We start from the raw sequence: 72,089 nt of genomic DNA on the forward strand, positions 1-72,089 counted from the left end.
ATTCCAATTTTTAAAGATGAAGAAAAAATAACAAATGTAATAGCTTTCCCAAGGTTCTTTAGCAATCAAATGCAAAAATTGTCCTAAGACCATATATTGAGATTCAAATTACTTTATGGTTTTGATAGTTGCATAAATAATAGTGAACACTGGACTAGAGATGTTAAGGAACATGAGAAATTAATAAAACATTCTCAAATTTTAGAAACAGACCAATTAACATAGGGGATATGTTAACACAGGGGATAAAACATTATATAATACAAATTTTTATCAAAGAACGACTAGCCAAAAACATGATTCTGTATCCTTATCATGGGATAGTATGCAACTGCTAAAAAAAAAAAAAAAATTCAGCAACACAAAATGGTAGGTTTAGTCATGTGTGAGCATTTGGCAGGAGTAAGCAAGAGGCCATATCCTGGGAGTAACTGAGAGTCTAGGAGTGTAAAATGGGAGAAATATTCATGAAGCATGAAAAAAGGAGGCAAAACTTGTGTTTGATAGTTCAGGTAGAGAGGACAACAAGACAACCAGAAAAATCTTTAAAAGAAAGACAGTATTGAAAGTGGGCCTTAGACTATGGAAAAAATTAAAAACATAAGCAACAGTAGTTTCAATCAGCATGAACAACTCCCCAAAAGGTAAAAGTAGAAACCCATGCAGGGAAATCCTGACATGTCTAGTTTGCTGTGGCTTCAATATCAATAGGACCCTTGACTGTACTGACATTGGAAACATAAGATGCAGGTGACAAATATGGGAAGATGAAAATCTATAGCTGAAGGCTAAGCACTTCTGTCTAGGTGGATGCTCAGAAATGCAGTTCAGCAAGATGAGTCTGGAAATAAATTGGAATGGCAAGAGACCCTAGGAAACAATTTAAAATGAGAAATAACTAAATTGTTTTCAGACGGATTAAGAAGAGATTGGCTATGATAATACCAAATGGCAAGATAATGTATGTAAAAGAATTGTACATGAAACCTTAGATCTAAAGACATAAAACAATATAATTCATCTGCAAAGAAATCATACCAGATGACTATGTAGCAATATCACAGTGTGAAAAATAAAGTATTGATACAAAACAACTCACCTCCTACACACATAATCTGTAAGAATATCTACTCATCTGTGCAAGACAGATAAGTTTGTGTGTGTGTGTGTGTGTGTGTGTGTGTGTGTGTGTGTGTGTGCGTCTGTCTGTCTGTCTCTCTGCCCAACTATGTCTGTGGCTTCTATTTTGTCAGGTAGACAAAATAGAAGCCACAAAATAATTAAGTTTTATTTTTGATACCAGGATTCTGTATAGCTTGCTAAGAAAGCCTTGGTAACTTCCACTGATATGCCTTGAATTTCTTTCATGTGTGAATTCCTGCTACCACTATGAGTTACAAATAAAGCAGTGTCCACTGGCCAATTCCCCATATAGTTCTCAATATTTTTGTTACTGGCTTCCCAAGTCTGGTGAGGGTATCAAAGTCCTCTCCAACTATTTGCAGAATATTTAGTTCTGGACTTTAAAAGCTGAACACAATTTCTATGCTGTATTCCCTCCTTGAGGCAATCAGTATATGAGGGAGGAAAATAAAAATTGACAAAGAGAAAGAAAGGGACAGAGATAAAGCACTACAAAGGGCATGTGAGAAAGATGAACAAGGAATGTGTGGGTGTACACACACACACAGCTATCAAAAGAACAATTCTAACTATGACAGGCTAATAATAACACTGCATTTGTGTATTAGAGCTACCACAACAAAATGCTGCAGATTAAGTGTTGGAAACCTCAGAACTTTATTCTCTTGAAATTCTAGAGGCTAGAAACCTAGGACCAAAGTGTGGATTGGTTTCTGGTGAGACTTTTCCTCCTTGTAGACAATCACTTGTTCCTGGTTTAGTCAGAGCTTTTTTACTGCTGACCAAAAGGTCTGACAAGAACAATTAGAAGAGCAAAAGTTCATTTTGGGCCTCAGAGTTTTGGAGATCACAGTCCATAGTTGGCCAACTTCATTCCTCAGAGCCTGAGGTGAGGTAGAACATCATGGAGGAAGTGGGCAGCAGAGGAAAGCAACTTGGAGCATGGCACCTGGAAGCAGAGAGAGTTCTCCTTCCACCAAGAAAATATAAACCCCAAAGGCAACTCCCAATGACCCACCTCCTCCAGCCACACCCTACCAGCCTACAGGTACCACCCATTTAACACCTATCAATGAATTAATGCACCAATTAAGTTAAGGCCCCCATAATGCAATCATTTCACCTCTCAACCCTCTTGCGTTCTCTCAAACCAGAGATTTTTGAGGCACCTTATATCTAAACCATGACGTTCATTCTGTTCTCACATGGCCTTTTCTCTGCATCTGTGCTGAAAGAGAGTTTTGTGGGGTCTCTTTCTTTTCTTACGAGGACTCCCTGTCCTATGGCTTCATCTTACATTATCTCCCTCCGTGAATACCCTAACTCCAAATATAGTCACTTTGGGGTTAGGGGTTCAGATATGAATTCTAGGATGATGGAATTCACCTAGTAATATAGAAACTCATAAATTTTCCTTAGAAATAATAGCATTCTGCATTTCCTACCTTTTCATGACAATAGCCTGATAAACAGGAAAGTTCCTCCGATTGTCATTTTTACTTCGCAATTAGAACATAATTAATTTATAGTAGCAAGCAGTTACAAAGATGTACAGTGATTTCGTGTTTCTAAAACTTGGATGTGCCTCAAACATGTTCCCAAACATCAGTTGCATCCTTCTTAACATTGATCTGTATCACTGAGAAAATAAATGGGTTGTAATATTGCATTAAAGTGAATCCAACGTGGATGCAGAATGGAACTGGGTGGAGCAGAGACTTGTGTATTGTAGATTTCTGGATTTGAAACTTAGGTGTTTGTTTTGTTTTTCATTTTTTAGATGCACTAATTTCTTCCTGTTTAAAATGGTCATTTTTTTCAAGGATGCTGTCAGGATTAGATACAATCACTTTTGTTAATACCTTTGACTAGATTCTGAGCACCGACTCATTAAACATCTAAGTTCTCTACTCTCTTTCCATCTTCAGCACGTCCCTCTTTAGAAACCCTGCTGCTTTAGTTTTCTAAGTCTCCACCAACAAAGTACAACTAACTGAGTGACTTAAATAATACAAAATTATTGCCTTATGGTTTTGGAGACTAGAAGTCCAAGACAGAAGAATTGGCAAAGTTGGTTCTTTCCGGGCTGTGAGGGAAGGAACTGCTTATGGCCCCTCTTGCTGACCTACAGATGGTCATCTTCCTCATTGTCTTCATCTCATCTTCTCTAGGTTTGTGTCCTTTTTCAAATTACCCTTTCTTATAAGGACACCAGTCATATTGAATCAGGGTCTACTGAATGGCCACATTTTAACTTGATTGTGTTTGTCAAGATTGTGTTTTACACGAGGTTAAGATTTGAGCACAGAACTTTGAAGTGGCACAATTAAACTCCGAACACAATGTAAGTAAATATATAATGGGAGTAATGTCAAAACACCACATTATATTTGTTTAAAGGAAATCTTGTATATATCTCTTGTTTTGAGCATGAGTTTCTCATCTTTATTTAAATTACTGATGAAAATGTTAAATACTAATTTGCACACTAAACTTTGTTTTATGTCATAGCTTTACTTTATCTTTTTTTAAAGACTCTATACAGAACTGAATCTTTATGCTTGAAATCAAGAGAACACTTTATTATCCGAATTTCCTATTCTGAACATCAAAATTATATGATGAGAAACTTAAGTGATCTGATAAAAAAATTTAACCTTAAGATAATTATTACTTCTTCTATATCATTTGGTAATATCAGAAAAGGTAGCTGAAGACTCATCAGTTTTGTTATAGCTACTATATGTACTTGGATGTGTTATGAATATTATGTAATCTAACCATTCTATAATTTTCCTGAAAACAGGTCTTAATTCATGCTGATAGGGTGCCAAAGCAAAGTCTGTAGTAAACAGACACAGTTCTTACTGTGATTTGGTACTCTTCTACATTTTACCATTTCAAACGTGTTTATTTTAACATTTTAATTAAATGGAATAAAAACATTTAAATTTGATTTTTCTATGCTGAAGAACAGTTTGAATTCTTCAAGAAGAAAACAAACAACTCTGAACTTTGAACTGAAACTCATTATGTAGTTTGATTTTCCTTCCCAAGCAAGTGGTTAATTCCCTTTGCTTCCTACCCATAACAATTAGTGCCTTTATCTTCTGCTTTATCTTAAAGCTACATACACCAACTTGTAAATCACCATCTGAATCTGCTAAAACTACAAGGTGGGTGACTGGAGTAAAGTGTCATTTATTGATTAAAATTTTCACAACCTACTGATGGATGTGGCTCTTTGTTCCACTAAGATGTCAAATTTTGCAGGATTTGAACTGAAAAGATGCAAGAATGGAGATGATTTGAATGGATATAACCTCATAATTATTGTACATTTTTTCTTTGCCAATACTCTCAGGATTTATGTTTTTAAAAAGTTAAAAGGAAAATGTCAATTTTAATAAATTTTCAGTGAACAGAGTTTTAATATCACACAAAGATAATGAAAAGTTCTCAAAGAATTAAACACTGGAAAACCTAAAACAATCTTATAGCATATTTTCATTGTGTATTTAAGTATCTAATACATAAAATAAAGGGATGTGTGTGTGTGTGTGTGTTGTTTTCAAAGATCAAGCAAACTATATCCTAATGAAAGAACAATGTTGTGATTATATTACTTATGTATTCAAAAAAAAAATTAAACTGGTATTTTAGTCAGGTTTTTTTTGTTTTGTTTTGTTTTACTGTAGCTAAAAGACCCAACCAGAAAAATTGTTTAGGAAGAAAAGTTTATTTAGGGGCTCACGATTTCAGAGGTCTCAGTGTGTAAGTAGCCCACTCCATTACTCAGAGCTTGAGGTGAGGCAAGCATCACGCAGGAAGGATGTGGCAGAGGGTAGCGGCTTACATGACGATCAGGAAGCAGAGAGAAACTATATTCACCAGACACAAAATACACCCCCATACCAACACCCCCAGAGACCCAGTCACACCCTACCACTTCAGTTACCAATCAGCTAATCCTGTTAGGAGATTAATTCACTGATTGGATTAAGGCTCTCGTAACCCAGCCATTTCTCCTCTGAATCTTCTTGCATTGTCTCACACGTGAGCTTTTGGGGGACCCCTCACATTCAAACAATAAGAACTGGTGAAGGATACAGTGGCCACAATGAAATAGGCGCAAGGTGCAGTTGAGGATGTACAAATTAAGCACAGTCAAAATTTAATGCAAGCAATATGCAGGTCTCTGCCTTACAGTTTTAATAATATCAAAGACATATATTTTTTTAAGAATCTAACTTTTGTTAACAGCTATAGAGAGGCAATATTTAGATATCATGCTCACAGTAAAAAGAAGTGGTCCCAGATTTAAAAACAATAATGACCCAAGAATCTTATCTTAAGGCTATTAGGTATTTGCTATATCTCTTAGAAAAGATGCTCATAATATTCAGTTTTGTCCACCTCATTAATTAATGAAAAAGAAAGGTGGTTTTACCTGATATCTATAAACATATATCTGAAAATAGTATTTCTCTCTTAATTCTATATGTTTTTCAGAATCTCTTCCTTTAGTAAATGCCCTGTCTTTTTCCCCTTCGATTTTGCTATTTGGCCAAATATCTTTTTCAAGTCAAATGGATATAATTCTTTTCACTTAAAAAGAGAAACCTAAATTATGGTGGTTTTAAAAATTAAGAGAATCCTGAAGTCTTGTGATAAATTACTTCAGTGTTCAGTCAACTCAGTGAACCAAGTAGCTCTTTAAAATAACAAAGTTGGTTGAGCTTTCAACCCACCCATTCTCAATGTGTTTCTTCTTACTATCCTCTTTATCACAAAATGGCTACAGTAGTACAAGACATCCTACCCTCACAGCACATGACTAAAAGTTGGAAGAAGGCATTTCAAATGCTGTTTTACAATCTCAAATTTTATTTATATATATGTATAAATTATAAATCTTATATATATGTCTTAAAATATGTATAATACTACATAAATAATTATAAGGTTATCATCCTAAATTTCTATAAGCTTCTAGTGTCGGGTATTTTGTTTTCAGAATATGAATTAAAATTTAATCTTCATATAAGTCAAATACTTCAGAAATCCACAAAAACCAAAAAAAAAAAAAAAAAAAAAAGAAACCACAAAATATCTTTCATCATTGATAGCTTGGTTTTAAAACATGGATAGGGTCTCAGACAGTTAATCAAGTCTCTTCTCTGTCATTATTAGTATTTTTAAGAAAACATATAGTTGGAAACTAGTTTTCCCCCAAATAGAATTACAATCAGCACAAGACCAATTAAATGCTCTTGGAAAAATACTTACATGTTCAACTAAGTTCAGAAATATGTTACAGTTCCTATTTAGAAACTATTAGCAATACTTCTAGTAAGAACTTTTCAATGTTTCTAACACACAGAAATTGTGTGTCATTGAGGGAGAGAGAGAGAGAGAGAGAGAAACTACTAACAAAAATATTTCTTTAATGTTTTAAAACAATACCCAGATCCCTACAAGACGCTAATATGAAATTTTCTTTGATGTTGATGATTTGTTAACTGTTGGATGCTTTCCAATCTTCTATTTGGTGGGAAGTTATTAGAAGAGACTATGGAGGAAAATTATAATTAGATCCCATGATATGACTGTATATAGATGTTTTATTAAAATCAATTCAATTCAAAAATCATTATGTGATAGGATTTTCTATTTTAGTGACATTAAAATAAATCAATGAATATAGTACCCATTCATAATCTCTTCAGATCACATACTAATAAATAATTTGATGTCTCACATTCATAGAGAAAAACAATAAATTAAAATTGCAATTATTTTCCTTGCATGCAATTCAGTATTTATTTTCTCACAAATATAAATAAAAAATCTGATCCAAGTATATTGTGAATGCTTTCATTATTTTTTGTTGTTGTTGTCATTTTTATAAGTTCTCCTTCAAGATGCATCATTTTATATACTGGTTTTTTGGTTTTGTTTTTGTCTATTATTTTCTTTCTCATGATGTTTATCCTCTTACACTTTTCTTCTGTATTTCTGGAAAACCATGTCTGCCTTCTACATCATTATTTTTTCCCCTCATCATGACCAATTTTTTTTTTTTTTTCAAAATCTGCAGTTTCCATGGTTTCTCATATTTAGTCAGCTCTGTTGTTCGAGCTCATACAAAGCCTTCTTCCTTTAGGACCACCTCTCTTCTTCAGTGTGTTGACTTTTTAGAGAGGCAAGACACTTTCATCCCAAGTCGACTATGACAGTCTCCTGAAAATTTCATTCTCCCATCAAAATGATTTAATGTTTGGAAGTGTATGCTTCTTCTGGATCTCCTACATTAATCTACCCTTCATTTCTATATGCTACCTTTTTCTAATTAGCTTTCTTCTAACCTCATTACCAACTACATGAAATGATGGCATGTCCAAGTGGTTGTAACCTGACTCATGTTTGAGTGTGTGCAAGACAAAAATATAGAGCCAAGATTTTAAAATGAGCCAAATGTATATAAGCTTGAAGGTGCAAGTGGGAAATAATTTTGTGCTAATCTTTATGTCTCATAAAATCATGTTTTACCTGGGCAATTAATTAAAGAGCCAATGTTGTGTAGTTTATTATTAAATCATATTCTCATCCTGACAGATTGAATATTTCTTGATATAATACTTATTGCATAGCAGTTTTCACTAACTATTCCATTCACTTGTGTCTGTATTTCATCTCTGATTAATGGATCTTTTTAGTGGACCTAAGCATAACCATAGAAAATATCAGTCCGTAGCTTCTTCAACTACTTGAGATGTTCTTCCTCTACAATCGTATATCAGAGCACTTTTGTTCCAAAAAGCCACACACTTGCTATAATTTTAATAATTTGCAGTGTCTTAATCAATTTTTCATTAACTGATTAAATTATTTTTTTTATTCCAGAAAAAATGATAATCAACTATCAAATATGAAATTTGCAGTTTTGGAGAAAGCCTTTCTCTACCACAGAAAATGAAGGAGGCCAGGCTGTCTACACTGAAGGTAGAGTTGATATTAGACTCAGAGGAAACATGGTCACATAGCCATGAAGCACCTTCTTACCTATTTAATATGGTCTTTTTACATAGAGTAAACCCTGAGTTGCCAAAAGCACTTGCCTAGGTTGGTTTTATCTCAATCCCATTCCATCTGCTTTTTAATTAGTGTCAACTCCTCTCAGATTTTGATATTAATTGCTTATGAGTTTTAGTTTCCAATGCTATTGAGACTGTCTTTTTTCTGATTTGCATAGATGTTTGTAGTGGCAAGTCAGTAGGGAGCAAATTAGTGCAATTCAAATTTAACCCGGAGCAGAGCCCCCTTCCAGATTACAAAGATTGGATAACTACTTATTCAAAGTCATGGTACAAATTATTGATTAAAAATCCATGTCAGGTCAAGGTGCCTTCATTCATTTATCCTTCCAACTTGTAGTCTCAATAACATCCATGTATCAGGCATGTTCTCATTTTCATGGTGGATCAAGAATGCATTTTTTTTTTTGATTGATGGGGTTTGATACCTACTGAGAAAAGTAGATAAATTTAATTACACAAAAGATAAATGTAACTATGATTATTACAACAAATAGGGTAGTGGATGATTGCAAATTATAAATGGATATGAATTAGTTAAATATTTCAGATTAGTTATAATAAACTCATACCTATAGGACAGATGGGACAAATTAACAAAAGGAAGAAAGAAGACCAATAAAAGTATAGATGGGTAAAATCTCAGGGTGTGCTGTGCACTTTTTCAGTCTGTAACACATGGAATAGAGATTTATTTATAGATTTGGAGATTTTTTAAGAGGCAGATTGAACAGAGAGCAGTACATGACAAGTTTATTTTAAATACAGGCCGTAGAAGGACTTATTAACAGGAGTTGCTAAAAGATTGACAGTTCTCTTTCACACAGAAATAAAATTTTAGCCTTTATATGAGAACATTGTCCAGAGAACAGGATTTTCTTTAAAAATGTATAAACCTTGGGGAAGAAGGGCTCAAAATGTTGTATTCCTTTAAGTCACTTAAATTGCCAACTTCCTGCAGATGGTAATACTGAAAGAGTTCCATGCCTGACTCTTTCCTGGGAAATTTTGAAGTTTGGCAGCTAGTTTCATCTCTTCTGGACAACAGAGATGCAAAGGTTTATGTGATCACTCTTTGCATAGTGCTCAAATAGAAATTCCTCCACTTGAGAGAATTGTTGTTCAGAAGGAGGCAACAGTAGAAGAACTAATCTCAAGTCAGGATGTCAGTTCTACAGAAGGATTTGCAAGAAACAGCAAATTTAATTCCTGGAGGTTAAAGGACCAAAGAACCTATGAAAGTTCCTTAAAGAGAATAAGAGTGTTCTAAAGCAATGGCTTTTTTGTTAATATACGGGACATGCTATGGCATGTCAAAAATATTAGAACTTGCAAGCAGGTATGTGTAGATGCTATAAAAGTCTTCCAGATAAGATCTGATGTCCACCTCTCTTTCCTTAAAAGTGCTGCATCTTCTTTACAAAATTGAAATAAATGCTATCTGGTAGGCCCATATCAAGTCCTAGAAATAATGATCTTTTGTCCAAAAGATGCAATACATCATCCATGTTTCTTTTTCATCAAATTGCCAAATGTACTAGCATATGTAAACGTCACCTTTCATATGACATCCTTCATCTAATACTGAAAATTTAAGATGGAGACCCACTGTGCACTGGAGATGAAGAATAGGAAAATCACTCACAATATGTGAACTCTAACACATACTGCAAAGAGATGGTATGGTTCAAGATGGTATGGTTCTCAATATTCTGAAATAATCTGGAGGGACAATATTATATTTCTTGGGAAGATTTCTTGGATTTTTTGTCTTTATTCAAATTTATTTAACAAATATCTATTATATATCTATTATGTAACATGCACTGCCTTATCCATTGTATTCTCTATGGCCGTGCTGATAAGAGGGGCAAATCATTTTATTTATTTATTTCTCAATGACTTTTATCAATTAGTCTTGCATACTGTTTCAATCTGCATGCTCCCTCATTTATTCCTAGTTCATATTCATTGTGTATTTATTTATATGTATTCATATTACATTTTCTGTTGTCCATTTTATTTACTATCACATTTAATTTTTATAACAATTTCATTTGATAAAGAATATTATAATTTCATTTAAAGACAGGCAAACAGATGTTCAGAAAGTTAATTGGATTTCTAAGTTCTGGTAAGATGGAAAGCAGAGTTTGGATGAATTACTGGTTGATGCCACAGTCTTCCTTCTTAGCTGCATATGTAATATTTGTAATTTTTTATCTGCTTTAATTCCTATTCTGCCTCAGATATATTCCACCATTTGTAATTACATCTCCCCCATCTCTATTTGTTTCTGATTCCTATTTTAACAACACATTTAACCAATCCAACTGTGTTTGCTTGTTTTGAGACTTTTGTTTGTTTTGAAACTTACTCTTTTTGCCTCTTCTTTTCTTGGGTGCCAATTTCAGTGGCCACATTCTGCTAGAAAACTCTGTGGAAGTTCTGTGAACCTCCAATGGACGCCCTGGAAGAGATGATTGACCTTTTGTAATCACCAGATAATTTGCAACATTTACTATGATAAAAAAGAAAATGCCCCACCCCAAAGAAATATGCAATTTATCAAAGAAGATGTTTATTAAGCACAAGATAAATAATAAAATAAACATGGCATGATTCAATAAGATACATATTTGAAAGTTTTACAAACTCCCTTACCCTACTTTCTCATTATTATTATTTCTATTCTTGGTGCTGAATACTTAATACTTTAACCTATGCTGCTTCATCCTGCTTTTCTTTGTTTCAATATTGTTATCTTGTCTCCTTGACTAAGTTACACATAATGTGGGACATTTACTCTAACTACATACCTAACATAATCATGAGTAAGTATTGAACATTCAGTAAATATTTGTAAATGTATGTAGACTGATTATCACAGCATGTAACTATGTATTTATATAGTTTGCTTTTTGGAGTCAATTTTTAACATCGGAAGAATGTCATCTTTAAAAATTAAGTAAATTTTCGGAGTCCAAAATAGCATTTATATGGGACACATATTATTAGATTAGAATTTCACATAGAAATGAAAATATTATTTTCTTTGGCAAGTTTTGTTAACTTCAAATTATCAAAGTTACAAAATAATGATATAAGATGCACATGTTTATAAAAGAAAAAACTTGGAATTCATCAGTGTAGAAATCAAAATGCCTATTTTGTAAAAGTATTTAGAACACTAACACAATAATTCAAAGTTCAACAATATAACACATATCCCTCATGAAAATATCAGCCCAAGAGCAGCTGTTCTGGCCAGAGTCTAAGAGTGCTATGGAGTTTGTAACAGAGGGGACTTGTCAACAGGCTGTGTCATGGTCTTATTTGACACAGCTGCAGTTGGATTTTCAAGCTGACCCCCATCTGGATAGGACTTTGATGTTTCTGAAAGATTCTCATTAGAGCCCAAATGACCAACTGAGTAGGTCAAACAGAAGGACAGATGGCAAGAACATGAAAAGCACTTACTATTTCCACTTACGAAAAAAATCTTACTCCTATGAATCTCTAAAACATCTTAGTATCTGAAGGTAACACTTCATAATGAAGAGCATGTTTGGGGTTTCAGGTTAAAGGGAGATATGTGTAACATAAATAGTTTGGAAAGTTTTTTGTTTGAAATTATTTAATGAGACCATGGCACTTCTGCCTGTCAAATCCAATACTAGCATTCTGCAAATCATTCAGAAAATACTTCTAGAAGCCTGCTTTTTAGTTTCAGCTTACAACTGATTGCAGACTAAACACATATCTTTATATTTCCAGTATTAGTTTCTAATATAAAATGTATAAAATTAAATCTCTGAAGTTAACATTACTGTCACAAAACCAATATCATTTTGCAATTATTTCTACATCTCACAGAATATAAATTATAAAGTTCATATTACATACTGAATGTGTAAAATATATATTGAAAATGTTGAGATTATTTAAGCCACTATAAAGCAATACATGCTATAAATACATAACAGACACATATATGTAATATAAATATTGAATTTTCTCAGTTATATACACAATATCAAAAAATGTATATTTCATTTTGATTATATAGTATATGCATATTTTTGTTAGAGGTAACTAAAACCTTCAGAAAATCTTTATGGAATTCTTATGTGTTATGAGCGTCACCAAAATAATGGAATTTTTCAATTTATAATACTAATTCGAATCCCAAGTTATGTTTGAATTATTCTTTATAATTTACACATAGAAAATTTTAAACTAAAATAATAATTTGTGATAAATATAAACTTTGCTTTTGTATTTTCACACATTGTAAATTCATTTATTCTTGTGTGGTTTCATAGCAAACTGAATTTATATACATTAATACCTTACATGTGTGACTATTTCATATTACCTATATTGAAATAATATTTGTGTTTATGAGAATTTTGAATAAGGAACAATTCTACTGATTTACTTTATAAGTATATATAAATATATATGTATATATTTCAAAGGACACTAGAGCTAATGATGGTATGTATCTATTTAACTGATATTACTATTTCTCACTTAGCAACTACTTGAGTCCCTGCATCATATTTTCTGACAATCATCACTAACCATGAATGTTCACTTTTTGAGGGAGCAAGGGGAACAGGAGAAAAAAATGCTGAACACATTTGCTAGTGGAAGCCAGCAAGAAAATTTCTGATAGACCATAAATTCTAGAGCTTCTAGTTGTTCATCTACCAGATAATTTATTAACTCCCTGTATGCTGTTGTATTTGTTTCACTACTAATGCTGACTGAGCAATTCTTGTTTTTTTTTTTTTTTTTTGATTCAATAGATTAATGTACACTACAAAGTAATTTGTAAACTGCTATTATTCTTTTACTTTATATCATCATGTGTTTACAAATTAACATGAGTGATGTTTTTAGATAGAATAAAACATACTTTACTAAAAAATATCTGAAAAGAAGATTTCAAAACCTAATGACATTAAAGGACCCATGGCCTATTTTTTGGTCATCTGAAGGCTTAATAAAACTTGGAATTTGATAGACAACAGAAAGCCAAAGACAGAACAATTTTAATACTGAAGGAGTAGAAAGTACAACTCTTAAGTCGATGGTAACCATTAATCTTTGATATTATAGCATCTGGCAGCAAAATACAAAAAAGATATAAACTTTGTTTATTCTCTCACCAAAGAAAATATATAGATCAATTTTCAGGAGCAATCTAAAAATAAAAATACATCATGTATGCATTGCACGTATAAAGAAATTTAAATGTAAGTGTTTAGTAAGCTATGTTAACTGTTATAAAACAGTAAGAATAAATTATGTTGACAAATTTTTCTTGCTAGCTAACAAAATGTTCCACTCAAGCCCTATGTTTTATATTAAATATTCTTATACAATTTGCAGTTACATTTTTCCAGGCTGAATTTTTCAAACATGGAGGAAGGAAAACATACTTCTCAAGCGTTTTCCACATGCCTAATGCCTTTGTACCAGGCTATAAGGTGACCATTTTCCTTTATGTTGCTGCATTGTGTATCCAGTTCTACAGCATGGACAAATACCTTTAGCATGCATACTCTGTTCAACACACAGAGACTCACACAGCCGTAATTCTCCCCTAAAAGTTTTTTCCAATGCCTAAAATAAGATGTGTACAAAATCAAATTTAACATATGCCTTCAGAAACTAGCACTTTCTTCCATTGCTTGGAATGTTTGAACAATAATTCCCTGATGTGTTGCAGTCTTTCAGGATCTGTCTTTTCCTTTGCTCTTTGGCGTCATCTCACTCTTTGACTTCATCCAACATTCTATACTCCAGCACATGAACTTTTTCCTTTTTTATTTTTCTAACTAATGCATTATCACATACTGAAGGCAGAATCATTCCTAAGCACTCCATAGGATTTGTTAAAATTCGAAAGGAAGAAATTACCGTAATGACATTTTCTAATTGGGTACAAAATCAATGAATATTCAATTATTTAAAGTGACTTAAGAACACAGAAAAGATAAATAGCTATAATATATGAGTATTCAAATTTGTATACCTAGCTTCCAAAATGATCTATTTATAGAAGTGCTGTTAGAAAATACATTAATACTGGGTTTATAACACACTACATTCATAATTTTATCATTCTATTCTATAAAACTTCCAATATGTTGAATTGATTATCATAATTCTATTTTTTTTTTAACCAGGGATTGGACCCAGGAGTGCTTTGCCACTGAGTCACGTTCCCAGCCCATTTTTATATTTTATTTAGAGACAGGACATTGCTAAATTGCTGAGGCTGGCAATTTAGGATCCTCCTACCTCAGCCTCTGGAACTCTGGAGCCACTGGGATTACAGGTGTGAACCACTGCAATGAACTGATTATCATGATTCTTATTTTATGTTGAGGATACAAATACATGATTATTAAGTAACTTCCTCACTTTGTAGTAAAAATCAGTGGTACAACAACATTTGAATCCAAAGTCTTTATGGGCTTAAGTTCTTTCTACTACACAGTTCTGCTTAAAATGGGTTGTATAATTTTAATGTTGGAGAGAATTTCAGGAGAACTCAAAAAGGTAAAATTTATTGTGATTATGAAATAAAATTTTATTCTTTTATTTATTAGTTAGGACTTTGCAACAGCCAGAAACTGAAACAATCAGCTCTTGTTCAATGTTGAATATACTTGAAGAACTGACTTATTTTTTGTTATAAAATATCTTACGAAAGCAAATTTGAGAGAACAAATATTATGGAATTGGTATTGGATAATATATACAAGAAGGAAGATGTTGTTTTATCTATTAAAAACTTCAAAAGAAATGAGCTTCAGAAAGGCATCACATTTTCCAATGAGTTCTTCAGCTTGGCTTTTAATTTGATGAACCATAGCAGAAACTACTTTGAAGTCAAAATAGGCTCACTAACCCTTAGGGAACCAGCCAATTGTACCTTCTTTTTCAGAACTGTTTCAATAAATTAAATATGTTTAAGTAATTTCAGGTTTATATAAACTTCATTTCAGTGAGTAAAAAGAATAATGGCTTATATTTAGGCTGCAGAAACAACATGGCTATTCTCACTAAGCAAACTGTTAGTAAGAAGCAAATTGAAAAATCATTTTTAGTGATAATTCTCTGTATTTTCATCCATTCCATCTGTCAACCTTTATTTATTCCAGGTCTATTTTTCATCAGGCTGTATGCTATCTGTTGGAGTTACAAAAATATTTGGGAGACCACTCCTTTTTTCCTAGAAATTTAATGCAACTGAACACAGAAGCAGTATTTAATACTGAGTAGCCTTCTAGTTGCTATGTTGCAAGCATGGAATCACAGCAACTTGGGAGGATGAGGGAGAAGTATTGCAAGCTCAAAGCCATACTCAGCAATTTAGCAAGGCTAAGAAACTTAGCAAGATTCTGTCTCAAAATAAAATAAAAATAAAAAGGACTGGGAATATAATTCAGTGGTAAAGTGTCCCTGGGTTCAATTCCTAGCATAGATGATAGAGATAGATAGATAGATAGATAGATAGATAGATAGATAGATAGATAGATAGAAAGATAGATAGATAGAATTAAGTAGCCTGCAGGTGCAAAGATACTATGGACCAGAAGTAAAACTGATGATGAAATATGCATATCCTGAAGTAAATTTCTCAATGGATTAAATGTGCTCAATTAAAATTCATCTGTCGAAATTGTAGTTTTGGGGAAGTAACATATTAGGGCCTTTGGGAGGTAAGAAGGTCTTGAGGCTGAAGCTCTCATGAATAGGATTGGTCTTCTTTAATAAGGGTCACCAGAGAGCCCTCTTGCCCTCTTTTCTCTTTGTGAGGACACAAGATGTCAACACTGCAACTCAGAAGAGGTTCCTCACTAGAAATCCACCAGTTTGGCACCAGGATCTGGATTACCACCTTCCAGAACTATGAGAAATAAATTTCTGTGTTTAGGTCACCCAGTCTGTGGTACTTTGTTACAACATTTTAAGCTGACTACTGAGTGCTGTCCTATGCCTTCACTCAGGGCTGCTCCAGCAGCTTCTGTGCCCTTGGCACCCCAGGCATGCAGCTGCCTGTGTCCTGTCTGTTTCCTGAGCTGCTATCCCTCTTGATGATTTGCAGTACATGCAATGATTGTACTCAAAAATCATCATCTCAGTGATGTATACCCTCTCCATACTGCTTAAAAATTAACCCAATGGTTACATTACTGATTGCTTTTATAATGTTTTCAACACTCTACTTCTTTTATACTAATAATTTCATTAAGCCTATTTATATCTGTTTATATATCTGTTTATATATCTATTTATTTATCTGTTGCTTTCAGTACAATATTAACTACAAAAATGAGAGGATCATTATTTATTCAACTTTTTAAAAATTATTTTTTTTATTTTTTACAGACTGAATTTTGATTCATTGTACACAAATGGGGTACATCATTTCATTTCTATAGTTGTACACAGTGATGAACTACTAAAAGAAGCCATATCATTGTACAGTTATTTGTCAATTGTCATAAGACAGAATGAGTCCTTTTCCCTAAATATAACTTCAATATAACTTCAATGACTATCGTACTAAACAATTTTTTTAAATCAAACACACCTATGCTAAAAGATTGGGTTGTAATTTCATTGCACAGAAGTGAATGACACACACACACACACATATTATATATATATTCTACAATAATATTTATATACAGAAAATATATTTCAATGTATTCTGGATATATTTCTTTAGAAATAAGCATTATACTCAAAGCATATTGTTACCACGACTTTTATATATCAGGGACTATCTCATATTGAATCAAAGCATCCCACTTAAAATGAGAACTAAACAACAAATTAACTTCATATTTCCTATACTTCCAGACTTTGGGACTACTTTACAATTGTCACATCTAATGCAACATGCTTTTCGCATTCTTTTAGAGAATTTAACTCATATTTTTATGTGATAAAAACACATTTCTTGTTATATTTATGATTCATTAGTAATGTACAACACCTAGTTGTATTTTAGATTAATAGGCAAATAATTATTTTTTTTCTTCCAGTTATCTTGTTTCTAAAGTTTTGCAATCAATATGCGGATATACATTTTGATACATGAATGAGAAGGTTTAGAATATTTATAATCATCATTAAATCACATTTAACTCATCACCCACTCCAAAGTTAAAATTATATGGCCACATCCTTGGACAACACATCTTTATATTTTCTCTATTTTTAGGTGTTCATTTACTTTTTGAAAGAATTCAGACCTTAAAAATCTGTCACTAAATTAGGCCCAAACTAGAAGGTAACCATGTGTAAAAGGAGATTTCTGGATGTCATTTTAAAAGCTGTTTGTTGTTGTTGTTGTTGTTGTTGTTTTTTGTATTCCATAGTCAGTCATAGTCCTTATACTATAAGGCAAACTTTAAGGAGACAATAACATCTTTTGGCTTTTAGTCTAGATACTTTCAAAGAGAGAGATTTATGTATTTATTTATTGTGTGTTCTTCATGTGGAATGACAAAAACATACTTCTCAGTTTTAATACAGAGAAAATTGATTTTATCTACTGATTGTGATAAGCTGAATATTAAACCCCAAATATCTAACCTTGAGCTCCTAACTTGCAAATACTATTCTAAATGGCAGAGGGGATTTTGCAGTTTTGATTTCATCAATAATTTTCTGATGAGGTTATCTAGTGCTATTCCAGTGGGCCCAAAATATAATATTCTGTATCTTTAATGAGAGAGAGGGAGAGAAAGAGTGAGAGAAAGAGAGAGAAAGAGATGCTAAAGGAAATTGAACATAGAAGAGGGTGAGGTGACAACAGAAAGTAAGGGGCATAGAAAAGTTTTTTTTTTTTTTTCAGGAGAAAATCACTTTATTCTAATAAACTCAAAGAACATCAGAACAGCTGGTTTAAGGAGGGCACACAAACATTTGACCAGCCCCAAATCTGAACCAACTCACTGAACTTCCACACAATTGGAACTCTCTTTTGCTGCCATTCAGAAACACTGAAGCTATTAGGTGAGGATTTACTCTGCAGTCTTACATTTCATACTTTCATATCGATCACATTTTTATGCTAGTTACTTGGTCATCATAGCCGATTTTCCATCTCTTCAATTGAGCCTCTCAATTACACTAATCCGTGAGCAATTCTGCACTGCTTCAGCACCTCATTGAAACCCTCACAGAACTTAACATCAGCCTGGTTCTGGACACACTCCAAAAACTGTTTTATTTCATAAAAGCAAGGGCCACCCAGCTGCTGCTGCTGCGCTGGCTGGGTTCCCTGAGGCTCCTGGTAGGTGATATCGGGCTTTGAGGGCTCCACAGCACTCCCTCCGCTGAAGCCTCCTGTGATGGCATGGCCCAGTGTGTGCCCCACAGCAGAGCCCACAGCCACACCTGCCGCAGTGGTCGCCATCTGGGCCATCAGACCTGGCTGCCGGGGTGCTGCAGCAGGTGAGCCCACTGCAGCTGGCGGGGCTGCAGCTGGCGGCTGAGCTGCTGGTGCCTGCCTGGGCGCAGCTCTCATCTGAGGGGCCCGGCTGGCCGGGGGCGCCACGCGCGAGGTGCGGCTCCGGCTTCCACGCGGCATTCTAACTGCGCGTCGGATCGGCGTCCAGAAAAACCATAGAAAAGTTTTGAAAATACTGAATCTTCAGTTTGGAAGATGGAGGAAGTTACCATGAGTCAAGGTACGAAGTGGCTGTAGCTCACGATGGTGAAGATAGGGAAGGAATTGGTTTTTCCTGAATGCCTACAAATGGAGTGTACTCCTGCTGACAATTTGGTCATTTTGGTTAAAAGTTAGTAAAACTTATTTTAGAATCCTGATCCCAATAATTCTAAGACAATAGAATTGTATTAATTTAAATTGTGATGTTGGTGGTAATTTGCTGTAGCAACAATAAGAAACTAATGAATACAGTCAAAATTTGAAACATACATGTTAGATTTTTTATTTTATCTTTAAACACTAGGATTAAACTGAGATCACAATTATAATCACTGCACATGATAGGGCTCAATGGTATGTATTTTACCCTGAATATAATTCAAAGTTTCATCTCATTTTCCTTTCATCATTTATCATTTCTCCTGATTTTCAAACTATCTGACAGGATTTTGTTGCATGCATTGTTTTCATTATTAAATGATTAGTCAAAGGCATCCAACAATTTCTTGTACTTTCTATGTTTTCCTCTTCTTTTTTTTTTTTTTTTTTTTTTTTTTTTGGCAGTTTTTAATGCAAGTTGTAAATATGGTTACTTTATTCCTGCATCTTCTCAGTTGTTTCTTCTTTATATTTGCCCTTTTCCTTTCCTACTTGGTAAGACTTGGCCTTCCGTCCCAGGATCTTTTTTGCGGTCTTTGTCCAATTTTAGTGTGGTGATAACCACCTTGCTAGGGTGAATGCCCACATGGACAGTTGTGCCATTAGCCTTTTTCCACTGCACCCATTCAATATAGATGACATATTTCTTTCTGTAAACCTGGACCACTTTGTCAATCTGCTGACCTTTATAGTGTCTGCACAACCTGAATTTTGTCATCCTTTCAAATGGACATAGATGGAACATCGTAATTCTGTCTCAGCTCTTTGGAAAGAGCGGGGACATAACCCTCCTGCGAATGTGTGAAGGTGCATTGAAATGCCTTTTGCAGTTCTTGCTTTGGTCAGAAGCCACAAAAGAATTGAACTTCATTTTACTCAGTGCCACTTCAGTGATGGTCACAAAAGGGAAGAGGTCTACATGTTTCCTGATTTCCTCTTCTTATCATTTTTATTTCATGCATCTGGAACTTCATAGTTATTAAAATAGAATGGTTTTCAGTAACCTTTGAAGGATCACACTTAAGAGAGTTTTATCACCCTGTGGCCTGAGGTGCTACCTGGTAGTGAGTTAAGAAATTTTAAAATATTCTAAATCATAGACTCTAGAGTTCCACTAATGATCTAAGGTAATAATGCACTAAATATAATGTATATCATTGGAGAAAAGATAACCTTTAAATCAAATGGTACTGGGAGAACTGGAAATCCATATGTAGCAAAATGAAATTACACCCCTAACTCTCACCCTGCACAAAAAATCAACCAAAAGTGGATCAAGGACCTAGGCACCAGGACAGAGGCCCTGCACCTAATGGGGAAAAAAAAGCAGGCCCAAATCTACACCATTACAGCTTAGGACTTGACTTCCTTAACAAGATTCCTAAAGCACAAGAAGTAAACTTACTTACAAGAATCAATAAATGGGATGGAATCAAACTAAAAAGTTTCTTCACAGCAAAGGAAACAATCAATAATGTAAAGAGAGAGTCTACAGAATGGGAGAAAATCTTTACCACATGCACCTCAGATAAAGCATTAGACTATAGGATATATAAAGAACTGAAAAATTTAACACTAAAAAACCAAATAACCCAATCAATAAATGAGCTGAAGAACTGAACAGATGCTTCACAGAAGAAGAAATGCAATCAATCAACAAATATATGAATAAATGTTCAACATCTCTAGCCAGTAGAGAAATGTAAATCAAAACTACACTGAGATTCCATCTCACTCTAGTCAGAATGGCAATTATCAAGAATACAAGCAACAATAAATGTTGATGAGAATGTGGGGAAAAAGGTACAGTCATACATTGCTGGTAGGACTGCAAATTGGTCCAAACACTCTGGTAAGTAAAATGGAGATTCCTCAGAAAACATGGAATGGAACCACTATTTGACCCAGCTATCCCACTCCTTGGTTTATACCCAAAGGACTTTAAATCAGCATACCACAGTGATGCAGCCATTTACAGCACCTCAATTCACAATAGTTAAACTATGGAACCAACCTAGGTGCCCTTCAACAGATGAATGAATAAAGAAAATGTAGTATATATACACAATGGACTATTACTCAGCCTTAAAGAAGAATGAAATCATGGCATTTTCCAGTAAATGAATCAAAGTGGAAAATATCCATGTAAGAAGAAAGCAAAATAAGTCAATCCCAAAAGAACCAAAGTTTCAATGTTTTCTCTGATATGTGGATGCTAATTTGCAATAAGGGGGTGTTCTTGGGAAGAATAGAGGTACTTTGGATTAGATATGGGGGTAGAAAGGATGGTAGAATGAATACAACATTATTAACCCAGGTGCATATATGATTGCATGACCAGTGTAACTAACTCTACATCATATACAACCAGAAGAATGAGCATTTATACTCCATTTACATATAATGTGTCAAAATGCATTCTGCTGTCATTCATAACTAATTAGAATAAGTAAAAAAATAACTAAGAGTAAGTGGCAGAAAGATCAATAGAGGGAAGGGAGTGGGGGTGAGAAAGGGAAATAGAAGAAGTACTCCTGTCGGAACTAGAATAATTTATATTCCATGCTTGTATAATCATATGACAATGGATTCTACTGTCATTTATAACTAAAAAGAACCAATAAAATAAAATTTAAAAATATACATATACTGTATATATTTTCCTATACATTGTGCTGAATATATATAGTAGATATACAAGTTTACATGTGTGTATGTATATATGAACACATATACATATAAAATGTGTATACATATATTTGCATATATTTTTCCTCTTCCTTCAAAACAGTGTTGCAGAGAAAAAGTATGAAAGCAAATACCTATTGATCATGTGCTTTGTATTATTACTTTTATAAATAAATAGTATTTTGCTTCCTGATCATTGCTGTGAGCTTGTGCTTAAATAAAAAAGTTCAGATATCATTCATATCATTTTGGTATTTCAAAATACCTCTTCACTAAATGTCAAAAAAATACATAAAACTCCCATCTCTATTATTATTTTAATTTCAGAGTTGGAAATGAAATGCTATCTGGGCATTCTGCCATATTTTCTTCTATCACCCTTAACATTTTGACTTTCATGGTTAAATTGAATTACATTTGACCTGAAGCTTCCTTTGTATCTTGAGTCCATAGGTAGCGAATTATAACCTAATGTCATTTGTAAATAAACTGCAATTCACTTATGAGTACAGTCTTAAAACAAAATATCCATAGCTCAGACTATCAATGAATTGACTTGTGTCCCTGTAAGACTAATGGCTCATCACAGTATGCCCAAACAAAATAAATGCCTAGCTGTTAACAGGTCAAGGTTTTCTTTATGTTACTTCATTTTCTCTCTACAAAGACTGCCTGTACATACCGCTGGATAGAAATATTTGAACCTCAACTGATTCCAGGTGCTGCCCAATTCATGAATTATTTTTTGCTGAAATAAACTTGCTTCATGCAATTTTTCTAAAGTACTTTTTTTAATAATTGTGAAATCTGATATACCAGCAGTCTATGATTTTATGTATGGGAGAGAGATTCAATAATGACAAATTTTCTTAATAGATGCTATATTAATAAAATTTAAATAAAAATCAAATCAGGCCAGGGTACTCTATTTATCTCAAAATTATTGTTTCTAAATTCTCACTAATTATAAATTATGTCTTTAGTCTACGCTTACCTGTCAGCACTTCTATTATTATTGCCTTTGTGGTTCTTCATCATTGGAATTCTCTTTCTTAATCTTTCTTCAAAGGATTTCTGGAAAAGTAGTCAATTTTTCAAACTGCATTCTTGAGGAACAAGAGACATTCTAATTCAACAGCATTGCAAAAACTGTCACTCAGGTAAAAAGTACTTTTCTTTTTAAAGAAATAAAGCTTTGTTTATCTTCATTAACTATAAAAGAAAAATCATGGTAATAATTCTACTAGGAAATGATGTTAAATTATTTTGGATGTTTCAGTCCACTATTATCCATTTGATAAATTGTCTTTTTTAAACACTAATTGCCAATGTGCTCTCTGTAGCTCTGTAATTTATTTTTTTCTCACACTGAGCCTTCACGATAGAGAAATTAAGTAATTGAAATGAGGAATGATTGAGGGTAAAATTGAAAAGAGTAACTTCATAATGGGCTTGAAAATTAAAAAGAACATTTGATGGAACTTTGGGAACTCCTTTTATATAGCAGAAATTGAAAGTTCATGCTCCTTAGAAAAAACCCAGAGGATATGCTGCCTAGATGCAGGAATTTCTGCCTATTTTAGTTTTGTTTTATTCTCAATATCTGAACTATGATGGCTATGTGATATGTGTTCAATGAATGTGTCAACTAATTAAATGAATTAATTAATTGTGTAGACAGCTGGATGGATGTCTAGATGGATAGAAAATATTATGCTAAATTTTGTGTAGAAAGACACAGGAACTAGACTAGCTGGAATACTTTTAAAAAGTTGGAAGATTTAAATTACCCAATTTAAAGACTTAATATATAACTACAGGAAACACACATACAAGCAGGCACATACATAGATCAATGGAACGTAATAGCTCTGAAATAAATCCACACAAATATGCCCAGATGAATTTTTGACAAAGGATCAAAAGCAATTTAAAATAAAATAAATTAGAGGAGTCAGAAATGGTGGCAGAGTAACTGTACATCCCCAGGCATAAATCTAAAAACAAAACAAAACTCAAAAACTTGATCTTTGTTTCACATTCTATATAAAATGGATCATAAAATTCATTGCTAAAATTAAAACTGAGACCTTCAGAAGATTTGAGAAAACCTTTAGAATTTACAGTTAGATGAATATGTCTTAGACTTCCCTCCAAAAACATGATCCACAAAAGGAAAACATTGATAACTTGGACTTTATAAAAATTGAAAACTTTTGCTTTGGCACAAGGCCCTGGGTTTTGATCTTCAACACCACAAAAAATATTTAAAAATTTAAAAAAAAAAAACACTTTTCTTTATAAAGTTCTTGTACAATTTGTTAAATGAATGGACTGACAAACAACTGTAGGAAAAATATTTTGATATATTTCACAGAAGACTACTATCTAAATTATATAAAGGAACTCAAAACTCAACAATCCAGTTAGAAAACAGGAAAAAGCTCTGAAGAGATATTTCAATGAAATTGATAAGTGAACATGTAAAAAGATGTTCAGAGTCATCAGCCATTAGTAAAAACAAATTAATTATTTAGGAGATCACCCCATAAACACATAAGAGTGATTTCAGTGAACATTTCAAAAAAAAAAAAATGACTAAAAGCTCACACCCATTAAAATGATATCACTTCTATACTGCTGTTGCTCCATTAAATGGTACAAATGGGCTGGAAATGTTATGGCAGTTTTTTTTTTTTTTTTTTTTTTTTTAAATTAAACATGCAACTACCATGGTATCCAGCATTTTAGTCTTTGGCATCTATCCTCCAGAAATGAAAGTGAATTTTTTCACACAAAATATGCATTTGAATGTGTATAGCACTTCTGTTCTTAATAGTCCACTGGAAGCAGCCCAAATGTTTCTCAGTGAGTGATTTTTTAAACTGCGTGTGCTGCATTTATACCATGGAACAGTACTCAGTAGTAACAATGAAAAATCACTGATACCTATGAGACATAGCATGCCAGAAAATTTTGCCGAGTGAAAAACACCATTCATAAAAGGTTACATATTCTAGAATTTCATTTATATAGCATTGAAGTGGAAATTATATAATCTAGAACTGCCAAGACTATTGCAGTTGAGAACAGATTAGTAGATTCCAAAAGTTAGAGTGAAGATGGGCAGGAATTTGACTGGTTATAAAATGAGAAATCCTTGTGATGATGGAAATGTTCTCTATCTACACTGTATCAGCATGAAGATCTTTTTCATTTTGGATGATGTGATCATTTAGGGGATACTGAATGGAAAGTATGAGTAATCTTTCTAGATTATTTCTTATTACTTCCTGCAAAACTAAAACTAACTTAAAGTAAAAAGATGAATTTAAAAGAAGAGGTTATACATCCATAGAAAATATTAAAGATGTATAGAGATCCAAGAAATAAATCAGTAAACACATAAATTTAAATTTGGAAAATATGAAAGACTTTAACTCACATGAATTTTAACATGAAAAGTATTTTATTTCTATTAGAGAAATTATAGAGAAAGAAATGGCAGACAAAGCTTAGCCACGTAAAGTAGGCCAGCCTTTCATTAAAGACAAAAGGGAATTTTGTTATTTTTTTCAAGATACATTGAAAACATCACATACCTAACAAGGAAATCTGAACTCCATATTTATATGAAGGAGACACATTCATCAGACTTGTAGTCCTGAGGGGTAATTTTGAGCTCCTGGATCTATTAAAGAAGATATGCTCATAATTTATATAGTGATAACCTTGAATTTTGGCAAAACATGCAACTTTCATACCTGGGGTAAGACTCAAGAAGGCTGATCAAGACACAGCTACAAAGAGCTATCATCCAGCAAGCAGCTATTGCAAACTAAACAATGAGTGGATCTTACTCAGGTTTGTGAGAAATTTAAAATTCATCTACCACAGTAGATAAAACTTGATGAATACTCCAAGTCTCAGAAAATCCTTGACTTATATGTATGACTTAAAGTACTCAATAATAAAGACTACTTTAGACCCACCCTCAAAATATTAAAAATATCATTCAGAAAAATTTGCTTTGTGATCTACATATGAAAATCAAAGATCTGCCAAATGAAAGGTAGAGATAATGGGATGTAGACATTTCACCCCATAAATATCACCATGTTGAACATTCATTAAAAATTGCTTGCCATTCAAGAAAACAGAAAATTGTGATTTCTAGCCAGGGGAAAATCTGTTTGAAAATGTCATTAAAATGACAAAGATAATGATTTCGACAGAACCAGATTTTAACTGTTACTAGAAGTTTAAGAAAAAACATGAATAAAGTGAGAGTAGAAATTGAAGTTTTGTTTTGTTTTATTTTACAAAATAGAATTTCTAAATCCAAAAAATTCAATACCTGAAATATTGCTCTGCCACTTGATATGTATAAAAGCAGCCATATACTGCAGGGTCTTCATTGATCCTGTTATAAAGACATAACAATGAAATCTCACCAAATTGAAGTACAGAAAAGGAAAAGTAGAGCAGACAAATGGCCAGTCTGTGATGAGAAATTATACTGAGTCTTCAAGACAACATATATTTTGAGATTCAGGGAAAATGTTCAGAAAAAAAGTTCGTGAAATTATGGTTAAAAATGTCAGTTTTGAATATAAATATTAACTCAGTATATGAAGGCAAATTAAAGAGAAGACAAAATATTTTCTTACAAACAAAATATGAGAGGAACCTGGCACCAGGAACAAATTACCAGTTATTCAGGATGAAAGAAAATAATGCTACAGGAAATAATATTTGCTAGCACCTTGAGGATATGTAAATAAGTTTAAGAAATTCCAGGAATGGTTGTTTTTGGTTGTTGTACCAGATATTTTACTGATAAAAATAAACTACCAGTACACTTTTGTAAGTCCCCAAAATAATAAACTGCCAATGACAAAAGCAGGAAAATGAAAGTAGACTGTTAGAAGGCCCTGATGTTTTAAAAACCCAAGAAAATTCTTCTCCTATTATAGTGAGAAGTGGGTAATTTTAATATACGTAAAATAGTATTATAGTATAAGACTATCTTCTGTTCCAAAATTCCTTACAATATATAAAATTGAAAACTTTAAAAAGCTAATCCTTCAAAATATCATGGGCCAAATACAGACAAAGGAAATACAGAGAGACAGAAAAAAAATCCCATAAAAAATTCCATCCTGTAAGAAGACCATATAATAACTAATGATGTTTGATTTATTTAATCTCTTTCTCTATTTCTCTATCTATCTATCTCTCTCTCTATTTTTGTATTGGACATTGAACCCAGGGCCGCTTTTTCAGTGAGTTACATCTCTAGCACCTTTTTGTTGAATTTCCAGACAAGGTCTTGCTAAGTTGCCTATGAGGGCTTCCAACATGCGGTCCTTCTCTTGTCCTCCCAAGTAGCCCAGATGACAGGCGTGTACCACCATGTCCAGCAATGTCTTTTAATTCGTAAGGGGAAAGCCCACTGAAGTATATTAACCATAGTTTTTCAAAGTGGTAAAAGTACTAATTACATTATGTTTTCATACATTAGTGAGTTATGCTGTAAACTTTTGAATAACTGAAAATAAGATTCATGTAATAATATAAAGCTCAAGGAGAAAAGAGAATAGAAATATTAAACAATACTAAATTAATAAAAGTATATATAAAAGAGAGATAAAATTATCATAGAAGCAGAATGTTACCAAAAAAGTGTAACATAGTTGATTTAAATCCAACATAAGCATGGTGGGCATGGTGGCACATGCTTGTAATCCCAGCAACTCTGGAGGCTGAAGCAGGAGAATCGAGAGTTCAAAGCCAAGCTCAGCAATGGTGGCTCTAAGTAGTAGAGGCTCTGAGTACTGAGACTGGCTCTAAATAAAATACAAAATAGGACTGGGTATGTGGTTCAGTGGTTGAGTGTCCCTGAGCTCACACAAAAAGAAAAAATATCCAACATAAGCAAGATTATATAAAATGTAAATGGACAAAAATTAAACTTTAAGGTTTTGTCATAATAATACACTGGTAATCACTGTATGTTGAAAAGAAAACAATAAAAAATACAAAAATATAGAAATATGGAAAGTTAAAGATCAGAAGCATATATTATGCAAGGTTTCCAGAGATAAACAGGCATATATTATAATGAAAATGGATTTTTCTCCCAAAGAAATCCTTAAAACATTATGCAATATTCTGAAAAGGAATAAGCATATATAAGCAATTTTTAAAGATTTATTTGCTTCATATTTATTCATTTCTCCATTTCCTTCAATATTTCTTGAATATTCATTATTACAAAATTATGTAATATATGGTTTAAGAGAGGATATTTCATCAACTTGCATGTTAAATTGTATTAAAGGGTAAAGTTTAGTGTTTTTATATACTATTATTATTTTCTAAGCAAGTATTAATTACTAGTCTTTAGGGCCCCTAGAGACAATAAACATTTTGATTGATTGTTTTTAATTGTTTTTTAAAATGTCAAGACTACAAGTTTCTACTTAATAAATAATAATCATAAATGGATTATGAAAAGATAAAAAAAGTATATCTGTATGAAAAAATGCAAACAAAAATATTAGTTGTTCATTTTTAGCAACATTATTTTAGCTCTGTATCTTTAGTAAATTATTAATAAACTGAAGAAGAAAAAGCATAATCAAATGGCACAAATATATACATCAGAAGAAAAAGAAAGAAAACAATGTATTAATATATTTTATAATAAAAATAATTGTTATCAGACAACTCACAACTAATGAGTTAAAGCAATGTGTGAGCTATCACTATATATGACTAATGAGCACTATATATAATAAAATTCTGACTACAGTTTATACTAAGTACAAAAAATCCAAAATAATCATGTTGAGGTCATACAAATTTCTGACACTGGTATATTAATAATATTAGTATTTTACTTAATTCTATTAAATATTTAGAATCTAAGAACAATAGGGAAAGACAATGTGTGTAATTTGGGGTCAAATTAATACAACTGAAATCCATTGTTGGCATTGTTGATATTTTCTTTTTAATCATATTAAATACTGCCTACTGTGGTATGATTGAAGAAAAGAAATAACATTTCATTATAAAAATAATAATGAAGCCAGGTGTGGTGGCACATGCTTGTAATTCCAGCAGCTCCAGATTGGAGGCTGAGACAGGAGGATCTCAAGTTGAAAGCCAGTCTCAACGACAGCAAGGAGCTAAGCAACTCAGTGAGACCCTGTCTCTAAATAAAATACAAAAAAGGGCTGGGGAATGTGGCTTGGTGCTTGGGTGCCCCTGAGTTCAATCCCTGATATGCTGCTAAATAATAATAATGATTGTTTAAAATGCTCTAAGAAGTATTTGTCTCAGGAACATCCTATAAAGGTAGCATAGAAAATATAAATTTTCAAGGTACTTTGTGATCTTTATTCTTAGTTCATGCTTCTTTTCTCTGAAACTCCTAATTCCTTAACAGATACAAGTATCCTTACAACACAACAGTTTGAATTGTCCATCTGTACTGTCAGTGTTCAGCTGTGGAAGTACACACTCCTATTCTCAAATGATGGAAAAGTTATTAGTGAGAACTTCATAGTTTCATGTTTTGGTTCTTCAGGGAATATTAACCCTCCTGCCATTACTGCCCTCATCTTGGCTTTCTCTAGCAACAACATCTAGCTTCTTTTGCTTTACTCTCATTACATTGTTTTTGTCTTTCTCCTATTACATGATCAATTCACTTGAGGGCAGAACCATAGTCTATCTATCATAGGGAACAGTACCTTCCAAATATATAGCAGTCCTTTTCATGATAAAGCTGATGACTCAATCTTTATTTAATAATGCATTGAAGACATTTTGTAAACACAAACTCTAATTTATTTTATTTCATTATTCCAATATTTTGTATCTGTTTCCTAATGTAGGGCTAATAAGATACTTCAAACTGGGAGGCTTAAAATAGCAGAAAATTATTCTTTCACATTTTTTGAGGTCCAAAAGTCTGAAATTAAAGTGTTGATAGGGCCATGCTCCATCCAAAAGCTCTGAGGAAATCCCGTTTCCTCTTTTAGCTTTGAGTGGGCCCTGCTGTTTTGTGTTTTTTAACAACACAGGTCCAGTATTTGCCTCTGTCTTCAAGTGACCTCTGTCTTTCCTTTTGTCTCTGTGTCCTCTCCTCTTTTTGGAAGGACACAGTCATTTTATATATGCTCAGTACAAATCCAGGACGACTTCATCGTGAGATCCTCAACTAATCATGTTTTCAAATACCCTGTACCCCAATAAGGTCACATTCTGAAATTTCAGGTGGACGTGAATTTGGGGGGAAGGGTACACTCTTCAATCTGCTAAAATGTTTTACTTTGATTTGAACTTAGTCACTATTTGGAAATATCATCTTAATTCTTATTGAAGAAAAAATTTATTACATCATTCTTTATAAAATATCATAATACAATAAAAAATATCCAACAGGTCGAGTAAAAATGATGGCAGTAGAAAGAAACACACATGTCCTCATGTCTAGGGTGGCAAAATTCTTGTATTATTAAAATTAAAATTTTGCAAAATTTGCCCTTTAGATCTTATATGTAGAGTGGCAAGGAGGTGTGTGTCTCTGTCGATATTGTCACATCAAAGATCAGTAATTCTTTTTAGTAAGATTTTTTTGTCATGTTCAGTCAAGTTAAATATTCAATTAAATATTCAATTACTTTTGAAGAATCAAATAATAACCTTTCGATAAGGTATTTCTCATGAGGGTTTTGCATTTGAAATCAGAAGGGTCTTTAAAACATTGACATGGAAGGAGCAGATGATAATCAGGAGTCCAAATGGACCACAATGCACAGAAGGAAGGTTGGGAGCAAACCCAAATCTAACCAAACAAAGCAAACAGGAAAGCAGAAGATCAAGAGAAAAGGAGCAAATCTTTAGCCTCTAAGACTAATGATGCTAATATAATGTGAATTTCCCACTTCGTTTTTTCAGGACATTCCAGATGGATGGGGGAACAACTCTTCCAAATAAAGATGTATAGAGAAGCACTCGAATTGTAACATGAACAAATCTCTACCCTTCTGAAAACTCATCCAGAATTAACAGATCTTAATTGACATCAGAAAAAAAAAAAAAACTGCAAAGCACTTAGGATAGAAACAAGAAAAGATATGAAGAAGTATTCATCAATGAGTGCAGAAATATTGATACCGCCGTTTACCGGTGACGAGTTCTGCTCCTTCTAATGTTGAAGATTGAACACTAGAGAAGCACGCCAAGGCAAGCATATTAAGCAGGTTTTATTTAAAGGTAATAATACAGACTTCTCCCAGCAGGAAGAAGGGGGCCATGGTTGATGTTCTAAAGTCACAAGAAGTGAGCGCACCCTCCATCTTTTATAGGTTAAATTCTCTTTTGTTCTCCAGTTCTCCCGCCCCCCACTCCCCATTTCTCCTTCCTGCCTCTGTGACTAGGCCTGGTTTTGCATTAAGTGAGATGCTTGGGCAAGGGGAGGGCCAAGGTGATTCAGGCAGATAAGGGCCCAGGGGGCATTAATTAGCAGCTCCTTGCTTGCAGTCCTTGATAAAGGCAGGTAAATTTGGTAATCAATGGGCTCCGGAGATCCTTGACATTCCATTCTTCCAGGGGCAGTCTCCAACTTCCAGAGGCAGATGGCTTTATGGCCATTTCCTCGATTTGACCCGATCCCCTATTTCTACACTAACTACCTGTTCCCAATTCTGGCTTCAATTATATAGACATGTTCCCAAAACATTCACAAAGAGGATTTTAAAAAGGAATACGAATATATCAAGTGGTTAAGTAATGCTTGAAAAATAGTAAAGTCTATATACACAGTATGTTTATTTAACAGCAGCAGTGGTGATGGTAACATTAGTGATTATAAATAAGGCATTTACGATGACAGATTTGTAAATGCCCAGCTGTAAAGTTGTTTGTTGAAGTAAAATATCTGATATTATTTGGAATTGTATAATATATACAGAATTAGGTTGTGTTAAAATATATTCTCAATAATGTTTACTTTGTCTCTTAAAATTCTGAAATTAAAATGCAAGCAGGATCTTGTAGACTAATGTAAGATTATCTTTGTAAATTTATCTTTAAATTGCAGATATAGCTTTGCTAGCTTTGTGCAGAGATGAAATTGTTTCCTGCTAAAACCACCTGAGGATGAAATTAAACACACTTGAACTGAGTTGTGCCTGTGGGAGGTCTCTCAAGAGTCTGTTTGTATAAGGAATGTATGAATTGCTTTTCTTACCTCCTGAGGAGTTCCATGATGATGACCTCTATTGGAGAAATATTAAGTGCTTTATAACTTCCCCAGAATAAAGTAAAAAAAAAATCAAGTGAATAAAAGAAAGCCAAATTTAACCTCAAAAAAGTTTCAAATGAGGAGAGTTTCTTAAATAAGCATTTTATTTCCTTAAGCCATTAACTATTAGTAAGAAAACATGCTTTACATATACAGGTTTATCATTGTGTGTAGGTATAATGTGATTGTAAGTGAATTGGCTTACACAAGGAAAACCTCAGTCTATTTTTTTATCATGGTTGTTGAAATTTGAAAATCACTTTAAACATACAAAAATATTAAATTTTGCTTATTAGAAAAAATATTACTTCCATGAATGAATGATACTGAAGTTTCAAACATGTTTTGAAAAGTCAAACTTAAAATATAGAATGAATAAATTTGCCACCACGCTTATTAACTTATCTAAGTTATTAACATATCTAAATAATAAATATTTAGATATTATTACATTTAAGAAATCACTTTAAGAAAAACATCATAAAAGAAATATTCACAAAAATTCTCAAGTTTTGTCTCTGACTAAACAAAAATTTGACCAGTAAATTGCTTTCTACTTTTTGAATGATAGCTTCCATTTCTAGTAAATATATTAATATACATGAGATATGAGCAATAAATGTAGATTTAATTTAAATGTTCTTTGTATTCTATCATCATTATTTTAAAATAAGGTAACTTCTTTAATTAAAATGAACGAATGAAAATATCTGTGCTTAATGTGGTATTTTTCTGTAGAAATGACACTTTTTGTGTGATTGAATTCTAAAGACCTATTATAGAGCATAGTGCCTCCGGGTAGCATGTAAATTCACCAGGAGGAGATATTTTATGGTAAATGTTTGCTGTGGCTTAGATATGAAGTATCCCCCAAAAGATCATGTGTGAGATAATGCAAGAATTTTCATAGGTGAAATGATTAGTGTAAACTAATCAGTGGACTAATCCACTGATAAGGGTTAACTGGGTGGTAACTCTATACAGGTAGGATCTGCCTGGAGCAGGGAGTGGCGGGCGGTGGGGGAGGTCACTGGAGGTGTGCCTTTGGGTTTATATTTTGTCTGATGAGCAGAGCTTTAGGGTGCCATGTTCTCTGAGCAGCCTTCCTCCACCACTCTCTTCTGCCATGATGTTCTGCCTCTCTTTGGGTTCAAAGTGATGGAGTCAGAGCCATCTTTTGACTAAGACCACGGAGACTATGAGCCTAAAATGTTTTTCTCCTCTAATAGTTCTGGTTGTTTTTTTTTTTTTGTTTTTTTTTTTTTTTTAATCACAGTTAGAAAAAAAAAAAGTGACTAAAAAACAATGGTCTTAATACACATACACACACATTCAAGTATACTAAGTGCAATGGAAAACTTGGGAGGTGAAGGACATGTTCATGGTTGAGATCGCAGTGATGGTTTCATAGAATATACTTTTCTCCAAACTTAGCAAGTTGTACATATTAAATAGGTACATTTTGTGTGTGTGTGTCCTTTGCATCTTAGTAGAGTAGTTTAAAATTATGCATAGCTTATCTAATGCCATTTCTTCTTAAATTCAAAATAAAGATTCTGTGATATGCTCAATATGTTAACCTTAAAAACTATGAGAATAACAATATAGTAATTACATTTCTTTAAACCTTACATTTCAAAAGCTTCTCACAAATGAGATTTTAAGAAATATTTTAGAATATTGTGCATGAATATATATGTGAATGAAATAGATCAAGAGGAATCCTGGAAAAAATAAAACTTTACATTTAAAGATAGAAAAATACACATTTTCACAGGTTCTATTTATAAAAAATATCATCTGAAGTTAAACATAACTTGAAGTGTTAATGAACCTAAGGTATAATTTGTGATAATATATGAAATAAATTTAAAAGTCACAAAGAAATTATACTGCTATAATAAAAAGAGAGAGAGCTATCAAACTTAATAGCTTATAAGATGAGAAAGAAGTAGAAATGGGTTTCCAATGACAGGAAGGCCAGTTTACCTCACAGTCCCTAGAGTTTCAAGAATGGATTGAGAAATGAAGAATACTGAAATGGAAATAACAAAGTGGTTTTGGATAGAATTTGAAGACAAGGTTCTTTGTGATCAAAGTAGGATATTCCTTCATTTAAGGAGGACATAGTAGAGTGTTTGAAAAGGCAAAACAAAACAACACATCATTAATAGAATTACAAATGCAGAATCTGGGTCTATAATGTCACCTGAATTGAATTAAGCAGTGCTAGAGATAAGAGGTAAACCCAATTGGATAAACCATGTGATAAATTTATATAACACTGATAGAATAACAAAGAGAAGTCATTTGACTACATGTGATGCCACTGGAATAGTTAATAAAATTCAACATATGAAGTTATATATCAGTTTAAAATACAAAGAGATTATCTTAATTGCTGATATTATCTTAATTGCTGATATTAATGATGGATAGACTTTTTTAGACTTTAGAAGATACTTGCCTAACTGTTGAGGGCCGTCTTGGACAAGATGGCGCCTGGCAGTGAGACAAAGGGCACTGGCTACCAAAATAAGGAAGTACCCAAAAAGTTTGCTTGCTTACTAATTCCTTGGAGACTTATGACGTGTTAACGCCAGGCTCTAGGATTGGCTATCTAATATCATGCTGATACCGCCATTTACCGGTGACGAGTTCTGCTCCTTCTAATGTTGAAGATTGAACACTAGAGAAGCAGCCAAGGCAAGCATATTAAGCAGGTTTTATTTGAAGCTAATAATACAGACTTCTCCCGGCAGGAAGAAGGGGGCCATGGCTGATGTTCAAAAGTCCCCAGAAGTGAGCGCACCCTCCATCTTTTATAGGTTAAATTCTCTTTTGTTCTCCAGTTCTCTCCTCCCCTTATCTCTCTTTCCTGCCTACGTGACTAGGCCTGGTTTTGCATTAAGTGAAAAGCCATGGGCAGGGGGAGGGCCAAGGTGATTCAGGCAGGCAAGGGCCCAGGGGGCATTAATTAGCAGTTCCTGGCTTGCAGTTCTTGATAAAGGCAGGTAAATTTGGTAATCAATGGGCTCCGGAGATCCTTGACATTCCATTCATTCCAGGGGCAGTTTCCAACTCCCAGAGGCAGATGATTTTATGGCCTCCATTTCCTCGATTTGACCCGATCCCCTATTTCTACACTAACTACCTGTTCCCAATTCTGGCTTCAATGCCGTGCGTGGACAGTTCGTGATTCATATAGTGCTATGCTGTCATTCCTCTGCATGCTCTCCTGCATGAGAGAAAGCTTTGCTATAATTGGCTGATAAGCTAGGAGCCTGGGGGAGGAGAGAGGGAGAGGGTAGAAGAAGGGAGATAGATAGGGGGAGAACAAAGGAGGTAGAAAAACAGGGAGGACGCCATAAATCTCGTCAACTAAAGATTGGTAGTGTCTCCTTTCTCCGTGCTGGTTCCGCTGGATGGAACACCTAACCATACAGCTTTTTCAGTAATGAATAAAACTGTTAAATAATAGCATACCACAGATCAAGGGGAAATATTCATTATAATGTTACTGGGGAGCTGTGTTGTGTTCTTAGCTCTTGTGTCTCTGGGGGAAAAGATTAAAGCAAGACACAAGGTGCAGAAAAAACATAGCAAAGTTTATTAGAAGGAGAAAGAAGAGGAGAAGATGCACCCTCATGAGAGAAAGTAGGTACTTTCAGGGGGGTAAGGGAGAACACATATCATTGTGTCTCAGCTTTTATTGGGGTTCTTTAGGGGAAGTTTCCAGATAATCCCCCTTGAGTACCATCTCCCAGCTCTTGATTAACAGTTGGAATGCATTAGATTTTTAAATTCCTGTTGTAAATGTCTTACTCATGAGGGTCTTATTCAGAAGAAAGAAAATTTATAATTACAATAAGATTAAATAATATGACAAGGATTTAAGGCAACTTTGGTCATCTTGGCTCAAGTCAGCCAATTTTATTTGAAACTTGCTTTTACAGACCTTGAGACCATAGAACTTTCCAGCCTTCAGTCAGGGAAATCTGTCTTTCTCTTATCAAAGGAGGAATCCTGGGCAGACACTCTTCAGTTCTGTAATAAGTTGTTTTGGGGCTATTCTCTTGAATTAAAGCAGTTCCATGTTTCTTTAAAAAACATGTTGATAATTAACACATAGCTTCAGTCTGTAGAAGTAAATCCACTTTTTTCAGATTCTCGCCACTCGCATCTATTTGTTCCCTATCAATCAGAGACAATAACTGGTTTATGTATAGTAAGATAAACACTGAAAAACTAATATAAATCATAATGTGTTTGAGCCTACTGTTAATGCTATTTAGACAGAAATTAAAATTTTGTTTGGGTATTAAGATAGATATATGATACAAAAAAGTAAAGTCCTAGGTATAATATTTTTATACTAGTTACTTGCATAGAAAAGTATGAAAAGCATTTGTTGAGTTACTCTGGTACTTTTATCTCTTTATTTAATCTGAATATCACATTATTTATATTATGAGTTAATTTATATGAACACTGCAATCTTGAGCCATAATAACGAATTAAAAATTGATAAAAAAATTCTGGTCAGTATTATAACTATAATCATATTTAATGTTGTGAACTACGTAATTGTCTATAAACCATCTCCAATGGAGTTAAAAATATGTGTATGCAAGTGTTTGACATATTCAAAATGTTAATGGCTATGAAACCTACATTCTGAATAAAGTTCAAATCAAATGAAACGGAATAAAAATGGGTACAATGTTATTTATGCCAATGTAAGAACATTGGAAGGATGAAAACAGTGGGAAAATGGGTTTAATTTGTACCAAAACTGAGAGCTTAAATAGATGATCGAATGGGATCTTCAAAAAAATCAACCATATCAACCATCGTCAATACTAGCAAAAGACCACAAAAGACATGGTGTTATGAGGGAAGTGTTGCTTCAACTTCACTGGCATCACACATACAATATCCACTGCAAACTTCAGAGTATCTGAACTATTATTTTAGTCCAGATCATTATATTGATAAGAGTAAGAATTACAACATCAATAGTTATATAGGATGACAAATGTAAATCACACAGAGCAAGTGATTGTAAACAGCTGAGCATCACACACAAATGCATACACACAAAAGCGTGCTCACACATTCCCAGACACAAATGAAAGTAAATGTAGTTTTGCTGTTAGCACAAGGAATGTCCAATGGTAATCAATGAAAAGTCTCCTTGACAGGGTGAAGGAAGATTGCATTACACAGAATCCAGTTATAGGCAAATACACATTTAGGTACAGTTTCATCAGCCCAGTCACCACATAATATCCACCACTGAAAAGAATTTTTTTCACTCCTCTACCCTCAGTACCAGGAATGATGTATGTACCCAACATAATATTTGTTAAAAGAATGAAGGTCATAGCTTTAGCTGCATCAACAGTAAATGGATTAACATAGCCATCTTATAATTCAAAAATAGAACCCAATATCTGAAAGGACTTGGGATGTAGTAGAAAATTTAGATCTAGAGTTTGAGGAGTATATGAAAGATCTTACCTGATCCCTAGACCTCAGGGTGTAAGGTTTCAATGGTATAAATAATAAGGGTAACTTGGTAGTTAATTACACAAATTGTGATTCCAGGGGTACTAATAGCACGATAATTAAAATGAGAAAGCTTAAATTTTGTCCACAAACCCAATAGTTATATAGATGCTTCAGCAGCTATGCAGTGCATGATTTCAAATAAAATCAACTTTTTTTCTAGTAGCTATCATCAGCTTTTCAAAAGGAATAAGGATGCCTTTTTATTCATTAGAGTCGGTGACTTATATTCTCCTCATACATGTACTAGTGTTCCTAGGATTTAGGACTCTAACCCTTGACTGGATTTATAAAGGTGAGACAAATTAAAATAAGAATGAAGAGTAGAGGGCTTGAGTTTTCTGAAAGAAACAAAAATTACATTCCATTTAGGTAAAATTACATGAAGAGACTAATTAGAAAGTATAAAATATATTTGATATCAGGGTTTTAAAGTACCATTTTAGAAGAGAAAAATAAGTTATATATTTTTAACTCATCCTTTGATCTCCCAAGGCTTCAAGTTCAGAAAAAGTCCTATTGAAGAAAAATTTGAAGGAGTCTCAAAGAAATGGAAGCTAGAAAATCACAGCCCTGTTTTTACCTACCATTGTGTAGAACTCTGTTCTCCAAAGCTACCTATTTGAAATAAAACTTTTGAATGAAATAAAGTTCAGAAGGTCTTTTCAATGAAAAGAAGATAATTCTGAGCTAAGCTAGGAAGCATTTTATAAGTTACTACAATAATTGTTTCCAGGGAATTTGAAAAAAAATTTCAGATCATAATTTAAATTAAATTGAACTGTCAGGGTGAAAACATTGAAAATACCCCACTAGATGTTTGCATAAGTCTCTCATATTTAAATCGACACAGATTAATATAAGTTGCACTGTTGAATAAAACTTCGCTTCTACTCTCAAAGAAATTCTCAAGACAAACACCTAGACCATTATAATATTTAATTATATTATTTTCTGAAATTGGTACTAAATTATAAACCAAAATGAAACCATGATACTGCAAGGAATAATGTTAGCGAAAATTCAATTTTTTATGTTTTAATCATAAGAAATAAAATTGCATTTTAATGAAAATGCACATGTATATTCAGAATACTTTTCCCAGATACTATTTTGCCACAGTGTTCTAGTACATGCTGCCTGAATCAGAAAGATAATCAAGAAGTACCAAGTAGTACCATACACTTTGCAAGATATGTGTCTACAGGACACTACAGTGGAAATGGCTCTTTATCAGATGTTAACATTTTTAACGGGAGTCAGAGAGTAAATCTTTTTGGTGGCTAGGGCTATGTGATCTCTTAACTTCTTGATTCTGCTAGCAGCAGAAGAGCAACTGCATTTCAATGAAAATGTATTTATTTATAAGAACAGTTATTGAACCAGATTTCACCTTTGGACTATAAATAAGCTCTATGATCAATCATTCATAGAGATCAGGGATTGATAGAGATCAATGAGGAGAATGTACTAATAATGTACTGTGTCCTACTATTCCCTGATGGAATGCACATGATTAATGGAGTCAGAAGGAAAGGTTTAAATTAGAAGATGAGATTGAAGAAGGTTTTAAAGTTTGGGAAGATTTGCCTAAGAAAGAAAGAGGGATGAAGATTCAGGTCATAAGAAGAACTGGACCAAAGGACTGTAATAGGAAGAAAACTCTACTATTGTACATTGTTAGTCAAGTTGTCAAAAAAAAAAAAAAAAAAAAAAGTTGGCCATAAATACTTATTTCTATTCAAAGAAAAAACTGCCATCTCTATCATGTGAATTTCTATACCTTTAACACTATCACTTCTTTTCTAAGGGTTTTGTCCCCTCTCTCAATGGGACCTTGAGTCCCCTTTGCTGCAGATATTTGCAATCTGATATGAAGACCTAATGCTTTGTTTGTGGGGGGGCAGGAACTATCACTGAATTAATGATTCATTTTCTCCATTGCCTTTAATCAAGAATTCACCCATTATAGTAAATGCGAAGAAGATAAATATTCCCACGACAGAGGGGCAGAGCATATTTTGCTAAGCTCAGGGAACGAAGAGACAAGTGGTCAGAAAGCAGAGCACTCAGACTAGATCAGCGCAGAGCAGAGCTGGGCAGCATATTTACAGTGGGGAAAGGTCACTCTCCTGTAATAAGTAGCTGACAACAGCATGATTTTTGGTAGAAGCAACATTTTCTAAGACAATTGAGATAATATTTACCATAGTAAGTCAGAAAAAGTGCAGAGAGGAGATTAAAAAAAGTTTCAGTCACAGTAAGTTCTCTGAAACAAGACAACGGCATGACAAAGACTACTGACCTGCCTGAGGACTCTTGTCAGGTAAACAAAGAGGATCAGCAGAATAAATAGATAAAGAAAGACAATCTGGAATGAACCAAAAGGAGACAGTTTCTTTAATCACATGGAGCTTAGCGTTTTCACCAGCTTCATGCCCCTGACTGATTTCTCCCTTCTTCCTTGTCTTAATTCTACTTAGACTTTCTTGGGAAGTACTAATGAATTATACTTTCCTAGGAAGTATATATATCAGTGTCTGAATGAAAGGGGGTAAAAGAGTGTATAGAGTTGGTATAATTAAAAGCACAAGTCAATATTGGCAATATATAAATATTTTTTTAGAAATATTTTTCATTAAATTGAATGCATGGAAAAAATGCATGTAATCTTATTTTTCATTTGCTTTCTTGTGTTAACTACATGAATGCTCAGAGATGATCCAGTGACGTAAGTATTTCATTCCTTTTAAGGAATAAACATCAGGGGAGTTACTGAAACAATACTTTCCTTTTCATGTTGTCAATAAACTTATTTTTGTTCATTTTGTTTTGGCAGCACAAAAATATGATTATTTCTCAGAAAATATTTCAATTAAATAAGTTCTACCTCCAAAAATGTGTGAAAAGTAAGTTCCTAGTTTTAGGTCAAATATTAATAAGACTATAAGTATATAACACTTATGTATATTCACTTACAATTATCTATTGTTCTACAAATGGGAAAAGTCTTTTTCCTTAATTGCTCAAGAACTGGGGAATTTCTAAATTACATACATTTCATAAAAATAAGTGGAGATGAGGAGAAAATATCAGAAGTACGTACCAAAATTAATGAGGAGGCGACAAAGACACTAGTGTTTCCATAGTAACTCCATGGTTAGCCAGTTGCTGTAGCACCATGGTAACTGAAGAAGAAAGAGAATGGGGTACATAGAAAATACAAATTTACAGAATTAAAGGATTCATGTTGACAAAGTTGGCATCTGAGTGTGAAAATCCACACTTGCCTAATTCTGCTTGGATCAGAACCCTCCTCGGCCTTACAGAGTTTGAGTAATGTAAAACAGGAGTGGTCCTTTGTTCACTTTCATGAACACCATTATCACTGTTGAAATATGTTGAGTGGTCTCTATGAAAGTTGCAACAATGACATAAAATTAGAAAAGATATGATAAAAATGCTTTAAGTTAAAAAGCGTTAGACAAAAATCAGAATTCTTTCAAATCTTGATAATAAAAGTCTGGCACTTTTCTCTTGTTAGTTGTCATATGCAGGTCTTTGAATAAAAATAAGCTATTCAGCTCATTTTATTTTGCAAAGGTAGCTTATTTCCTTAATTTTTAAAAAATATTTAACTCTAGAGTTATCTTTTTCCCCTAGGAATCCTAAAAATCAATATGTACCATAGTAGAGGAATATAATAGGTGCAAAGACAGTGTAAAGCTATGGCTTATAAACAAAGCTCCTGGGAAGCAAAAATGAATTGAATCTAATGATCCATCACCAGATGGATAATTCCTTAGCTTTTAACTTGCACAGTTGATCTAATGGAATATTTTGGTACTGAGTTTATTTATATGATTAGTAAATTTAAAGAAGAGAATAATGTTTCAGCATGGTTTTGTGTGTCTATTTTCAGAAAATTCTTTTAAGTACAGTTGAATCCTCAGTGTTTAAAACACTTTCTACCATCATTTGAAATACATATAAAATTTGGCATTTGATTTGGTAATAATAGTGATGACAAAAATAATAATAGAAGCTCATGATTCTATAGAGCTTTCCGGGTTTTTTTCCTTAGTAGTTATATCAATTCCCAAAAGTAACTATTAAAATCACAGAATCCATTATTGTCTTGTAAAGCCAGAATAATTTAGTATTTAAGACTTTAAAAATATATCTGTTGTGATTTCATCCTCATTCTATATATTGATGCCATGATAAGAGCCACTTCTTTGCAAGTGAACTAATCACTGACACCCAGGAGATGAAATTCTTTGATTGCTAAACCCAGGATGTCAAGTCTGTCTACTGCTATGATAAGAAGAAGTAGCTTAGGACTCATTCCCAAATCATCAAGAATGGGCTTTCTATTGGAAAGACAGTTCCTATTATAAAAAATGGGGAAAGTTATGTTGATTGATCTTATATAGATCTCCCTTACTTATGGAAAATTTTAGATAAAAGAGATGAGTTTTGGCAACTTATTGGACATCATTGATACTTTTTATCTGCCATATTTGTGGGCTTCAGTTAATGTTGGCAGATTAAATGTTTTTCCTTGTTGCCTTGAAATTGCTGAAAGGAATCTACAATTTTTCATCAGAAATTATTACCCTATCACTTTCCTCCCTTAGTGTCCTGTTGCTCTTGACAATACATAAAATAATAATTATAATAAATCCTACTTATTCAGCAGCTCTGAAAAAATGCTGATCAGTGTTCTGTGCTATCCATCTATTCACCTATTTTATCTAATTATCTGTCTATCTCCTAACAATGACCCAATGAGATAGAAACTGTCAGCATTCCCAGGTGAGTGAAGGAAGACAGAGGATAGGAAAGTTAGCATAAAATTACACAGCTGAAAAGAGTTGAAGACAGGCTTCAATCCTTGCAGCATGATTTAGGGTCTCCGGAGTCTACAGTCCTACCTTGCAAGTTATTCCATTTGCTTCAGAGACAGAGGTCTGTGAGGCAAGGGGATGGTTATAGAAATGAATGTTTCAGAATCTACTGAAGTATTTGGGGAAAGAGTAGTACATTGATGTGTTCAGTAAATATTTTTATCTTATTGTGCTCTATTTTCCAGTATACTACAAAGAAGAGATGAGATTTTTTAAAAAAATAAATGCTTTGTAAGCAAGAAGCAAAAAAGAGAGTCCAAAATTTTTGAACTCTTAAGTGTCGGAGAAGGCAATTTTCTCATCACCAACTAATTAAAGATAAAACTAAGACAAAAAACTTTGATCAATAGAAGCAGATTAAAACCCATCCTTTTGTGGAGAATCAAATTAAGAGCATGATCAATATATTTGATATCAAAAAGCCTTAAGATGCCTCTCAGTCCAAGTGCAACTAGGTGTAAGAAATAAAGTAAATCTTTTCAAATGGACCAAATTGCTTAGTGAAGTGAGAACAAAGGTGTGGCTATGGTACCATTCCAAATAAGTTTAAAGTACTCTCAATTAATTTGAAAGAGAGCAAAAATGATTAGCTTGAACTGGCAGTTCAAGAAAGGGGTGGATCCCTTCCTACATGTCAAAACAAGCAGTCTGAACAAAATGTATTCTTGTGAAATTCCAAAAGGAAAAACATAACACCATTATGCAGAAAAAGGGTAAAAACTGTGTTATATCTAATTTCTCATCACAAATACAATTTGGAAAATAAGTAAAGTTTTAAAAGTTAAAGTAAAATAATAATTACAAAATTCTGAGCAAAGGTACTTCACGACTAGCACTTGATATCCCATCAAAATGTTCTTAGACTGTGAGTATAAAATAAAGACATTTCCAGATATACACAGACAGACACAGAAGGTTTCCTTCTCGTCCAGTGTTGCTTAATGAAAATGTCAAATGAGAATACATTCCATCAGAGCAAAAAACAAGCAAGAGAAAAAAAGAGAAGAAAACATGGTATCTGTACAGTGAGACCTACTTCAGAGTATTTAGAGTAAAATTTCCATGAGATAAACTTGGAGACTCTCCAGGAAAGAGACTATTGAGACTGAGTTAAGAGTTCACAGGGTTCTGAAAACTTTTCTATAATTCAGTGGATTTTCTGAAGCACAACAAGAAACCTGAATAGTATTGTTAATATGACAAATTATTCTTTTGTCAAAAAGAAAAAAGAAAATTAATAAATTCCATCACTCTTGGAATCTATAAAAGACATAGTGCAGATAAAAACAAAGCATAAATCTCAAATAGGATTATTCCATATAAATTTTAAAAAATGTTATCAATTCCTGTTATGTTTGGTGTTAATTACTAATTACTGATTTTGGTGATAAATCATTCTGTATCTTTTTAAATATATTCATTCTATTACTTATATTTATATAAATAAGGCTTCATAAATGCTTTCATGGTTTTTACTATTTTAAAATAACATTTAAGCAAAGTATAATTTACTTCCATATTTACATAAGAGAATTTTAGAGTTTAAACCTAAGAAACAGGAAAGAGAATATGCAATTGAAGGAAGTTTGTAGTTGGATAAAAAATAAAGCTGATAAAGTTGATCTTATATGAATGGAACAAGAAATACAAGATGTATTATTAAAAAGCCATAATTAAAGAAGAATAAAAAACAAATTCAAAATATATCTATCAACCAGTCAATAACTAAAAGCATAAGGAGGAAGATGTCAAATGACTTATGATAACAGTGAACTAATCATTTTTCTTTTGTAAACAAAAAGATAAAATAAATACATAAAGGAAAACACAGCAGAAAGTGGGATTTTGAGAAATACATTAGTTTGCCAATACTACTATAATAAAATACTACAAATCAGAGTCTCAAAACACTCCTTCCCAGTTACAGTAGTTCAGTAATTTGCTATAATGATTACAGAATTTGGGGAATACTTTACTAAAAGTATACAGGTTCATGGTACAGCATAGGACTGTATAGCCAGATGCAGAGATATATAGGAAAAGTCCCCAAGGTCCTGAACTTCTGTCCCTGTGGAGCTGTATTCACCACAAGGTCTCCAAACTCCATAGTCTGAGAATCTCTATGGAGACTTCATTACATAGGTGTGACTGATTATTCAATGTTTAGCCCTTCCCCCCTCCCAAAAAGTTGGGAGCTAGGACTAGAAGTTTCAAACTTCCATTAGAAACAAATATATTCCTATCACTCAAGAAATTTCAAGTGATTCAGAAGTTCTGTGTTAGATACTTGTTCTGCCACCATCCAGTCAGAAAAATATATTACTTTTAGGAGTTTAGTGTCAAGAGCTAGGGTCAGAAATCAAATATATATTTATTACTATGTCATATATCCATAATCTCTTTAGTAGATAGTTTCCAGTCATACCTTTGATATTCTCTCCAGACCACACTTTCTCATTATTTTGCAGTATGGTTAGGCTGGCAATGTACTAGCTCTTTATTTCTTGTTCATTTTTGCTTAACAATTCCATCAAATTGCTCTCCATCTCTTCCAATTTACTAAAAGGAGAGGGAGAGACACAGCCATACCTTCAACAGCATGTTTAGAGATCTCCTTGGCTAGATATCCAAGTTTATCAAATAAAAGTTCTACTTCCCAAAAAACAAAACAACACAACAACAACCAAAAACCCTCAAACATTCTTATACAACTAGGCCAAGTTCTTTGTCACTTTATACCAGGAATAACTGTTGCTCCAATTTCAAGCAACATGTGCTAAATTTTTATCTCAGCAGAAGTATCTTCAACACTTGTGTGTCTACCAATATCCTGTTCACGTGGACATTATGTGTTCTATAAGATAATTGAAGGTTTTTCTAAGCTATCATCTTTTTCTGAGCACCTACCAGATTGGTCTTTGGTGTCTCTATTTCTACCAACTCTGTTCTTGGAATTGCAGGGTTTCTTAACACACCTCTCAATACTCTTCTAGTCTGCATTATCCTGCTGTAAAGACAATTTTATATCTTTAAGTATTTGTTGTAGCAATATCCAAATTCATGTATCAAAATAAATATTTGTTTTCACAGGCTGCAATAAAAATTCCAGAGACTTGCAGTCTGAGATCAAGCTCCATTTCCACTGAAGTTTCTCTCCTTGTCTGGAGGAGGTGATCTGCTTTTTTGTGTTTTTACATAGCATCATTTTGTACCCAGCTATATCTTAATTTCCCCTTTTTATAAAGATCATTTTCATAGTAGAAAAGGGTCCACTCAAAAGACCTCATTTTAAATTAAATGTCTCTTTAAAGACTATATCATCCAATATAGTCATATGCTGAGTTATTGGCTGTTACAAGGTCAGTATGTGAATTTGAAAGGAACATAATTTACACTATAATACGGATGGCAGAATGTGGCAACAAATACTAGTTGTCTGGTTCATGCTTTCTCTTTTTAGTAACAAAACTACAATTTTACTCCAAAACACAATATTTCCATTTAAAGTTTGCAGTTTCTTTGCTCCATTGTAGGCAAATTTGGCAAAACAGATAAAAGAAATCATTAACTGGAATCACCAGTTTCCATGTTGGCTGTTGCTGCTCCCTTAATGATGAAAGTCTGTTAATGATGTTGGGTCTAAAATATATTTGTTATATTCTCCTGGTCTCAACACAAAGCTGCCATACTAGCTGTAGCAGATTGACAACTGGGAATATGTTTGGTGAAATGGTTCCATACACTTCATAAACTTGATGACTTTTTAAAACCTTGATTTCTTGTTTCTGCGTTGTTTGTTGAGCTGTATTTCCACTAATCCCGGCTGAGGTCAATGGGACTTTGAGCTCCCAAGTTCAATCCATGTTGTTTTTGTCCCAGGATCTGAGCTAAAGGGCCAATAACACACCTGCTCTATGCTCTTCTGGTTGTGAAAGGACATGCACAGGGATATGGCAGAAAATTGACAGACCTCTTAAAGACTTAGCTTGGAATAAACATCATGGAAATACCACCTATGTGGAAATCAAACCCAATTAATGAGCCTCTGAAAAGTTGGATACAAAAGAATGAATAATTGTACTATGGGAAGAGAGGGAAATGTTGGTAATGATATACATGTTGGTAGTGATACACATAAATAATCTAATATTCTACAAATGCTCACCTCCCTGTCTTTTACAATAGGTAAAATGAAAAAAATATATTTTTGTTTAAATTCTTGTTACTCATAATCATTGTTCCTAGCACCAAGGTACAATTTTATCTTAGACTCCAAAATGGAATCTTTTAAGTTTCATTTATAATTTTTCTGTGCTGGCAGGCTGTTTCATGCTGCACATTTTAACTTTTGCCATTGTGATGTTAAAATAAAATACAAGTCTATTTGAATCCCCAAACCAAACATAACCTGATTTGTAGATGCCACAAACTGATAGGTTTAAATCAGACAGTAGTTTAGAAGAATAAGTGGATGAGGAAACCAGACAGTAAACATTCACTTCAGGTGTTGGTTAGGAGGTGGCAAGAATCACTGTTAGCATTTCAGTAGGAGTACAGTGAATGCAGTCAATTTGAAGAGGCAGCTGTGAGCACCTTAAAAGTATTTGTATGACAATGACTAATGTGAGAAGAATCAAGATTTTTATGCTTAAGTTGAGAAGATATTTAAATTAGTAAAATATATATATTTGTAACTTATCAATATGCTTTTTGAAAATCAGAGATCTTTTCACCTCATCAGATTAAAAAGAAAAAGAAACTTTCCTAATTCACTGTTGTGCATTTTGATTATGGATGTGTGAACATATGGGTGTCAGTAAGAAGAGGATCTATTTATTCTGAAAATTTTCTTGGTCATTCTGAGCAAAACACCAGTGTCAATATCACTTCGAATTAACATAAGCAGATCTGCCATTACATCTGGACAATGTAGGAGATTGGTTCTTTAACTTTGTCATATTTTATATAACATGGTAAATTGAGTCAAATGAATTTAAAATATTACTTAGAAAGATAAGTTTTAAGTTACTTAACATATATCAGGACTTAACTTACAGCATAAAATTTATGATAGACAGCTAAGATGTCTATATTTATTGACAACACTAAGAACTCCAAAACTTTTGATCCAGTGAAATTAATTTGATACTTCAGTGATAACTGTATAAGAAGAATAGTGTTTGAAAAAATAATTAGCTAATGTTATACAACCTATTAAAGTTGCCTTATAAGAGTATCTGCAAATACATAAAGAAACCTATGATTAAAATCAAGTTTTGGAATGTATTGATAATATGAGATTATTGCTCAGTCATTTATTTATAAAACTAAGTATATGTTTATATTAAATTTCAAGAATTAACAATGTTCTCCATACATAAATTAAAATTTGAGTCCTATAATATACATGCTACATAGTGTAATTCTCAACATAAAGCAGACAATGCAGAAACTTCTTTTGAGGAATTTACTTGTAATTTTAGATCATTTTTCATTTGTTCTTAAATTATTTTTAAAGTAATAGTTAATTAGTAAAAAAAAATTCATCAAAATTCAAACAACAGCACGCTATCATATGTTTGCCCTGTTATTTTAGTTATCACTGTTTTCCCTCTCATGAAGGAAGTATCAGTATAATTATGTGGATTTTATTGTGAAAGCTCAATTTTTCTTCTTAAGAAAAAAAAAAAAAACTAATGTCAAAATTTCAAGTGTTCCTTCATCATTTTGTATTTATCCATAACTTAAAAACAGTATCAATGTTTTCAATTAAACTTGTACCAAATAGAAACACCAAAGCAGGTATACTTCACTGAATTGCTAACAATATGTTCACATGCCTGATTTGTTATCTTTCTGTTTCCTTATTATGACTGTATTGAGTTTTAACTGTATTAGTAATAACTTAAGATTTTTACAAGACTCCAAAGTATAGGACATATCAAAAATGCCACATATTGCTACATTCAAATCACAAACTGGGATACTACTTTTGTTTGAAACTTCATTCTTGTTTTTCATATCTCCAACCAATTTCAACCGACTTTTATTCTAAGTATACTTTCCACTGAGAGCAAATTTTGTTTTCAAAAGACCATATCGAAATACAGGAAAAGACAACAAGATAAGCAGTATGTATAGATCTCCTTTAGTCGTTGGTTTGATGAAAAGCACTGCTTAAATTTACCCCCAACCAATCCTTCAATGCTGAAAGTCATTACTACTCCAAATACCACCTGCAGGGTAGCCATTCAGATTCTCCTCAGAAGAGTGATTGCAGTAGAGAGAAGTATTTAATGTTTGACAGTGGCATTTTATTTACTGTTGATAAGCTACTTTTTCACGTGCCTAATCATTGAAGAAATAGCCTGATGTTCTAAGTACCAAATAATGTAGCATTGATAAATGATTATTTATTTGCAGAATTAAGGTATATCTCCTGATCTGATTTGCTTTATTAATAATAAAAATATGATCACATGCAAAGAAAAATATCTAATTTAGAAAAAATATTTCATTTGTATTTTTCCATCTGTGTTCTTATTATCTTGTTTTATAAATCCAGACCTGATCCTTTCATTACTTAGAAACAGGATGGTACTTATGACTTTCTAGTGAGAGATTTTTCTGGGGAGTCTGTATAACATCCTCTGAATGGATACTTCTGTCTCTCTTCAATCTGTTAAAATATCCCTAATATTCAACACCTAGGTTCAGTATATTTCATGTGAAGCTTTCTCTGATTGTAGAAAACTTATTAAATCCCTGTATCCTACCAACTTTTATACATTTTCCCAACTGATTTAGTCAGTATAATAAACTTATTTGGTTAAGTACAGACAGATCTACTTTATAGATAAGAAAATAAAAGTGTGATGATTAAAGAACTTTCTCAGTATCTTTCAACAATAATGTACATAATGAAGTGTGTTTTCATTTTAGCTGCTTTCTTCGAGAATTTTTACTATCTTGTACTCCCATGTTATCTCCCTCTCTCTCTCCTCCTTTTTGCATAATGGATTGGTTCCTAGTTCTGTGTCTATGTATCTTTCTCAGTAACTTACTGATGCCCTTTTCACAGGAAGAAAACATATTTTATGATATGTTTTATGCACTTGGCAAATTTCTTGGCACACAATAGTTGCCAAATGAATACTTATTATTCTGACCTAGAAAATTATTCTATATGTCATTAAGCACTGCCCTATTTAACCTTTGGACAAGTGTCTTTTACTGTTTTCAAAAATATTCTAAGAAATAAATTACTTTTGAATGCAGACATTATACTGTTACATTTTGGCATGCCTAGAGGGATTATGTGTAGTCCTATAACTAATATAATCAAAGTAGTGTGACTTAAAGGATTCATTGGTAAGAATTGAGAAAGTATTTGGCAACCTTAACTTAGCTCACTGATATAAACTAATATGTTTAATAGTCCTGTCAGAATGCCTAGATACTTCTCTGAGAGATGATACAGAAAGTTTTACACATCATCAATAGTAGATATAATTTATTATTGTTCCAACTACATCTTTAAAATTAACTGACCTTCAGGAATTCTTATCAGTAGTTATTTCCATGTTAATGGAAATTACAAAAAGAACATCTTTGCGTGTAGTTGAACTCCACAGTTAGCTACGTATCAAGTCATTTACACTTTTTGGCAGCTTCCTGCAGTATAGCAATGTTGTTTCCTGCCATTAACAGATGGAGTCTCAATGTGAGAACTGCTACTGTAAAACCTGCAATATGTTAGGTTAAAGATTAAGTGAAATCAATGTTAGAGGGTGCTATCATATTATATATTACAATTGAATGTACTCTGTCAATTATAAGCTTCATGAATTTGCTTATTAAAGATCAAGATTTATGACAAAAACTTTAACATGGAAAAGGTGCTCTACGGAAGCAAAGTTATGTCCCTGATGTGAGTGACAGATGCTATGGAAGCTGTACAACATCATGCTTCTCTGCTTTTCAAATTAAAGAGGTACAAAACAAGAATACTTTTATGCATTGCTGTTAAGGTTGATGAACCAAGATGTTGACAGCTTTCAAAATGTTTTAAGTGTATATAATTGCACCCATCAACATCAAAAACATTTTCCTCTTTTTCCAGATAAATTACTTAATTTCAAATAGATTTGTTTTGCAATTCATGATTTTATTGGACAAATTGTTTGAAATATATGAGCCTGAAATATCTATTTTATATTTGGGTTTAAGCTAAAATAATTTTGTAACAATGCAAATAATTGGATTGTGAAATTAGACTTAAATCAGATTTTTTTCAATTATCAAGCCGTATTAATAGCTTTTAAAGAACTAATTAAAAAAAAAGAGGTACAAATGAAACAGAGGTCTGAAGCACTCTGTCCATCCTATGTAAGACATGTAGTCTTTGTCCCTGACCAATGAGCTGTATGGAGTTTCTAACAAGTGGTATGACTTATCTCATATAACACAGAACATACAGTTTATGAAATAGCTCTACTTTATGCCCTAGGCTTTATAAAGTTAATTTGATGTTCTAAAGAAAGTATTGTCTCAAAACTCCACGAATTTTCAGTTTATTTCAACAATAGCAATGCTAAACTAAACTAAGGACATTTTCCTCAGATCATGCCATAATAAGGTTTCTTTATCTAAGAATATCTTTGCCTGTGTATGGGAGACTGATCATCAGCAACTTTGTAAGGAAATTAGGTAGTCATCTCCCTTCATCTCTTATAGGATAATCAAAAAAGAAATGGATTAGAGGCCCTGTGCACTACCTCCTTCTTTTCCAGTCATCAATAAGTCAGTGGTGCAGTTTTAAAAAATTTTGTGATTGTGGGAAAAAGAAATCTATTCTAATATGTGATAAAAAATATTGTATGCATTCAGCAAACAGAAACAAGCAAAGAAAAATCATATAAAATGATATTTAACTTATTTAATTAAATTTAAATGGAATAAAATGCTTCCAGACCACATTAAGTATTTGATAAATTTATCAGCTTACATGATGCAAACATACTCATGTGGAGTAATATCATATTTTTATAAATTCCTTATAATTGCAAAACAACAAAAATGGCAATTTAACTAATAATTCTGCAAGTGAATCATATTTTAAGGAAATGACTCCATTTCTTCAGGGGAAAAATTACCAAGTACAAGACAGGCACTTAATTTTTAGAAGCAATTAAAAGTTAATCAGACCTCATCCTCTCATTCATTTTCCAAAGACCTTGCAAATGTGCCTTTTGCAGTCTTTTGTGAATGATAGTGAAGTGTTTCATTTACTTTGCCATTATACAGGGCAGCATCACAGAAAAAAACTCATGTATTCACACAAAATTCCACTTAGAAGGAGTGTAATTCTCTGTGGTTGCCATCTTGAAATTCTTAATTTTTAACTGTGAATTTGTACTTTGTATGTGAAGTCAGATGGGAAAAAAAAAAAAAAAAAAAAAAAAAAAAAAAGCATAAGCATATAGTTTGGAGTCTTAGCTCACATTTTTTCCATTTCCTTCCTGCCTGCACCCTGTGATTCCACTTTTTTCACCAGTTGGAATCTAGACATGAGACCAGGGAAAGTTGGGGTCAGTTGCAAATCCTGAGAAATCTTGAAAAGAAGCAAGAGAGCATCTGGCAGCAGGACTGCACATTGAGCCCCAGAATAGGTGGGGTATCTTGCCATAACCCATTCAGGTACAAATCATGTTGCATTCAATAATGTAGTAATTTTAGGAGGCAATCACCAACATGAAGACTATAAAACAACCACATAATGACTGAGATTATTAGGACCAAAGGCTTGGAAGAGAGTGTCCAAAATTCTAGGATTTAGGCTTCTGAGGTGCCAACTATCTGATGTTGATATCTGTGGAACCCAGAAGTGTAGCTTCACAGAGGTGAGATTTGGGCCATTTGAAAGGCCATTGCTAGAGGGACATTTACAGGAACAGCAAGTAAACTAGAAACAGTAAGTCCTTTCTCACTTGTTGACCTTCAAGTCTCCACTCAGATTCACTGTATACCAAAATGTAACAGAGAGTTTTCCATCAAAGAAGTTGTTATGAGTTTTTGGTGAATGAAACCTTCCTCTCTAAACTTCAGTGACACTATTCACACTTCCAGTGACTGTTATAATTTTAAATTAATTTTTGTAAGGGGACATGCATTTATTAACAGACAGTTGTGAATTGATTGTTTCTTACCAAACATATAAAAGCAAACTGAATTCTTTGTAGACTCAGAATCAATCACTCCAGTCAACCTAAGAAGTTACATTTTTGCCTTCGGTAAGTGGTATAAGGAGACAAAAAAAATCAATGGATGATTTTCTTGACTTCAAGTTCAAAGTTGTATTGTGCCATCTAGTGGAAGCACTTTGCCCTTAGGAACTAGGTCCTCCAAAACTATTCAAGGACAGGAATCAGCATGTATGGAGTAGAAAGTGGAGCCACTCCTACCTTCATATCCTGGTCATCACCCTTATATAGGGCAGCAGAGGAAGAATTAAAAAAAAATCGGTAGCCTCTAATTCAAATCCTATATAGTCTCCACTTACAATTAGTGCCATAAATGAGTTTTCAATCATTCGTTTTATCAGGTATGTATAACCATTTAGATACCATGTCTATAAACCCATCAATACACTCTTTTCTTCTTTTTATTTAATTTTAATTGGTACTTTATAATTATACACAATAGCAAATACATTGTGACACGGTTGTACATGAACAAAACAGTTTGATCAATTTTATTCCCCAATACTTCCTCTTTGCTTGCCCTCTTTGATCCCTTGTCCCTTAATATAATACTCTAAGGTTACATACATTTTTCTGAAAATGACATGATTTCATTTTTCTGTATGGCTGAATGAAAATGCCAATGTGCACATAAACCTCATTTTTTTTTTTAAATTCATTCATCTGTTGATGGAAACATAGGCTGTTTCCATAATTTCACTGTTGTGAAATGGCTGCTATACACGCAGTTAGAGTAAGCTGACTTAATTTTTTTGGATAAATACCAGAGAGTGGTAAAGCTGGGTCTCATGGTGGTTCCATTTCTAGTCTTTTGAAGAACCTATACATTGATCTGAAAGAATGGACATTTTTTTAAGCTGTCTGTTTTATCTCAACTCCCTAAGATTTCCCTCCCAGTAATGGGAACAAAGCCCTTAAAGCTGTTCCAGGAAACAGACCCAAACAGAGAGTAAAAGAGTAAATTGAGCCTGATAGCCAGATAGTGCTCAAACAGAATGATTACCAGAAACTATTGACCAGAATCTACGCCCTGTTGTAAAACATTGTGAAACATGTTGTCAGCAAACCCAGACCCCCTTTGAAATTTCCTGGCAGCTTTGTCCCCCTTTTCCCTTTCATGTGCGACCCCTCCCGATGTGTGGTTTCTGCCTTTATAAACCTACAAGATTTTCTGCTAGGGACTCAGCGCGCTGGAATAAACACCTCTTGCGGTTGATTGGGGTTGCCGTCCATCCATGGGACAGAGTTGGGGTTTCCTTTTGGGGGGCCTTACAGATCAAGTCCACAGCCTTCTACATGTGAGAAAATGCTTACTACTGAGCTTTATTTCCATCCCCTATACTCTTTTTCTTAAAAAATAAATCTAATTGAGATCAGGGAGTTCTATTTCTTCTGTTTTTCTATTTAGGTAGGATTTTTAAAAACGAATGTGTCGATGTCCTTGTTATGGTTTAGGTGACAAGTGTCCCCAAAAGCTTATGTGTTAGACAATGCCAGAAGCTTAGAGATGAAATGATTGGGTTAAGAGAGTCTTAGCTTAATCAATATGTTAATCCATGGGTGATGATTAACTGGAGGGTAACTGTAGGCAGGGAGGGTGCAACTGGGGAATGGGGTCCCTAGGGCATGCCTTCCGGTGTATATTTGGTCCTTGGTGTGCAGAGTTCTCTCTGTACCTCCTGCTGCTGTTTCCCAGCTATTTTCCTGCACCACAACATTCTGCCAGAATGTTTTTCCTCACCCCAGGTCATCTGTGAACAGAGACCTCAGAAATCGTGAACCCCCAAATAAACTTTTCCTCCTCTGATATTGTTATTTTCATATCTTTTTGTCACAGTAGTAAAAAAGCTGACTGAAGAAGTTGTTAATGCTGATTTTTCTAAAATTTTATCTCTAAGGAGCCCCTTGATGGTTCCTTCTCATTGTTCTTTTTTTTTTTTCATTTGCTCATTTTCCTTCTCCTTGTTCATTTTTTTTTTTTTCTTTTCCTTTACCAGAGCAACTGGTGTATGTAGGCGGAGTTAAGGATTTTATTTATGTATTTAATCTATTGTTCTTCATTTATGGGTCCCTCTTCTATAGAATAAGTGAGTGCTTTTAATTGATTGTATCCCTTGGAACCGAGGGGGTCAGTGTATGTTTCAATTTTGCGATTCACTTTTCTTCCTGTAGAATCCTTAATTTCTATTACATTCTCTTATTTTTCCCTTGCCTTCCAATTTCCAAAGTATACTTTCTTCTTCCAAGTCTCCTCACTCCCAACTTTGTTCAAGTAAGGAAATTTCTGCAATCATTTAACTCCAGATCTAGTGTTTTTGTTTTTATTGATAAATATGTTTGGTATTTTTGAGGAAATGTTAAAAGAATGGAGTTTAAGCAACATTAATGACCCAAAATAGTACACATAATAGTACACGTATTTTGAATTGCATGAGACATTATTATTTAGGTTTTCCAGTCAACTTTCATATTTGCTTCTTTTTTGCTTGTACATCTTTCTAATATTTCCTTATTCCCATTTCTAATTGAGCACTTTCTGCTTAAGAAACTATGTTAGTATGACTTTCATTGCAGACTGATAGATGACAAATTTATTTTTATTCATCTGAGAATATCTTTAATTATCACTTTTGAGGGACATTTTATTAAATTAAAATTTCTGGGTTGGAGAAAATTTTTTTTTTAACTGATTGAAGTAACCATTTCCATGCTACCTACATTCCATTGTTTCAATTAGAAAATTACCTTTTAATTGGTGACTTGTGAAGGTAATTATTTTTGTATAACCTACATTTGCGATTTCCTCTTTTTCAATTTTTTTTCAATACTGGGGATTGAAACCAGGTTTTTAATTTTTTTTTAACATCCCCCACGCCTTCAATATTTTACTTTCAGACAGGGTCTCCATAAGTTGCCCAGATTGACCAGGAACTTGATTACACTGTTTCAGACTCCTGAGTGGTTGGGAATATAGGCATGCACCACCAACATACCCAGCTTTATGTGTCTTAATTGAATTCTTCTCTGATGCTCTTTAATTCTTTCTTTAGATCTAAGTCTCTGATCTCTATATATTTTTCTTTCTGCCTAAATAACACATTTAACATTTCTTGTGGGGCACCACTGCTTATGATGGATTTCCTCAGTTTTGACTTTGAAAGTCTTTTATTCCTTCTGAAATTTTAAAGGGTCATTTTGGTGGATGTTGAGTTCTAGAATGATGTATTTGTTCGTTCAGTTGTTTCTATCAGCACTTTAAGTATTTGACTCCACTTGTATTTTTCTTGCATAGTTTCTGACACAAAAGTTTCTTACTATCTTTATCCTTATCTTTATTCCTCTATGGTAAGGTGGTTCCCAATTCACTACCCTCAGCTTCTTTCAAGGTTCTTTGTTTTCTAAAATTTGAATATGATATTCTTTGGGTTTACATATTGTTCCTTGTTCTCTGAGCTTCCTAGATCTATAATTGGTCTATTTTAATTTTGAAAAGTTCTCATTCATTTATTACTTCAAATATGTCTTCTACTTCTGTCTCTCTTCTTTCTTCTCTTCTGGTGTTCCAATTATGTACATACTACTTCTTTGATATAGTTACTGTGATATTATCATCATCTTCTTCTTAGTTTTTTACATTGTGATGATTCAATTTATGTACCTTCTGACCCACTGATTCTTTCTTTGTCCATGTCATGTCTACTATTACTAATAAATGCATCAAAGATTGTCTTCATTTTCATAACTATGATTTTTTTTTCCTCTGGGATGTCAATCTTTTTATTTTCTTTAAATTTCTATTACTCTGCTTACATCACTTATTATCCCTCAAGTGCCCACTTTTCTCTATCAGATTCCTTACCGTAATAATTATAGTTACTCTGAATTCATTTCTAGAATTTTGATTCTGTGTAACATCTGACTCTGTCATTCTTGCTTTTCCTCTCCAGATTGTGTTTTATCTTATCTTTCATTCTACCTTTCCAATTTTTTGCTTAAAAGCCAGCATGAATTGAAGAACAGTTACTGAGATGCAGACATTTATCCTGTTTTTTACATAAATCTAGGTAGGAGGTGGGTTATCCTAAATTTTCTGTAGCTATTAGAGCCAGAGTCTTCAAATTCCCCTTTGCTCTTTTCTTGGTTTCCGCTTGATTTTGGGCTTCTTAATTATTTCTCCTCGTACAGAATATACATGTTCCACCTTTTTCACCTGTAGTCCACTGTAACTATGCTGGGATCTTGCAGGTGTTGACTGTAAAGTGTGAAGTAGGGGGCGCAGTCTACAAGGGTATGAGTGAACCTCCGTGTGCAAGTAGGCCTGGTATTCCTCAGTGCTGCCCCTGGGGTGTGGGCTTTGACCTGTCTGGTCTGTTGACACCTGTTCCATTCCTGACATCAATGTTCCCCATCTAATTTTTTAAGTCTGCCTCTGTGGTGATTAGGTTTTTGCCACCATCCCTTACAAAACCTTCTATGAAATGTTAGCCATAACAGAAAATAATATGAAATATTGAAGAGATACAGAATCACAGCATATATGGTGATTACTAACAAAGAGCTGCTTTAATTTGCTTAATAGCAAATGAATTTCACCATCCTTAGGACTCCACGCCAAGGTGGCACAAAAGAAAGAACATCCCTGAAAGCCTAGGATCTGTTTAATCAATTAGGATGTGTCTGTGAATTATCATACTTGATGACAGATTGTTATGAACATTTTTTCTAACTATACTCCACATTTTAGCAAGTGCCTTGCATCCTAAAATTTGTTTCTTACTATTGTGCAGATTCAAACCTGCACTTTAACAGAACTCTTGACAACTATCAGAACCAATGCTGTAATTTTTTGTTCACAGGATTAAAATCATAACCTTAGCTTCCAAAAGCCCCTTTTAAAAATTTTTTTAAATACTTGCAATGTAACTCAATTGTAAATACTAAATAAAATTAGGATTCAATGCTAGATAACAAACAGTTGATAGGTAGTACACTCACAATTACATTTTCTCTAACATCTGTCAATAATTGATTTATCATTGAAATAGCTGATGACATATGACTTAGAAACCATTTTAATTTATGCTGGTTCTTTAACCTAACATATAGATCTGTTGAACAGTGAGACCAATAATATTGCAAGTCATAGGTTCTACATGAGAATAATACTGAGATTACGTACATCTCATTTTACATGAAAGGGTATTATGTTGGAAAAAGGCACTTGGAGCTCTCAAAGTCAATGTAGCAAGATAAAATCAACCCTTGACATTCTTAACCGCTTCTAATACAATGTTTAACATAGCAAATGGAGTGCTGCCTCATTTTTATCTCATTTAGAAAGTTTCTCTTTTATATATATTATCAGGATGTGTAGGACTATATCAAATCTGTAAGTATAGTCAGAACCCACTTACAAAAGAACAAGGTCTTATTTCTGGGCTAGAGTTTTAAAGCCAGCAGTCTTCTATTTGTTTCAGTCTTTCAAATAACCTGTCTCTAGTTGTCACTTTGAGATTTTATTTTTAGTCTCATTTTATAAGTGGTTACTGGATTGTGTTGGAGATCACTGATCAGATTTTCAGGTAGGGTTAACCCAGCATGCAGATACGTAATCAGAATGATTTTGATGGATTTCGATGGTGTTTTGTCTGAGGCTGAAGTCATTCTTCCATTGAAGAGTTTGAAATCCTATGCAAAATTGCCCTGCGAGATGACAGGTATTTGCCAATGTATCGCAACCTTGAGTGACTTTGCTGACCAGACTGCTGCAGATCACCTATTTTTGACTCTCCTTTTGTATTTCTCCAGCGCAGCCATGGGGCTCCTCTGGTTTGTGGTCACTACAACCTCCACAAAAGGCATTTAACTAAGTAGCAGTCACAATGGTAGTGATGTCACCCTCACCAACCCAGGAAGAGCAGGACTTCTAGGCAAGTCCAATACAAGGACAGTGAAGGGACAGACGTTTTCTGTTGGCAAGAAATTAAACATTACTCAAACCTTAATTTGCTCCAGTAAGCAAGAGATTTATCCCCTATTTCATGTCACAGGGTTTTGCCAACAAATTATACTTTGACCCTTTTACCCAGACATCAATGTATTTTTGTTTTCCAATCTAGTTAAAATTTACCAATCAAGGGTCATAATTTAATGCAAGAACAAATCTGTCCCAAGAGAATATAAAAGGTGTTACTGACCTTTTATATTTACAACCCAGACCTATAAACCTCATTACTCTATTTAACACAGAAAAGGGAAAAATGGATGCATCTGTGGCCACCAGGACTTGTATTCCTTAACTAATATTAATGTCTCTTCAATCCCCTAACCAATTAGATTTTCTTTTTGCTAATTAATTTTTATAATGCACATAATATCTTCTTACTAGGAGGATTTTAGCAGGTTTGCATTAAATGACATTAAAAGATGGAAGTACAAGCAAGGGATGTTGATTTGAGGTTGTATAGCTCTATTATTTCTTACTTACCTAAAACTTCTTATATTTATTTACTTAATTAGATAAGATATAAATATATATACATATATATACACAAATGTATATATGTTAAATATATGTAAAATTTCCCTCACCATGACAACAAGCTCTGCCATTGCAATATGCACACGGACCCAAGGTACCAGTTGATTTAATGGGTTCAGGAGGCACATTTCCCCATTCTAACTAGGCATACCTGGTTGTCTGTTGTTTTTCAGCTAATGGAAGATCAACTTATAATTTGCCTGATGAACTAAATTTGTAAGGCTTCCATCTTGGGGAAACATGTTTATTTGAAAAGAACAACAACCTATTGAAGAGAACCACGGTGTAAGTGGTTTTTTATGGTTCCCATTAAAGAGCTCTTTCTCCTCTCTAAAAAGATTTCTACTTCTCTAAATACTGCAAACTGTGTAGGAAGGAATACTCCTAAATGTCTCGATTAGGGGTTTTTTTTGTGCTAACTAGAGTCTGTGCCCTACTCAAAAATATGTCACACGTTGGAAGAGTTGTTCAATAGTGATTCAGGGACAAATAGGTAAACTGATTTTTATTCTAAAATATTTTTACCACTGTGTGCACTTACACTGCAGTTGTATGGCTCAGAAGATAATAGCACCAGGCAGGAGGCCGAGGCCTGACTCCTCTGAGATCCCAGATGAGGCATTGGTGAGGGGCAAGTGAAGGGCGCGGCTGACAGGCCTGGCTTGAGCAGCGCATAGAGCGTTGTCATTCCTCAGGTACGAAACCCAACCCCAGTATACGTGGAGAAGGAAATGACGTGGTGTGTTTTATACATGCACACTTTGACTTGAAATGAGCAAGGGTACAAATTCAATAGTAAGTGGCTATGGAGATGTGACGTTTTAAAGACACGTGTGTGCTGGCATTAAATATTGGGAGATGTGCGTGCTGGTTAAAATTGCAGAAATGAATGCAGTTACCTGGGATGATTATGTGGAATAAAATAGAAAGGGTTGTCAGTTTTTGACTTAGTAGAGCTTTTCTCAACAATGTTTCATGAGGAAAAAAAAAAAAAAAAAAAAAAAAAACCCTAGGCTAAGGCATTTACTCTATATAATGAATTATTTTATCTCATATGTAATTATAATGGTGTTAATTATGTACCAGTCCTGTGAAAATATAGAATATAGTGGCATGAATAATTTTCATAGGGTTTGATTTTCTTGCAACTCCCCCTCAGTTGAGAAACAAGGCTAGGGACTATGTCCCTTTAATTTGTCACGTTCTAATTAAAATTTCTTTACATAAAATGTAAAGAAATCTCTGAAACTGTAAATATCACTATTGTTTTTGCTATAAATGCAGAGATTTTACTTCAACATATATTGCAAACCATATAATATATTTTCTTAGTCATGCAGATCTCCTACAAAAATTAGAAAAATAATGAGTCTTCTGTACTTATGCACATTTGCAGTCATTGGGTTCTTCAGTATTGACTGTGCATAGAAGTTTTCATTAGATTTAATTTCCCTTCAAGTTGAAAAGTGTTACTGAGCATTCACCTCATCGCAGGTCTATTGGCCTCAAGATTTCTCAGGTTTGGTTTATCTACAAGTGTCTGTATTTACCTGCATTATTGAATGAATTTTTATTACATGTAGAATTCTGAGTTTGCTGTTTCATTGTTCAGACTTTTAAATATGTTTTTCAATAAACCTCCCTTTTTCTAATGAAAAGTCAACCATGATACATTTTATTGTTTTCTTGCTTGTCATGTGTCTTTTCTTTATATCTCTTCGGGGATCTTCAAACATTTCTTTTCTTCATGTTTAGCCTTTGACAACGATCTGTGTAGGTTTGGTGTTTTTGTATTTAAAATGCTTACAGACAATCTTTTTGGACAGGTATTTTTATGCTTTAATTTTAAACCAGTATGCCACCACAGTACAAGAAGAGGAAGATGCAGCAGTTCAACAAATAGATGCTCTGGGAACTTGGATCACTTCTTTGTGTATTTATTTTTGACTTCTGAATTTCTTTGAGCTCAAATGGCCAAGTAGATTTCACAGAAACCTGGACTTTCTCCAGAGGCTTCTCTCCTTTGAGCTCTGATAAAAATAGATTCAAGCTCTTAATTATGGAATACTGGGAAAATTATCATGTTCCATGAAGGTTTTGTTTTCTAAATTATAAATAAGAGGAAGGGTGTCCTATTTTCTACCATTATTAGGATGAAAACTGTGTGAATAGCTATGTAACATGAGAGTTTACCGCTAATATAATTTATAAATTGTTATAAATTAAGACATTCATTGTAGTTAATTATTAAAACTATTTTCAATCTACGTTTATTTTAGTTGATCTCTCAGTAATTTCTTACTTTTTCCTGTCATTGAATATCCTTCATTTTTAGGATACTTTCCTCTTATTTCTTCCAGGGTATGTCCCTCTCCTGCCCCATCACTTATTTTTTTTCTTTTAATCAAGGTTATGGGGTAATGGCCTTCAGTTTGGTCTTAAATCATTTTTGATAGTTTTTCTTTTCACACATATAGAAAGTTGATATTTTGGGGATTTTTGCCTATTTTTTAATATCAAAATCTATATTTTTTAACCTTAGATGATTTAATTTATGCTCAAAATTTTGCTTTTCACCTACATGTTGATGACCTCAAATTTTCATACCCAGTTCAAATGTCTGCTTCCAGTAGAAATACACATAAATCAACACCTTTATAATAGTTTAACCTCAACCCACTATTTTAAAAATGAATTATTTTCACTATTTTTCATATATTATATGGAAGCATGTATATTTTTCTAAACTAAGTAACCCTTATTATCTATGGTATCAAAGAAATAAACCCAGCCCCTCTGAAGACTCTTTTTCTATAAGGGTCTGTTAAAATTTAGAAGTGATTTTTTCAGAACAGTTTGGTTCAGTCTTTGCGTATCAGCCCACACTGTGCTCTAAGACTTGGTGAGTGTCTAAGCTCTTAGGGTCTGTGCAGGTGGCTATTTCAGTACCATGAATGATTGCATGAGCTAGGCAGGATTTGGCAATATAGGTCTAACACACATTCATAGGGCACAACCTGTCACCATTTCTCTGCAAGATCCTGGCTGCTTCATATAATTTTGCAAGATAATGTTTGTAGAGACCTTGACCCCTACAAATTCAAATTCACAGTCTCCTTCCCTGTTTGCTCCAGAGGATGATTCCTCCCACATTGTCAGTAGCATCTGTCTCATCCTGCCAATTGCTTTCTATCACTATTTCCAAACCCAGAAGATTTTAAATAATCTCTCCTTGGTAACATTTTAGGGTACATTAGAGGTAGATTAGAATGATATGTTACCTTTTTATTTTCTTTATAACTTAGATCATTTCATCAGTATATGATGCTGTCATTAGCTCAATCAACCATTAACTTAATCAACATTAGACCTTAAGAATCAAAGTTCTTCCTCCTCAGTTTATTTTGAATTCATAATGATTCTATCTCTAGATAATTTTCAAAATCACCCTCTGTTTACTCCCTTTACTGTATCACCTTAGCATAAGCCTCATTACTTTTCACTTACTGTTTAGACTGCCTTCAGTCTCAGCTTCTTTTAATCAAGTTTCTAAACACTTGACAGGTTAATATTTCTAAAGTGCAAATTTCATCTTACTACTACTTACCTCTCTAGTCCCACCTACTTAAAACCACTTATTAGGTTTTCTTCTAATTTCCTTTGTCTGCAATTTACCTGATTACCTAGTAAAGGCAGTTGCTATTTACTGAAGAATCCATCTGTACCAGTCCTTTGAACAAACTTTCTGTCCTTTATCTCTTGGATTTACAATCCCTGGTGATTTTAAAATGACCTATATGGGAAAAAAAGAGTTTGACTAATTATCTCAGTCACCCAACTTGTTTCTGACAGAGCCAAAACTTCTATTTATGTCTCTCTTAATCTTATTCATTTATGGATCCTCCCCATTTATCCATATCCTTGTCAATACCTGTCTCATCACCTGTAGTCTAGTCAAAATAAAGGACCTTTTTTTTTAATTGTTTGCTTTTTTGCTCTAAAACTTGTCAAAAATTTCATACCTTTAAATGTATCCACTCAGCTTTCAACACTAATCATGGATTTTTATCTTGACCTAATCCAAATTATAGGTAGGGAAGCAGTATTTAAATCTATAGGAAACCTTTGCTAGGAAACCTTAAGTTACAACCAGTGTCTGTGTCAGATACTTCTTTTATACACCTAGAATTTTGTGCCTACCACCATAATTTACTTTCCACTTTCATCACTTTTTCTTCTTTTTGAATATTTTCATAGTAGGAAGGGTTTGCCTTAGGAGTGGTAACTGCCTCTTTAATAGTTATCTTTTCCATAACACTGGAAAGATGGCAAATGGTACCAGACACATGGACACAATGAAAACACCCTTATTGAGTGAATGACACAAAAAAAAAAAAAAAAAAAAAAAGGTTAAATTTATTCATTTCATGTTGTTTGGATCAAACTCAGCTTTTTTTCCTGAGTTACTATAGGGACTAGTGATGACATTATGGCTCCAGAAATGTGTGTTTGGAGTATAGGCCTTTGGCCGGTGCCTCTCTATTTCTAAAAAGTTTTGTATAGATTGTAAAACTCGGGAAATGCAGATTGCTTATGTTGTTTTTCTCTTTGGAGTCCCAAATCATCTCACCTATTATAATGTCTCCCCATTTTATCCAAAGCATTAATGATTCAGCATTATAGCATTATTTTTTCATTCTATTCATGAATTACTTATTTCTTTGATGGTCTGGATGACCATGGTTTTTTTGAAATTTTCTTAATCAAGTAAATATTAATTTTGTTGGCAACATCTTGAGCATGGTCAGCAGAATTCTATGATGGCCCTTAATATTTCTACTGCTGGATAAATCCACTCAGTATATTTGTGTCTGCTTGAGTGTGGTTGAATGGCCATACCTATGCTTATGCTATATTATTTAAGACTCAATATGTCATGGCAGACTACCAAGAAATTATTTTGCTGGCTTTAGAGAAACAAGTTTCCACGCTGTGAGAGTCATGGTGTGAGGACTTGAGAGTAGCTGAGAACAACCCCTGATAAACAAACACCAAGAAAACGACCTCTGTTCTACAACTAAAAAAAAAAAAAAAACTCTGTAAAAAACCACATGAACATGGAAATGGACACAGCTTCAGTTAAGATCTGCATGTCTGCCATGATGGAATTTAACTGGTAAACTCCAGAGCTGAAGACCCAGCTAAGCTGTCGTATGTTCCTGCACCCAGGAAATTGTCAAATAATCAACATGTGTATTCTAGGCTGCTATGGGTATGGTCATCTGGTTATGCCGAAGAACAAGATGATGGCTCTGGTGCTCACTTCTATCAGTAACCCTAGTGAAATTGCTGGTATAGAACCTAATTTCCACACTTCTTAGTTAAAAGTGGAAAACATTTTGAAGACATCATATTTGTCTCTTCCTTTTTCTAATGGACGCTATCTTCAGTACTGTTTTATGCTGTTTCATGGTCTCCATTAGATCTAAAGGTTTTTGGTTAACAATGCTTTACTCTGCTCCACTGATTAGATACAATCCTGTCTGCTTGTAATAAATTGCCACCATTTATCAGCAATTAACACCAGCCTAAAATAGAAAAGAAAGAAACCTCAAGGGATTAGAAAGGAGAACTTCACATTCTGACCTTCCAATCTGTGCTTAAAAGGCAAATTTTGAATTTGTGTGTTCCCAGAGTTTTATTAAATGGAGTCCTTAATTTGAATAATACAAATTTATATTTGCATAGTAATTTGAACATTAATCTTCACAATACAATTGTGAGAAGTCATGGGACATACTATTATCTTCATAATATCATTTATTTGATTTCACAAAAGTTGTTTAAAGGATAATGGTAACTCTGAGTGTGGTGTCAACTTCTCTGATATATCATTCCTTTGCAGGCAGCTCATTTGTCTTGCTTTCTGAGAAAATATAATCACTTATTTATGCTTTTCTTTTATTTTAAACTTCAAAATATTCATAAATTTCTTACTGAGCCTCTATAGTCTTAAAATTGCTTATTCTTCATCCAAATATTTTATGGAAAATATCAAATATAGACAGAAGAGTTGAAAGAATTTAGTTTCCATCCATATACCCTCAAGATTCTTCCACTGAGATTTGATTATACTTCATTTATTACATATATATATTCCTCTATGCTGCTAACATACTGTTTTATTGCTGTTGTGTTACATATTCAATTTCAGATGCCAGTTCATTTTTCCATATTAGTGTGCATATTACCAATTAAAGTTTACCATTTTAATTTTTCTTTTTACATACAATTGAATGCACATATCTTAAGTGCACATTATTTCATTTTTCACAAACAAGTGTGCCTTTCTTCTTAAGAAACCCAGGGCACACTGACAATTCAGTTCAGATTATAAATATTAAACCTTACACCAACCTGACCTTAGCCTAAAGTACTTGCTATAAAACCAAAACTTGTTTAAACTTTCAGTTTTCCTTGATAGCCTGAACCTCTGGAATATATTTTTTCAGCCTTGCTTACCCTGAGGTCATTTACTTAAAGAACTGCTTTGCCTGTTCAGTCATATTCTTGTTTCCTTGTTTCTTTTATTCCTGATCAACCTGGATCCCTGAGACACACAAAATAGTTATGTCCATAAGGAAGAGGAATCTTATTTTCACAATAATCCTCCTGCCAATGGTGAATGAACAATTTCACTCTTTTCTTTTTTTTTTTTAATCTTTATTTTCTTTCTTCCTGGTGCTGAGGAGTAAACCCAAGCAAGTATGCCAGCCTCTGACACTGAGCTCCATCCCTAACCCAGAAAGACTTTAATTTTGTCAATCTACTCCAGAGCATTTATTTCAGGGCATTTTGAAAAGTGGACATATAGATCATTGCTCAAAGTGATACTGAATTATTACACATTGGATTGCCAACTTTAATTTATTAAAACATAGATAATAGAGTCAATTTCTTTAGAGCAATTTTTTTGCTCTTTTATTCTATTTGCTTACATTATCTCTTTTATTTAATTTTCATAAACACTTCCAAGTAGGAAAGAACACAGAAAGAGCGTAGTAATAGGACCCAGGTATAAATCAACTTTTATATAGATACTAGCCCCTACAAACATTAAACTAATCCTCAAATAACTTTCTACTACCATCAGAAATTCAAACAATCTTCAAATTAAGTGTGAAAAGTAATTGCAAATGGGTATTAACTATATAGGTAACTTAGTATATCCTAATATTTTTTCAGCACCTGACCAAAGAAATTTCAGTTTACAAAAGAGAAAACTAATTATTTAAATGGATGCTTATATCAGCTATGAAATGATTAGACATTCACTTCCTAGACTTGGCTTCAAAAAAGAGATCTTAGAACACAGAGAATTGACTCTGGGCCACTTTTAAAATGTTGGAAGCAAGAAATCATCACTGCCTAATATAACGTGTCAAAGCTCAAAACAAGATACTCCAAAATGCAGGGCCTTGGTAACTCAGAGAAATACAGAAGCAAGAAGTTCACTCTGACCATTGTCTACCTTTTTCCCCTGAAATGTAGTCACAAAGATATATTCTGACCTACCTTGCCTGAAAGCAGGTCACAAGACCCTCAGTTCAGAGACGTCCTGCCCTGTATTTAGAGGCTAAGAATGACCTTAATGAATAGGGCTTCCTTAAGTTCTCCCTATTTTATTACCATGCAGTCATATGCTCTTTTGGTCCTACCACACTTCTATAGTACTGTCCATTCTTCATTGAATCTAAACATAAAAATACACATTTTTCTCTGGGTCTTTGGACTTTAATTTCTGAAACCTCCTGTATCACATAGCATATGAAATGAATGAATGTGTGATGTACTTATTTTGTGAATGTGTGTTTTGTTATAGAGTTGTCAGTCATGAAAAAAAAAATGAAATTGCTATTTTTCTCCTAAAGCTGTCAACGTAATGGCTTTTTAACATTTAGGAATGTGGAGAATGGATGGCATAGCTGCAATGGAGGAATTTAGAGGCTGTAATAAAGAAGCTACCACTGCAATGTCCTGTGATTGACATTGCCACTGTTGTGCATACCTCTGCACACACCAAAGTTGCACATTTCCCCAAATATTTTAAAATAAAACCTGAGTGTACAGCACTAAGTCCTGTGGAAGGCTAGTTGGTGAAAATGGATGCCATTCGGAACTGATAATGGAACTGCAAACCAGAGTGGGAAATACAGTACTTAGGACATAAATATTTCCAAGTAGAAAAAAGCAGGAAGGAGTGAATGAGTGAGCCTATGATACTATAGTTATCATAATCTATTTAAGAACAATTTTGGCCTTGTTATGCTGCTTTTTCTCACAGCTGTATACAGCTGTGTATGTTATTGTATATTTAAGATCATATATAGAAATATTGCAGTTTTTCAACGATCTTGGAGAAGTATTCTCCACAAATACAATCTTTTATTCTGCATAGGTCATGCTCACATAATTTAAAATAAACCCGAAATTAAATTGAAGAAGTAGATGACAAGGTAATTGATGTGAAATGGAAATGACTATTTCTTTTGAAGTTAAAATGTATGTAAATTGAAATATGATTCCAATGAATTGGTATAACGAGAGCTTCAGTAGCAGATAGAAGTAAAACAGTTTCCATTAATTAGCTAGGAAAAAAAATTGCATGAAATGAACAAAAATGACCACATATTTCCCCAAGAATTTTAGTTACATTCTTTGAAGTCAGGTCCCAAGTGGCACTCCATGCTTATCCTTTCTTTATAGAGCTGGTTGATGACATGTGGCAGAAACTAAGAACAAAGGGGTTAACCCAATTTCAAGTTTGTCTTTGATGCACTTCCAAATCTCCTCTTGTGGGAAAGGAAAGTGAATTGCTTTAAGTGAGTAAAGAGTGGAAATAGATCAGAACAGTCAATCTGTGGCCTTAGAAAGAGGATAGTTTAGCTTATTTCTTCTTTAGAACAATATGTCTTGGTTGATTGTATCTGTTTGAAACAAAAAGACTTACACATATTTGAAGCAAAATCATCATTCAACAAGTAGAGTTATCTCCAAGGAAAACTGAGATAATAATTACAATGCTAAAATGGCTTCAAGTTTACTAGAAAATTTCCCATAAATTAGTACTCTCAGCTCTAATTGTTTGTTTATTTAATGTGAATAGAGATTGGAAAAAATAAAGACAGGCCTCTAAGTTACCATGCAGAGTTATAATTGGGAAATACCCAAGAGTATTTCATACTAGGGAAAACAAAAGGGTATTTAATAGTGAGAGAGATACTATATTTCTTATAAAATGGCTATGATTAACTATAGTTGAACATGTTCACAAAAACTGAGTGGTCCCCATAGATCATTAATCACTCCTCTTTTCAAATATGACCTCTCTTTGTCTACAAAGAGACTTAGACAACACAAGCAGCTCCTTAATTCTAGCAGAGCACATTTTGATACAACCTTCCATGATGGAAGCTCTAATCATCCCCCTGCCCTATAACTTACTATCATAGAACCTAATTTTCACATTCAAACATACAGCAAATAATTTGAAAGGACAACAGCCATTGGAGCAATAATGGTAAAATGAGCATTTACTTATTTTATAAGCTTAATTTTAGTTTTCAAGAGCAGCAACAGTGGAGTACTTTTTATTTATTCATATTTCCCACCAAAAAGATTAGTTGAACTAAAAAATACATAGAGAAAATCTGCAATGAGATTGTACTACAAAAAAGTTCTTAAGGCTTTACTTGATATGGTAGCATAAGTCATTGGTAGATTGTGAAAAATTGAACATGTTTTATCCTCCACAGTAATCACTAGAAAAATATAGAGGAAGTCCTCTAAAAAACAAAATGCATAAATAATAAAATGTTTAAAGAACAATGAAAAGGATGTAAAAGTGGAGCAAATGAATAGGCAGATAGTAAAAACAGAAAACAAGTAGAAATAATTTCATTAAATATAAAGAACTATGCACTGCAATTTAATGTGGTGCAATATCAGATTAGCCTATTTTATGCATGCAAAGATAAATTGAATGGCAAAAGATGAAACTTACAAAGTTTGAGAACAAACTTTGGTGGCTCATTTTAAGAAAGTAGACATGCACAGAGAGCTTTACCATAGATAAAAGAAAAAATGTCATATAATAAATGAAGTAATTTTTTTAGAATTTTTGATAAAACAAGACTGTGTATGCCTAATAATAAAGCAGTAAAATATATTAAAGTAATAGAAATAAGTAACTGATGAAAGAAGTACACACACACACACACACACACACACACACACATAATCATAATCAGATGTTGTTTCCCCCACTTTGGATATTTGTAAACATGAGCTCATTTAAATTTATAAGATTTCTGCCTCCACCAATTATGGAATATACATCATTTCCAAGTGCATATGGGACACTCACTATACTATACTGTAACAAGGCAATAAAACAAGGCACAAATTTCAAAAGAATTAAATCTTACACAATATGATTCTCTGTAATGAGATTTAGTTAAAAATCAATAAAGAAAAGTAAAATTGAAGGTCAAAAATATTTCTAAATTAAACAAAAAGCATCTAACTAACTCCTTATCAAAGGGGCAACATGAGAGAAATTTAAAAAGTGTTCTAAAATAAATAATGAAAACTGCACTTACCCACATTTGTAAGATGCTTTTGAAGGAGAACTTAGAAATGAATTTATATTGTGCATGCTTATATTAGAAAAGAGCTTTAAAACAAAGGAAATGTTATCTGTATTATAAAGCTAAAGAATAATGTAACTATTTGAAGAAAAATCAGTTGAAAAAAAAATTCAGAGGAGTTTTCAAGATGGCGGACTATAGGGTGCATGCATTTCATGTTGCTCCAGGACTCAGAATTCAAGAAGATGAGGTTTTGAGAGACTTGGAACCAAGTCAAAGCCACCAGGTGAATCTCTCCTGTTGGGGAGGTGTCCCAGATGGGGCAGTAGTCCTGCAATGCAGGGAACTTTTTGAACTAGAGTTGCCCAATGAGACAACCCTCTCTCCGCTGGAGCATTGTAGAGGAGGCCGCTCAGCACAACACTTGGACTGGGAGTGATTGCCCCAGGGGTCCAGGCAGCTGCCTGGAGGAGGCGCACAGCAGGTCACTTGGACTTGGAGCAACTACACCAGAACTCCAGGCAGCTGCCCGGAGGAGGAGGCGCACAGGGCCAGGAGGTAGGTCTGGGCCCCTGGGAACGTTGCAGAGGAAGGCTGCCCAGCCTCAGCAGTACTTGTGGATTGAGGGGAACTTCTAGGAGGGGAGGTGACCAGCGAGACTCCCGCCACCCCCCCAGTCTTCCCTGACAGGTGATGTTTTCCCACAAGGACGGTAAAACCAGAGACAAAGGCCCAAAAGGCCTTCCCATAGCCGGCAGCCTAGTTCCCCTTTGGATAACCGTTGGTCAACAAGTGGAGATGCCTCTGCCCACTAGCAGGGAATATACACCATCTGAAGGCCACCACCCTAGAAAGGCAGCTTTCTTGTGGAGCACTGCATTATCAAGTTCCTCCAAAACTTCGGGCTACTGAAGGCTAGGAGGTGATATACTAGAAAACTTCAGGGACAATACAGTCAATAGAGAAAATCTGCAATATCTCAGCAATCCACAGATACCTGGCCAATATGAGAAAACAAGGGAAGAAAATGACCCAAACAAATCTAGATGTTACATCAATACAATCCAATGACAGCATGGCAGAAGAAATGACAGAAAGGGAGCTCAGAATGTACATAATTAAAATGATCAGAGAAGCAAACGATGAATTGAAAGATCAAATGCAGGCATTGAACAATGATATGAAAGAGCAAATGGGTGCATTGAATGATCATACCAATCGACACTTAAGGGAGTAAATAAGGGAAGCAAATGATCATTGCAATAAAGAGAAATATTGAAAAAAAAAACAAATTCTTGAAATGAAAGAAACAATAAACCAAATTAAGAACTCCATAGAAAGCATAACCAATAGGATAGAACACTGGAACACAGAACCTCAGACATTGAAGACAAAATATTTAATCTTGAAAACAAAGTTGACCAAACAGAGAAGATGGTAAGAAATCATGAACAGAACCTATAAGAATTATGGGATATCATAAAAAGGCCAAATTTAAGAATTATTGGGATTAAAGAAGGCTTAGAGAAACAAACCAAAGGAATGAACAATCTATTCAATGAAATAATATTAGAAAATTCCCCAAATCTGAAGAATGAAATGGAAAATCAAGTACAAGAGGCTTATAGGACTCCAAATACACAAAATTTTAACAGACCCACACCAAGGCACATTATAATGAAAATGCCTAGCATACAAAGTAAAGACAGAATTTTAAAGGCTGCGAAAGAAAAAAACCAAATTACATTCAGGGAGAAACCAATACGGATATCAGCATATTTTTCAATCCAGACCCTAAAAGCTAGAAGGGCCTCGAACAACATTTTTCAAGCCCTGAAGGAAAATGGATGCCAACCAAGAATCTTAAACCCAGCAAAACTAACCTTTAGATTTGACAATGAAATAAAATCCTTCCATGATAAACAAAAGCTAAAAGAATTTACAAAAAGAAAGCCGGCATTACAGAACATTCTCAGCAATATATTCCATGAGAAAGAGATGAAAAACAAGGACACAAATCAGCAAAGGGAGGAACTATTC

The 72,089-nt window shown here is 33.6% G+C and overlaps 1 protein-coding gene and 1 pseudogene across 2 annotated transcripts; both read right to left on the reverse strand.

Annotated features, from left to right (window-relative positions):
- Positions 1 to 18,402: 18,402 nt before the first annotated feature.
- Positions 18,403 to 18,887, reverse strand: LOC306659315 (coiled-coil-helix-coiled-coil-helix domain-containing protein 2-like; the record flags this gene model as incomplete). Its single annotated transcript, XM_079136761.1, has 1 exon — positions 18,403 to 18,887. The coding sequence occupies exon 1, from the start codon at positions 18,865 to 18,867 to the stop codon at positions 18,403 to 18,405; it is 465 nt and encodes a 154-aa protein (XP_078992887.1). The 5' UTR covers positions 18,868 to 18,887.
- Positions 18,888 to 19,514: 627 nt separating this feature from the next.
- On the reverse strand, positions 19,515 to 19,978 carry LOC306659342 (large ribosomal subunit protein uL24-like; annotated as a pseudogene). Its single transcript has one exon. The product of its transcript is annotated as a large ribosomal subunit protein uL24-like (transcript).
- Between the last annotated feature and the right edge of the window lie 52,111 nt (positions 19,979 to 72,089).

This window comes from Sciurus vulgaris, assembly GCF_902686455.1.
Source record: "Sciurus vulgaris genome assembly, chromosome: 4".
Taxonomy (NCBI): Eukaryota; Metazoa; Chordata; class Mammalia; order Rodentia; family Sciuridae; genus Sciurus; species Sciurus vulgaris.